A 72,089-nucleotide genomic window follows, 5' to 3' on the forward strand; every position below is an offset into this window, starting at 1 on the left:
CAAGGTCTAGGTGTGATCACATCTTGGAGATGAAGTCACATATTGACAAGCCGGGAGAGTTAGGTGTCAAAGTCTTGAGTAAGTTGGTGGCTCAACTACTTTCTAAGTCACATAGTGAGGTCCTTTGGGACTCCTATGAAACAGACTATGACAAGACCCTTAATGATCTTATCTATTTGCTAAGATCAACTTCCTAAAACTTTATGGACATTGACAATGATGACATTGGAAATCCAGGAAAAGCATTCTCTTCCCAATGGAAAGGGATCGACCATAGTCAACTCGGTTGACCAAATGGTAAAGAGAAAGGCTAAGTCTGTGATAGTCCCATGTACCATTACCAAAGCGTCCATATGTTAAATTGCCAAAGGAAGGGGCATTGGTTGCGAAGCTGCCAAATTTACCAAAGGATGTTAAAGTCAATAAGTTTGACTCTACTTCAGGTAAAGTCCACTATCCAACTCTGCTAAGTTTCTATTCTGAGATTCTTGATGCGTGATGTGACTGGGTCACGTGTTGATGTTTTAAGAATCAAAGAAAAGGTGAAGAAACTTAAAGAAAGAATATGCTGAATCTGATCGCGTAGATGGATTTCTATCGCATAGTTTGAAGATCGGATTCTTGAGATACTTCTTAGGAGTTATGATATATTGCTTAGGAATAGATAACAACAAAGTTTTCATGTGCTTTTGCACTGTAAGGATAGTTTTTCCACAAAGTTTTTAAAATAAAAGGAAAAATTTTGATTTTATTTATTTTAAAATATCCTTACAATGGCATTTGTGAAAATTTTTGTTGCTTATAAGATTCCATTAAGAGCAAGAGTGGAAATATGAATTTGATTCTTTCATTTGTGATAGTGTCTAAATTTACCAAATAAGGAAAGATTCTCATCACCCAAGTTTCAGTTGGATAGAAACTTGGAATCATGCAAGGTGTATAGTATGATGAATGAGAACTTTTAAGCATTGGAAAATTAAGACTAATTACTTGTTCACATGGATGTGTGAGTCAAGTAAAGAACTAAGGGATCGGGTACACATTCTTGTGCACTGGTCAGAGTCCACCACAAAAAGATTGATAAGACTATTCGTCATGATTTACTAAAGTTTAGTAAATATGGTTATACTTACAGGCTTAAGTATAATTCTGAAGCATTGGAAAAATTTCAGTGTATGGCAGAACGAATAAGAAGAATCAACTTAGGCAGAAAGATAAAAGTTTCTTAAATCTGAAAAGATGGGAGAGTACTTTAGTATCATGTTATGTAATCATCTTAATGATTAAGAGACCTTATCACAATTCATCCTCTAAGTGCATTCTGATGGCTAAGAAGAGGAGTTATGAATTGTTGAAGCGGTTAAATCAAGAAGATGATTCATACTTCGTTCCAAAAACAATTCTTAAAGTTATACTCTAAAATTGTAACTTGAGTGACATGTCTTAAAAAGGGTTTAGAACACTTGTCAAATGTAAGAGTAAAAGTTTTCTACTCTTGTACATTTGAAATTGGTAAGTTGTGATGTTTTGGATAAAACAAAGACCAACTAAGGTCAATTGTGTGAAGTGTTTATCTTGATTAGAATCCACACTATCTCTTGAATATTTAACAAGAGAGTCTTATATGTCAAGAAGACAGTGGGAGTCTTAAAGATCTTGAAAGTCTCAAGAACTAATCAAGAATAAAACCTGAAGTTCTTCACTAGCACACGACTTGAGGTTTATAACCTATCATATTGACATACTTAATTTCTGTGCCCATTCCAGTTAAAGTTGGCTTTGCATATGAGTTCTTAGAGTTCTCAATTGGTTGCACAGCAACTTGGAAGCAATGGCAGGCCCTTGGGCTGCCAGGTGGCAAGAATTTAAGATTGAGTTCAGTCCATATGCGTTTGGATTTGTCATTATCTTTGTCTTGTGACTATGGTTTTGACAATACACATGGATAAGAACATATACACCGTAAAATATAAGGGTCATAAGGTTTCTCTCCGATTCATGAAAATGATGGTGAGGAAACACTTCCACCAAGTAGATTTGAAGCAGATAGCAAAGGTCTAAACAATTGAGACTATGATTACGGCATCCCTTTTCATAGTTCTGAAGTTGTTTAGACACATCTGTGAGCTATCTAAGATAAGGTGTATGATATTGATAAAGTTTTATCAAAGCAATTTAGTATCAGAAATCTGAACTTTGGTAAGAAAGTCAATAAAGTATTGTTTTTCTAGAAGTTTAGCTGATTTCTGTGTACATGTCAAAGCTAGTTGGAGCATAAGTGTTATGCTGATAATCATCATGTTAGTGGGAGCATGATAATTATGATAAGTATTGCAAGTTAGCAATGTTAATTATAGAAAACAAAGTTTCAATTGGGAAAAAGTTGTTTTGCTATAATTAAGGGAGAGGAAAATATACTTCACTTCAGTTCTAAAAGCTTAGATTGAGGTTTTAATCATACTTAGTCAAGGATATATATATATATAAATTTCATGTTGGAATGGCTCAACATAAGGAAATTCTATATATGGGTCCATTATTTGCGTTCTAAAAAATTCGATTATGATTATGGCATCCCTTTTCATATTCTGAATTATGAGAACTTGGCAAATTGAAACGGAGATATTATAGCAAAAGACTGGTTTAGTCTTTATGTGAGACATCATGAATCGTGTCCCATATGCTTCGGATATAGGATCGAGTACATGTGATATATTCATCCGTTCTAAAATTTTCAAAATGTCTGGGGCATTAAGAAAGGAAAAGGTCTAGAACTGGATATGACTAAAAGGATTAAGCAATTGTCGAGGACAATCTAAGGTTTACCAAAGATTGGTTGCTCAAGGATAGTTGGAAGTATAGTATTAATTCTGGAAGGACCACATTGACATAATCTGTAAGGAGTCAACTCTTGTTCAGAAGTGATAGTCAAAATGGAATATGGAAATGTTTCAAAGTTAGAAATTGTTCAATAAATCTGTGTAAGATTAGGAAACTTAATGCAAGAAGGATGTTTCCAAGGAGTTGATCTTCTCTGGAATGCTCTGTAATGTTTATTGTCAAGTCTTTGTGACTTTGTGCATGATCATTACAAGAGGATCAATGTGTATAACTTTAGAATCTAACAGATTTCAGTAAATGGCATGAATTTGGTATTCTTGCATTTGCAGTAAAGATTTGGGACTGTGAAATTAGAATTATTGAAGGTTTGGTCAAATGGTTTATTTCACAAAGTAAGGATCATAGAAAAACATAGAGTGCATACTTGGTGTATGGCAACGCTATTGTTTTGAAAAACATAGCGTACATGCTTGGAGCATGGGACAACTAGTGTTTTAATTCAAGTATAAAGTTAATAAAACCGAAACAATGAATAATGAGTAATCAGTATGGTGATAAATAAAAGTGGTATATTTATATTCATAGGGGTTGATACCATATTTGATTCATTTATTCTTGTGTTTCACTTTGCATGTTTTGACTTCCAGAATAACTAGGTCATTGTTCTGAATGACTAAGTTATTCAAACCATCCACAGTCGGTCATATGTTGGAAGTACATATGAATCAAGACTGTCATGGGTTGGGCTTGTAGAGGTCTAAGATGTTGGACAAAGTTGTGCTACAACACTCATGAGTGCTCATAAGTTCTGAGTATTGGATTCAACCCGCGCTCATTGGAATCACTTCATGGATTTTATTACGAGTGATCATGAGACGATAATATCTTATATTCTTCAAACCTAGAGATATGAGTTGTTACTATGAGTTGGTTGTACATTAATTGCGCGAAAACGCATTGGTAACTCGATGTTATAAAACGTGCCTTTGTGTATGATTCAACAAGTAGTAGAACAAGCCATATGAGTCGAAGTTTATCCATTCCTTTTACCTTCGGGATAAAAGCGATATCTGTGGGCCCCTCGATGATTTGGTGATGACAAATGTAAGTGCTCGGCCGGGCCTGGACTGATTTGATTTGTTCAATTAGTCAGTCGTCATAAATCGGAAATCGGGAAACAACAAATGGACAAAGAGAATGATTGATAATCCATGTCTCAGTCCATATGATATCTAGAATGGAGGAATATATGATCCCTTATCTAATGGACAAGTCATTGACAAATGTCAGAGATCATCGGCAAGGTCAGAGTTCGACAGAAGCTTTTGAGAGCTACGATTGCCAGTCGGTTGTTGAAGTCATACTTGCAATAATAGTTTTAGACTTATCCAAGTGGGAGACTGTTGGATTAATGTCTAAGTCCATAACTATAATTGGTAAGACTTGACCCGACCCGACATGGTCTATTTGGGTTGCATGGCATCATGCATTTGGATAGACTATAATGAGAGAAATAACACTTAAGGTTTGCTAATATATTATAAGTTCTAATATATTAATAAGATTATTTAATTAGTATTGATCAAGAATTAATCTAGGATTAATTAAGTGATCAAAAGAAGACTAATTAAATATATGGGTTGATTGTGTAAATCATCCATACTTGTATAGTGGGCTAAGACTCCATGGATTATCAAGTTGGGCTAAAACCCATAGGATGCTCCATGGATACTCCATGGTGTATTTGAACCCATGGATCCAAGGAAATGGAAAGCCATGACAATTAGGGTTTACCCTAATTGTGACACTATATAAAGATCATATTGTTGGGAAAAATCTACACTAAGTTATGAAGTGAAGGCCTAGCCGATTTTAGAAGTGTTCAAGTTTCTCTCAAGTTATTCCAAGTGTATTTGGTGTTGTGTGAACCATTTGAGGTGTCACACTTGGGGCACTAGGCACTCAAGCTTCATGAAGATAATCTACACCAAAAGGTATCTAATTCTAACTTGTTATATTCATATGAATCCATGTTCTTATGCTAGTTAGGATGAATACCTTGGAATATTCATATTTGCATGTATAATATAGAAAACATAGATCCCATAGGTATTTAGGGTTGCATGTACACTTAGGAGTGTTAGAATGCTCATAACCCAACAGAATGTTGAGACCCAAATAAGGGAAAAGGGTCCGGAGAAAGCTAAAGTTGGCGAGAAGAGGAAGCTTGAAGGATCCTCAAGACCTGATAATAAGGGAAAGTTCACAAAGTCTAACCTGGATGACCAAAGGTATGGACCCAAGCGGTGCGAAAAGTGCAGGAAGAAGCACTTTGGAACATGCAACGAAGAAGTAACTTGTTACAAATGTGGAAGGATCGACCACTATTCCACGAATTGTACACAAAATGATAATGTATGCTACAAATGCGGAGGCAAGGGGCATATGTCTAGAGACTGCCCAAAGAAAAATGGAGCAGCAAGGCTAGAGGCACCGACAAAGCCAAGGGCATTCCACATGATCCTCGACGAAGCAGACAATAACGCGAGGAATCAGGAATAACGATTTCATATCCAAAGATCATGTTATGAAGTAGCAATGTGAATAGTAACATGTGGTGTAGCCTATTAGAGGCATAGTATAGGGTGAACTTGAACCTTTGTGTAATCGTTTCAAGAAATAATATAAACCCTGGTTTTGTTATCTGATGTGTTGAATGATTGTGTGATTTTGTATGGTGAGTTGGTTAACTGCAAGACAATACTTGGGACGAGTATGAGTAGGTGTGAATAGTAGTAGAGATCTATACTACTGGAAGCACAGGACTCACGCTTGGATCAGGGAAAGTCACAAGGTTACCAAGAAGCTAGTGATTGGTCTCGTTTTATTCAAGTATGTCGTTACCATCGTTTCGGTAATGACTAATGAGATTATTGTTATTCCGACCCTAGTGGTCATATTAAATTGAGTCCGACTATGATGAGTTTGTTACGTGGTTCAGAGAACCAAGTTCGATGTAACATCTGACTTAAGTCAGAAGATTGAAATCAATGCGATCAATAGTATCGCGCTCGTTGTTAAAGAAGTTAGTAGCTAGAAATGCTACATGCTAAAATGTGATTACATCACATTAGAATATGAAGGAAGGTATATTCCATTCTAGAATATGACTCTCAGAGACTTGAGTCTAGGTGTTGCATCATCCGATGAAAGGTCATTAGAACGTGACCTATCGATCTATTACAATAGATAAAGGAAAGTACTTATCCTAAGAAGAAGAAGGAGTCCTCAATAATGATTTATTTTGTAACTCGAAGGTTACGATTGAAAGTCCAACATAGTACGAAGAGCAGGTGCAAGATTGAGCATCGTCTGCGGTCAAGAAGTCCAAGAGTTAGATACTCATTCGAAGAAACATAGAAGTTACGATAATTACCTAGGATGAAAAGATATAACATATGGAATCATTATACAAGCCCTATTTTCGTTGATGATTCCGGGACGTAATCATCTTAAGGGGAGATAATTGTAACGCTTGTACATCCGGGCTAGTCAATTTAGAGACGATAAGCATCAAAAGTGACTTTTTGATAGAAGATTATTTAGAATGAATAATTTTAACTAAGTTGTAGTGGTCGTGACAAGGGTTCCGGATATATACAAAATGCCGAAATCCGAGTTATAACGAAGAAGTTATGACCTGTCGAAGTTTCGTGATAGAACCGGTACGACACTGCGTGACATAAATAGTGAATTTACGATAGAGCGATGTTTAGCTTTAGTGATCTAAACAAAAGTCATAGAATACGTTAAACCTAGAGCGTGCATAAAAAGAACGTCTAAATCTAACTTCGTATGAGGAAGTTATGATTTTTCAAAGTTTCGACTTAGCGGTATGCAGCCCAAAGTTCGAATATGAGATCGAGTGGTTTCTAGCCGAAACAATCTAAATGAGAATCGAAGATCTCGTCGATAGTAGTCCAACGGTAAAAAGACAGACGAAAACGGACGTCAGATGAAGGAGTTGTGAATTCCTAACGGATTTTCCTGTCCCAACCTACTAAATATAATATAATTAAAGTTAAATTCAAAATTAGCCTACGGAGTCTAAACCAGAGTTGTAGAGCATAATCTCACCTACGCGTGTATATAAAGAACGTCGAAAACGGAGCTCGTATGCGAAAGATATGAATTTTTAAAGTTCGAGGCACAAACCCCAACACTGTGTCAGAGTTTACGACGTGAACTCAGTAATAACTTCTTCTGGAGCCTGACGGACCCAAGTTGCGATGACGCACCTGATGACTACTGAACTCACGACGTGAATATTTGAGATTAACGACGTAAATCCAGAAAAATGGCCCTATAAATAACTGTTGTAAGGTCTATTTTGTCCTGTTTATGCTTTTGGTATGTATCGGAACATGACATCCCGAGATTTTGTTATATAATAAAAATACATTTTTTTAAGAAATGTTTTGATAAATTCTTATCATATTTTGTTTTGAGAACAAATTCCGCAAAAGTTTTCTTTAAATGATTACTCTGATTTTAAAACAAAACATAAACAAATCGGTCTTTTCTGGCCGTAAAAATGGGGATGTCACAATATGAGACTTTGAAATTAAATAGTCTTATTTTACAAGAAATGGTAGCTTACTTTCTACTTATTTTGTGCTAAAGAACCTTAAATACAAGAAACACCAAAATACATTGCTATTTCTTTCCTTTGGGACAAAAACACGATTACAAACACAATTACCAAATCAACATGCATTTATTGATACCAAAGTACATTGCTATTTCTTGCACTTGGGAAAAAAGCCAATTACAAAAGCTTTTAGCAAACAATCTCCAGAAATTTCTAAGCTAGAAAACATAAATACTTATGGAAATTAAAACTAATCTTAGTTCAAAAAGGATAACCCTAATCTAGGAGATAATTCCTAAAGATTATATTCAATCTAGAGATAATAATCAACTAGATCATAATCTGACTATTTTAGAAAAATTAAATGAATTCTTTTTATTAACCATCTATACTAAACTTTTTAACATTTTAATGACATCTTAATTAACTATAAAATTTAATCATGTTATGAACGTTGCAGAATATGAACAACTCAAAATGTATTTGGTAGAAAATAATGTAGTGTTGACTAATAATGTAAAAAGAATGCAATGGTGATTCAACAATGTAACGATAACAAGAGTTTTGAGTATTTGTGGTGGGTGTGGCCCTGAAAGAGGGAGAAGAAACACTCTAGACAGGCTGGGACACTAATACAACTTCTTCTATAACATAAGAAATCATCCTTCTTGATAACCAAATCGATCTTAAAATTGGATCCCGTCTTAAAATCTACTAGAAACATTAAGAAAAGCAGTTAGATTAGATCCATACATTCTCTTATAGCTAACTGAACATATCAATAGACATATATACAAGAGTTATAATATGGAATATATAAAGTAAATCAAACTAAGAGTCTCGCATAGCATCAATAAAACGAATGAACACGGGTTATTCTTCATGAATTTTGGAAAGCGGCCTTTAAATTTACAAAAAATAAGAAACATGTTACGAGATATTGGAGAAGATATGAGCTATGATCAATAGTAAGCTTGAATTGGGGATTTTTTTTAGTGCTGATTTCTCTTTTGCCTGCTACTGCTTCTGTTTCACCTTCATAAGTTCACCCTCACCTGTGCCTCTGTAGCTGAATTTCATCGAACCAAAAAACAATAATACAAAGTGTCCCACAAACAATGTAACTTGTTTTGCTAGGCAAATGCGTCAGGGCCCATTAAATGCAAGCCCCATACTGAATGATTACAACACTACAAGAAAAGTGTTTATTAGTGACCAGTTTTTTAGTGACGACCCAAAATCTGGTCACTAAAAAGATCATTTAGTCACCGCATCTTAAGTCGTCACTGAGTTTTTATAATGTTCTAAATTTAGTGACCAATACTATGATAGTGGTCACTGACTGGTCACCAAAACGTATAATAAAAGTAAAATATTTTTTTTAGTTTCATAACAAGTATTAGTGATTAAAATAGTGGTCACCGGTTATTTTTACAATAGACATGAATTGAATAATTAGTGACCATAAGTAATAGTCACTAAAAGCAGTGGCGGACGCAGACTGTTTTAGTAGGGGTGTCCCTCGTACTTCAAGCGGGTGCACCTAATAGAAAAAACCAAAAAAAAAAAAAAAAAAAAATTTACACTGATTGCAGGAAATTGAGCAGTGGCCCGGACCCCAAATGCCCCACTAAGGTCCGCCACTGACTAAAAGTTAAACAAACAAAGTCATAAGTAATAAAAATCAATTTCACTTGAATAATGTTTTATCACGGAAAGGGTTCATGTGGTATAATATTATAACGAAAATGGTCTTACCTAATTCATTTTATAAGAAATATTATTGAATGCTATTCAAAATCATTGATTTCAAACATAGACAATATATATTAATGTCATTCATGAAACGCCCCTGTACAAATGCTTTTCACATAAATAGTCCCTAATCGATTACTGGTGCATAAAACATAGTTATGGAAATACACATCTATTTTATAAACTTTATTACTTGGTGCATAATTGAAAACATTAAAAGTAAAAGGAACATTTTTGTGTAAAAATCAATTCATAAAAAACATTTTCAACCAGTGAAACAAAAACTTACAAGATTCACTGATATGGATCTTACCCTTCCTTAGGCTAAACGGTATCGAGGCGGGAAAGCTACGCGTGGGGCTGAGGTGGCAAGCTCACCTACGCGTGAACACCGCCCCAGGTGTGCGTATGTGACTTGTGGAGTGATACCCTTCACGGAAGAAGACAGCCAATGAAATGAAAGGAAAAAGGAGCGTTGAACGAATCTTTTGACTTTTGACCGGGTAGGGATTAAACAAAAAAAAAAATACAATTAAATTTAAATAACATCTTTTACCTCTATATATATATATATATATATATATATATATATATATATATATATATATATATATATATATATATATATATATATATATATACACTACACTTTCACCTACACATTCACACTTACACTTCCAATTCAAAAAAAAATTCTCCTACTTTCTTTCAATTTTCTTCAAAAAAATGGATTCCAACCAAAATACTCCATCCACTCCAAACACCCCAAACACTCCTAGTGATTATCAAGCTTATATGCAATTGTTGAATTCTCCAATCCAACAACAACTTTTATTCACTAACCTTCCCTACAACCCACAATTCTTCCAATAACAACGACCACAACAACAACTTACCCAACCTCAATTCATTCCCCAATTCCAAGCTTTTCAACAACAAGCTTCTCCACAATTCCAAACTCAATCATCTCAAGTCCCATTAACTCAATCCCAAACTGTCAACCTCGACAACGACGATGAGATGGTCCAAGAAACACCACAATCATCTCGAAGAAGGCAAGTAAGAGGAAAAGGGAAAAAGAAAGCAACGGCTTGGACTGAAGAAGAAGAAGAAGAAGCTTTAGCAAAAGCTTGGATTTTCATATCCTGTGATTCGAGGAGAGGCAACGTGCAATCTGGAGAAAGTTTTTGGAATCGTGTTGTGGACCACTTTCACGTGCTTCTTGGAAGAAAAATGGATCGGTCCTACTACGCGGTCAACGGAAAATGGCGTGATCTTCGCGCGATTTGCACAAAGTTTAATGACATATTTGAAAATCTAAAAAATATGCATAAAAGTGGTTCCAACGATTTCAACGTTTTATCTACCGCGTGCTACCAATTCAAACTGACCAACAACGGTAAACCATTTGGTCACCAAAAAGCGTGGGAAGTGTGCCGTCAAGGTCCAAAATGGGTCCTTAATCCAGAGACATCGCATTCAGACTCGACCACCGGCTCCAACAAAAGAACAAGAACTTCTGAATCGGACGCGGGTTTTGGGCTAGACCTCAATGATGACGTCGATGGTGCCGAGGAAGAGGGTCCGCCTGAAGTCCAACTCCGTCGACCACCGGGTAGGGACAAAGCAAAACGGGCGGCGTCTTCAAGGGGGAAAGCAACCGCAACTAGCGACGACGGGCTTGTGGAATCCATAGATAAAACTTTAAGTTTTCTAGAAAAAAATACCAATCAGCAGAGGAAGGTCGTCGCCAAAAACTCGCTCTCACCGATCTTCAAATCATAAACACGAAACCTCAACCGGATCTCGACCCTGAAAATCTCGCCACATTTCTGAAAATCCAACAACGTGTCCGTTCTAAATATGACGATTAGGTTCTAATATTTATGTTTTAGTTGTGTGTTTTTTTAAGTAAATTAGGATAAATAAGTAATTTAGGATTTTTTTTTGTCGTTTAAGTATTTTAGGAAAAATAAGTAATTTATGATTTTTTTTATTGTTGTTTTTTAAATATTTTAGGATTTAAGTTTGTGTGTTTAAAAATTAATGCAATGTATTTTAATTTAATGTTTTTAATGTGTGTTTTATTTGAATTATTTTTTAATTTAATTTAATATTGTTTAAAAATATAAAAAAGAAAAAAAAATGATGTGGAGTGGTAACCATTTTTAAGAGTTAGTGGTTTGGTAGTAGGTTAGTAGTGAAGGTGATGTGGGCTGATGTAGGGGTGAGCATAGGCGGGTACCCGCCCTATTTGTCAGGAACCGGAACCGGAACCGGCGGTTCTTGAAATGTTGGAACCGGAACCGAACCGGTGTAACCGGTTCTTTATATATTGGAACCGCTCCCGGAACCGCCGGTTCCGTTTCCGGTACTGGGTACCCCATTTCTAAACATAAATTTGTATTAACAACTAATTTTTTTATTTCTAAACGCAAACATTAATTATAAACAAGGTATATTTATGTTATAATTGTCGGTTTTTAATATAACCTTAATAGAGAGCAATGCACACTGTTTATTCATAGAAATTGTGATTATCAATAATAATAAAAACATCTTGGTGATAGAAGTTTTATAAATATCATACATGACAATAACAATTTCCATTAGTAAGGAGAGGTTTGAAGTAAAAAATAAAAAATAAACTGAGAAATCAAAGCAAATTTGATTACAATTTAATAATTTACATCCAATATCAACGCAAATTTAATTTCTTTGGTCAATGAATGTAGTTCACAAAATTTAGCATGTCCTTTTAAAAATTAGGGAAATACCATAAGGAATACAGTGGCCACTAAATCATGAAGTAGAGTTAAATCAAATTTATTTAAAGATAAAACTTCAAAAATGGTCCCAGTGGTTTCCGAAAATATCAAGTTTAGTCCCTAAGTTCAAAAAACGTCACAGATGGTCCCTGTGGTTTCAAAACTTTTAACAAATGGTCATTTTCGCTAACTCCGTTAGCTTTTGGCCGTTAAGTGAAGGGTATTTCCGTCATTTCACAAAAGAGGGACCATTTATGAAGTTTTTTGTTATTTAAAAAAATATAATTATTTAATAAAGGGTCCCACCCCCTCTCTCTCTCTCTCAAAAGAACCCATTTTAAACTGGATCTTCACTTCGTCGATGAACTCATCTTCCGCCATATCAAACGAAGAAGACTTATCCCCTTTCATCATCAAAACCTTCGCCTCGGGTAACCCCGAAACCCGACTCCACCACCTCCATCATTTCTGCAGATCCAAAGAGGTTGAGATCGAAGAAGTCTGCAAGGTTCATTATCAGGACTTCATAATGGCTTTCGATGACCTGCGTTCTCTTCTTTTAGGCGTCGAATCGCTTAAACATTCCCAACATTTCCAGCTGATGCACCTTGCTCAAAGATTGCATACTCAGTTCCAACATTTCCTGCAACAATTCCAATCATAATGGTTGTTATTAATTAGGTCTCAATTGAAGAAAATCAAGAAATAGCAACAAGAGTACTTACCTCCTGGCATGACACCCGTCCCACCAGCAATTCCAGCTGCAGTGTTTGCAACTAGGTTGCCATAAAGGTTAGGAGTCACCTGAAAGATTCAGTGAGGAAGAATGTGTAAAAAAATGGAAATGATGGTGTATGATAGATTAAGAAGATAAGATTAACATACCATGACATCGAATTGATCAGGCTTTGAAACAAGTTGCATGCAGCAATTATCAACAATGATTTCGTTGTATTTGATGTTGGGATATCTTTTAGAAATCTCCCTACAAGATTCCAAGAAAAGACCATCTGCAAGCTTCATGATGTTTGCTTTATGAACAGCTGTTACAGTCTTTCTGTTGTTGAGATGAGCATATTCAAAAGCATACTGTGCTATGCGTTCAGAGCAGAACTTTGTTATCACCTAAAATGACACCATAATCAGACACAACACAAAGAAACTAATATACTGCAGTTCAAGAGTAGCCAATTTCACATAGGCATTTCATCGAACAACAAGCATGCGATGATAATGAAATTAAGAAACCCAAATGTACCTTAAGACTTTCAACGACACCAGGAACAACCTCATGCTCCAAACCCGAATACTCCCCCTCCGTGTTCTCCCTTATCACCACGATATCGACGTTTTCATGCCTAGAAGGCAACCCAGGCAAATTAAAACAGCTCACAAGCGAGACATACAAATCCAGTTCTTTCCTCAACAGAAGATTCAACGAATTAACCCCTCCGCCCACCGGCGTAATCAATCCGCCCTTCAAACAAACTCTATTCTTCTTAATCGAAGCCATAACATCATCGGGTATCGTGTTCATGTCGCCATGAACTTCAAATTTCTCGAAGGTAACCGGCGCACGCATTGCCTCGAAGACCTGTTCAACGGCGCCGGTCACCAAAGGGCCGATCCCATCGCCAGGGATTAGAGTAACGAGTCTTGGAATACCCTCTCCGGTAATAGGGTTAACTGGTATTATGTTAATTAAGAGAGAGAGAGAGGGGTGGGGCCCTTTAATTAAATAATTATATATTTTTTTCTTTTTTTTTAAATAGAGAAAACCTCATAAATGGTCCCTGTGTATTGAAATGACGAAAATGCCCCTCACTTAACGGTAGAAAGCTGACGGAGTTAGGCGTAAGGACCATTTGTTAAAAGTTTTGAAACCATAGAGACCATCTGTGAGATTTTTTGAACTTAGGAACTAAACTTGATATTTTCGGAAACCACAGGGACCATTTTTGAAGTTTTGTCTTATTTAAATCATAGATACTTCATTCAAGAATTACATAATTAAAATATTAATTACTTATTTACATATAATTATACTATTGTTTTTCTTGTATACTAATTCTTAAATTTAATTAGACATAGCTTACTGATTATATTAAACCCAAAAATATGGTTTTATTGTTTTGTAAGGCAGTCATTGGACCGGGTACCCGGCGGGTAACGGTTCCAGAAAAATGAGAACCGGAACCGGAACCGCTTAAGGCGGTTCCAAAATTTTAATAACCGCAACCGGAACCGTTTTCGGTTTCGGTATCGACGGTTTTGAGGCGGTTTCGGTTCTAAAAGCGGGTACCCTGTTCCACCGTTGATGTGCCTTCACTTTTTTAGTAGCTGGTGGTAACCCTACCCTTAGCCTTATTTCTCTCTTCCCGACTTCTATACGAGAGTTTGCACCTAATTGCATCGTATCGCATCGCCTCGCCGTTTCGACCTAATTGCATCGCATCGCCGTTTTGACCTAATTGCATCGCATCGCCGTATCAACCTGATCGGATACAAAAGAATTCACCCTGATACGTACACCGCAGTCATATCTCCATTCGTCTCTCCTTCTCCATTCATCGCATCTACCATTTCTGGTCATTGCGTTTCTGGTATCCCTCTCTCTCTCTCTCAATTAATTCTGTGTATTTCTATGACTCCGATTTTATTAGGTTTAATTCCGATTTTTTTTTTCTTTCTAAGTGGCTGTGAATTTCTATGATTTGTCTTTTGACAAATCATATTCGTCTCTCCTTCTCCATTCATCGCATCTACCATTTCTGGTCATTGCGTTTCTGGTATCCCTCTCTCTCTCTCTCTCTCTCTCTCTCTCTCAATTCTGTGTATTTCTATGACTCCGATTTTATTAGGTTTAATTCCGATTTTTTTTTTCTTTCTAAGTGGCTGTGAATTTCTATGATTTGTCTTTTGACAGTGAGTTTATTTGTTCTATGCTAGCTCCTCTCGTAGTTTATTCTTCAATCAAATAAGGAAATCGATTGTAAATGCTTCCCAGTTCATTCTCTTAACAATGCCACTAATTTGACTTGACCTACAGTATCCTAGATAAGCAAAGGAATAAAGCTTTACTCATTTTCTTTTGGATTTTGCAAACAAACTTTCTTCCAGACATTTAAGTAACCTTGAACCAACTCAAGTATTATTCCAATTTCTATGTACCTAAATAGTTCCTTAAGCTATCAGACTTGTGATGCATCCAATTAAGAACGTGATCTGTTTAGGTCACATACAAAAGCTCAAACTGTTATGATTTGGGTAACCAAAATTTGCCAGTTTGGGTATATTACCTCTATGTATTTAGTTCTTAACTTTGTAAACTAAACTGTTTTTGGAAATCTGTTTTGGTGGCTGTTGTCCTAACTCTGATTGTTATATTGATTACTAATGCTTTTATAGATTATGCTATTAACATGATGTCATTATTCTAAAAACCATTGTTTCCTCTATGTTTAGACCAACATAAATCTTAAAGAAAGCATACTTACTTTTGGATACAGAAAGAGCTGATGACTCTTTGGGCTGCAATTTTCAAATAACAGGCTAATAAATAACTAGGTGACTTTTGAACCCAAATTGACCTTTTTTCATATAAATAGATTGGAATTTCCACCTCTAATAAAAATGGAATAAAAATCATTCAAACACAATACACAAGAATATGAGCGATTAGCTACTCATCTTAAATGGCTTGGACACGTTTTGTTGAGCATCATTATCCACAAATCTTTTGGTTAACTGTTCATTCCCCACCTCTGAACTTATAACCTCAGGTTCAATATGTGTATGACTTAAAAGGTGAAATAAATCAGCTTTATCTTCCTTTTCACCTTTCTCAGCTATGGTATTGACTGAAGGATATAAGTTGTTACAAAATTTGGTAAAATAAAAAAAGAACTTCTTTGTTTTGTCAATTTGTTTACTTTATGTTGGGCTTTAATTAGGGGCAGTTATGTCATTTTTACTACATTGCTTGCATATTCACTCCTGCAGGGTTGAAAAAATATATGATGCCATTCGAGGAAGTATAGTGAAAAGAGACATCTACCTTGACTTTCAATTGAAAAAAAAAACTCTCACTTGTTATGCAATAAGTTACTGCTCTTACAGGAATTCTGGTATGTATTTGTTCTTTTTAATCAATTTATGTTTTTTCTCTTTCTTTTTCATTTTACTGTAATAATATGGTTTTAAGTTTAATTGTATATTCACAGAAAGAAGTTGGAAGCCCTGAACTGGAGAGTGGTGCTGTTAATGCTGCTCTAGATCTTTATGATGTCATTCCATTCCCTTGTCTATTCCAAATTTCCATTTCATCATTTTCTCATACACCTTTAAACTCTTTGCACGTTGTCCACTGTAAGGCCGGAATGGCCAGAATAGGCTTAGTGATTTCATATATTCTTTTATATCTCGAGGTAACATCAACTGCTCAATTTACTAAACTACCCCTGATACAAACTCTATATTAAGTGTCACTTATTCATGCAGCTTTTCCCTACCGCTGAAGAGTCTATATCATATTATAACCAAAAAAATGTGTTGATGGAAAAGGATTTGTTCTCCCAAGTCAAATAGTAAATCATTTTATTATTTTACGATTTTTTTAATTTCATTTATATAATGATTTTTTTCACAAACAAGACGAACAACTTTTGGTACTTAGGTTTTCTACATGGCAAGAAATAGCAACATGCTTTCATTTATGTTTATTACAACATTGTACCTTTATTTTTGCTCTTATACAAGCATCATATTTTATAAAGACACAATTATAGCATTGTACTTTCAATTTTTATCTTATTAAGACCTTATACATTGAAATTACCACAAAAACTTGCTTTGTATTGGGATAAGATTGCTATAAATTCATTTATTTCAATAAAGTAGGATGCTATAATAAACAAATGAATAAAAGTTCATTGCTATTTCTTGCAATTAACCATTTCTAATATCATATTCTTGCAGACTGTGGGATAGCTGAATATTTTCCCAGTTTAGACGGGATGCTTCAATAAGATCCATATTTACTTTATAGTTAATATATATTTTTTCTCTTCTATTTCAGTTTACGAATTCTATCATAAATATTGTAAATCCAATAAATAGCAACACACTTTTGTTACATGTTTATTATAGCATCCTACTTTCATTCATTTCTATTTACAACATTGCAGGTCTGAACTCAGCAGTGAGCAGCAGGTCCAGCACCACCAACTCCAAAATCGGTAGTGGAATTGTATGTCTAACACAATACTCCATTTGGATCCGAGAGATAGTAAGTATTCACCAAATATAGTGATGGAATATATCATATTTGCTTAAATGATATTATGACAATTATTGTTTTTTAATCTCAAATAGCTTTATGTGTTTGTTACACATGTTGCTGGAAGATTTAACTGTTTAAGTGAAGCTACTAAGCAGGAGACAGCTGCAAAAATCTTGAAATGCTTGAAAAACATCATGTTAGTTGAAATGAGACCTCACATAAACACAAGTTGTTCATCAATTAAATGATTTTGAAATGCAGATGTCTTGAGATCTTTTACTCAATTATCTTCTTTGAGAGTGTCCTCTATCCTTACCTGCTTGATGTTTCTTGAATGCAGGACCATTATTCTTGTGCAGAGCCTACATGTGAGGTATGCCTTTCAACACTGCAACAACTCTTGTTATTCTTTCAATTATTTTTAACTAAATGCAAGAAAAAGCAACATAGATTATCTTGATATGTTGATTATAACACCCTACCTTCATTTATTCCTATTAGAAGCAATGTTACATAAAGCAATGTTACAATTTATTGCAGGAAGGTTAGAAGCAATGTTACTTAAAGCAAAGGGCATAGGCTAAGGCTGAAAAAGCCCCCACTATGGAATGGAATGTGGCCATTACAGAGGAAATGTGATTCCTTCCTTTTTGTTAATTTTCATTCCATCATGGAATGGAATGAAAAATTGCAATATAACCCATTTTTAACTATGTAGTTTTTAGTGATTTAGATCTTTGTAAAAGAAATTTCCTTCTTTTAGCTTCTTTTTTTATAAGTAGAGAACAATTTATATATTGTGGGTTTGTTTAAATTTGAGAACAAATGGGTCAAATACAAGAAATAGCAAGAAAAATCAGTAACCAGTTTTTTTGGTAATAATTGGATAAATCAGTGACGACTTTTTATGGTCATTAACCGGATAAACCAATAACGACTTTCTATGGTCACTAATTATATAAAACAGTGATGACTTTCATGGGCACTAGTTAGATAAAACAGTGACGACCTTTTATGGACACTGATTAGATAAAACAGTGACAACTTTCATTGATTAGTGACAACATTTAGTGACAAAAGAGGTCGTCCTTTTATGGACACTGATTAGATAAAACAGTGACGACTTTCATTGATTAGTGACAACATTTAGTGACAAAAGAGGTCGTCCTTTTATGGACACTGATTAGATAAAACAGTGACGACTTTCATTGATTAGTGACAACATTTAGTGACAAAAGAGGTCGTCATAGATTTAGTGACAAGAATACTTTAGTCACTATTTAGTGACCCGTTTTATAAATTGGTCACTAATCAATTTTTCTGACGGACCTATAGTGACGAAAAGTGACGACCTAAAGTTTGGTCACTAAATCATTTAGAGACGACTCCTTCTATTGTTAGTGACCATTTCGTTTTCGTCACTAATTGGCATTTTTTTTGTAGTGCAATTACGTAACAACAAAAAAATGGGGACATGCAAAGAAAAAACTGTTACCACCTACAAAGAAAAACCCCATTTAAAAACAAAAAGTAAAAAACTCTTTAAAATGATTATGGGCAATGATTTTGTCAAGTAAGTCTACTTCCACTTTCTAAATATATTTTTATCGGTTCAAACCAATTAATTTCTAAGATGACAATTTAGAATTTTTTTTTGTTATTGCTTTAATTTTATCTAAATATTGATGATTGGGTCATGATTGCTTGATTATCTTGGATTTACTGGTTTATATGTATACAACTTTTCTTGAAATAGTATTTTTTTTTTGTATGTGTGTTACTGTTACTCTACGAATCATACCATTGTAGTTTTTTGTTTGCGCGTTTTTCTTCTATGGGTTTAACCACTCCATTTTGATTGATTTTCCTTTTGAGGTAGACAAGTTGTTTTACAATCACAACGCCCAAGACCGAAACAAATATCATATGCACATTAACAGACCAAGACCGGTCTCCAAAAGATTCAGTCTTTTTTTAGACTGGTTTTGGTTTTTTTGGTCCGGTAATACGGTTTTTGTGCACTTCTTTCTTCGTTGAGTCAATGTGGGACACACAACTATCCACCAAAATGAATGTTACACATGCCCTTTGATCTCTCTTAACATGCTTTTTTATAATTATATTAATCACATTATATTATTTAGAAATATGTAAAGAGGACTCTTCTTATAAAACAATATGTGAAGGTTTTTTTGTGAAACTTTCATCCACCGGCTGCAAGGAGGTTATTTTCATATTTTGTACTTTTTTTTATAATTTTATATTTAGTTATAAATAATAATGATGTCATCTGGGTTTTTGGACCGGTCCGACTGTTTGACCATCGAACAACTAAGATGACCGATCCAGTTTTTAAAACATTGACTATGATGGACTAAATTGTAAAATCAACCATTTTAAGATTATTGTTTTTGTGATTATTTTGTAAATTAAAATTTTTTTTAATATAAAATAAAAATGAAAAAAAATAATAGTAATAACATTTTTGGTATAATAACTAGAATGACGGCTTTCTAATAAGACATGTAATTGTTACTTGAAATTTGGATATTTTTTTTAATAAACATTCTTACCTTATAACATAAAGTTTAATTTGAGAAAATACATAGAAAGACATCTTAATCTCATAATCTGTATGAAATATACTCTAATTAGAGGAGTACCGTATTAAACCTAATGTATGCCAATTAAATTCAATCAAAAAGACATAATTATTCTAGTATATAACCAAATCTTGCTTTCATAGAAAGTCTATAGTGATCATGAAAATCCCAAATTTAGAGTTCATGTTATTTGTTTATCGATCTATTAGTCCAGTTTAGCCAATATTTTGTAAGTTAACCACAAGTTAAAGCATGTGAGTAACAAGTGTATATGGATGGACCATATTTTAGTATCACTTCCACAGATAACCTACATTGAGATTTGTCCTATAAAATTGTTCATTAAAAACATACAACATTAATTAAATAGATTTAAAATATAAAGTTTTCAGGTTGCCTTAGTTGACACAAATGGAGAAAGGCCACCCATGGTGTTGGTGGTAATTTTATTGATAATAGGGACTTAAAAGTTAAAATTCTGTCAAATAGAAATGAAGCATGATTTTACAAGACTATCTATGTTCAACCCTTTGCAGATTTGCAAAGAACACCATCACCTTCACATAAACCAAATCTTTGAATCTATCATAAAAATGAAAAAAAGCATGTCTCCCACGACGGTTGAGAAGTAGAGCACCACATGAAATCCAGAATCCAGTAACAAAACCAGTGCCTTCACCAATATAGAACCACCCCCAAAGTTCATCTATGTCTTCCCCACCATCCTCCCTCTCACCAATGACAGGTGGTGCTTCTGATTCTTCATCTCCATCACATTTTTTGGTAAGGGGAGGTCCATATAGTCCTGTGTTTCCATAGTATCTTGAAGCTTCAATAGACTGCAGCTGAGTGCTGGATGGAATTCTCCCTGACAAGCTATTATATGACACGTCTAGATGATTTAAAAAATTCAAACTAGACATGCTTAACGGCATCTCTCCAGACAAGTTGTTTCTAGATAAATCCAAAGTTTCAAGTTGTTCCATTTGACCAATTTTTTCCGGAATCTCTCCAAATAGACCATTCTTTGACAAGTTGAGTACACGCAGTCCATAAAGATTGGTAACTTCATATGGGATTTGTCCTGTTAAGTTGTTGCTTGACAAGTCAATGCTCTTTAACAATCCCAGAGTACTGGTGAGTTCGCGTTCATATCCTTTCCACTCCATCATTGCATGGTCAACATACTCATCATGAAGTACAACATAAACACCATATCTTGAGGACAACAATTTCATTGAATAAGAATGAACATTATGTGTTGGTAATAAACCTGCGTGAACCATGCTTGTAAGATTATCCAAACACGAGGGGATGGTTCCAAGGAGATTGTTCAGTGACAAATCCAGAATTTGAAGATTAGCCAACTGACATAACTGTAAAGGGATGGTTCCAAAGAACGAGTTTGATCTTAGGTTAAGAACATACAACCTTGATAAGTTTTCCCCAATCCAAACAGGCACATTACCAGAAAACTTGTTGGCCTCCAAATTCAAAAAACTTAAACTTGTGCAATTCTTTAAAGACAAAGGCAATTCTCCAGAGAAGTTGTTCTTGTACAAATACAATACCTCCAATTTTATCAAAGATGCAATGGAGGGAGGAAGCCTTCCAGATAGATTGTTGTGTTCTAGATTAAGAATTTTTAGTTCTTTGAAGTGACACAAACAGTCTGGAAGTTGTCCGCTTAGAAAATTATGGGAGAGGTCAAGAACAACTAAAAACCCAGGAACAATTTGGCATAAGAAGGAGATTCCACCATAGAATTTGTTTCTAGAAAGATTTAATGATGTGACAGTGGAAGAGATATTTGTTATTGAACCATAAAATCTGTTGGAACTCAAATCTATCCTAGAATTGTTGTTAAAATTTGATGATAAATCTGGTGCGTTCCCACTGATGTTGTTGGAAGAGAGATTGAGATATGTTAATTGAGAAGGAAACATGTCCCAAAACCCCAGAGGAATCGTGTCTGAAATTCCATTGTTGGCAATATCAATATATGTTAGATTTTTGATTTTTTGAATCCATTTGGGGAAGCGAGGCCCTAGACTGCAAGAGCTCATATCAAGAATGGAAAGATTTTTGAATGTTAGGATCTCATTGGAGAGTGTCCCTATAAATCGGTTATGTCCAGCAAACAACCCTTGTAATGTAAGCGATGTGCATCCAGACGACAAGTTGTTGAGAAAATCAGGAAATTTGACAACAGAGTTCCTATGGAATGACAGATATTCCAAACTACAGAGGCTACCAAGATCTTTGGGTATCCCATCTAACATGTTGCCAGAGAGATCAAGAGCATCAAGCGTATTGCTGGTCAATGGGAACAACCAACGATACATGGATGAGTTGAGATTGTTGTTTCCAAGATAAAGGTATTTAATAGATGAAGAAGAGTTGAGAAATGAAGAAGAATATGGATACATGACCTGTGACAGCTCACATCCATCTAAACTTAACCATGATAGTTTCCGGAGACTCAGAATCACATCTACCCAATAATTTTGTTTGGCTAGAGAAATCCCATCCATTACAAGAGACTCCAAATGAGAGAGATGAGACAACCAGTCGAGGTTCTCAACTCTAGATCCAATTCCAGGCCAAAGATCTACAAGGTTAGTGAGGTTTCCAAACTCTGGAGGAATGGTTCCATAAAGAGAGTTACCAGAAAGGTCAAGGTACCTTAAGTCGGTCAAGGAGCCAATGAACCTGGGAATGGTTCCATTAAAATGATTCCGACCAAGGTCAAGGTACCTTAAACGAGTCATGGAACCAATGAAGGTGGGAATGGTTCCATGAAAAGAGTTTCTGTAAAGACTAAGATGATTCAAACTGCTTAAATTAAGCAAAGAATTGCTAATCTCACCTACAAGACCAAATCCGTCAACATCAAGCTGTGTGACATAATGTGTTTGGTTTTTGCATGTGACTCCTCTCCATTTACAACAATCTTCTTCTTCTTCTTCTTCTTCAGCTCTCCATGTAGAGAGAGTTTCATCGGGGTCTTGGAGGCGAGCTTTGAAATCAAGAAGAGCATGTCTCTCCTTATCAGAACACTTTCTCATAATAACACCATTATCATCTCCACCTCCCAACTGGTTGGAAGTTGTCGTCTCAGCATTTAGCAATAGAAGTGAGAAAATTACAAAAACACACGGATTCATTATGTTAATGCAAATCTTTGTAATTTTTTTTTTTACAAATTTTTTGGTAGTGATGCATATTCAAACTGCCCCTCATGAGGATTTATATAGTCTTAATTGTGAAGACGAAAAATTCAAATGAACAACCTCAAACTGGTGGCCTGTTTGTGTGGGGCCTACAATCCGTAATTTCTATGAAATTTCAATGAAAATGTAAGACAAATTAAAGATGAATTGAAAAACAGATTGCCCCAAAAATGAGCTGATGGAATCAAATATAGTAGATATCAATGAGTACAGTGATATGATATCATTTGGGTCCAAGAATTTAATGACTATGAAATGAACTTATCTCACTTAACTTAATTAAATTGTAAACTAGTTAGAAACAAGCCACGTTGGTCCGTTTCTATTTTGACCCATGGTCTCCTACATTGTTAAAAATAACAATTTATTTTGTAAAAAGTGCTACACTAGTAGTGACTCTAAAAAAGAGGGTAGCACTAACAAACTTGCAATTCATATATTTTGAAAAATAATTGAACAAATTCTTTTAATTAATCAGTCTATACTAAAATGTTTTACATCTACAAATTTAAAGAATGGACAACCACAGTTTCTTGACCTCCCTAGCATTGGTACTATGTTAAACAAATTAATTTTTTATTTTCACACACAAAACAATATAAAATAGCCAACAGCACTAGTACCATTCATTGTCATATATTAATGAATGAATAGTTCAGAAACATCGAACCATAAAAGTTGTTTAGTCATGTCATTGTCCTTGCACAATATAATGTAATGTACTTAGTATAAAAGAATGAAGTGTTTGACTAAATATGTAAAAAGAACAAAATGTTGATTCGACAATGTAATGAGAACAACAAGACTTTTAATGAATTGTGTAGCCGGTTGCCATGTTAGAGTAAGAAGAAATGTTCTAGACAGATTAACCTGATCTGATCTTAAAATCTAAGAGTGGCGTCCAGAAAAAAACAGCTAGATTAGATACATTCTCTTATAGCTAACTGAACATGATCATGAGATCTATAAGCGTTGTAGAGTCGAATATACAACAATAAATGAAACTAAGAGTCTCACATAGCATCAATTAACCAATTAGAATAAGTTATTCTTCATTAATTTCGGAAGACGGTCTCTAATTCTAAGAAAAACATAAAATTTGAGAGAGATAATATCGAATTTTCGACGAGAGACTTGCTATCAATATTATCAACAGTACGCTTAAATTTGGGGCTTTTAGTGTTCTGCTTCTGCTTCAGTTTCACAGTGACCGGCACCTCTGTACTGTAGTCGGAATTCAGCGTTTATTATTATTATTTTTTGTGTAAATTTCGTGGAGAGCTCAGCTAGCCGCCCGGCCCACAAACAGCATAACATAGGCTGCCCATGAAAAGCAAGCCCTACATACTACTATACTGTAATAGTAAAGGCCCATTTAGAAAACACTTATTTGCGGGAAAAAAAAACGTGTATATCTACTTTCATTTTTCATTTTAATTCAAAAATATTTTTATCTATTCAAACGAAGTAATTGCTTAGATGTCAATCGGATTTTTTTCTGGTATTACTTTAGATTTATTTAAATATTGAGAGGTTGTTGCTTGATTATGAGGTTTAGTAGTGTTTATATGTGAACGACATTTCTTGAAGTAATGATTTTTATTGCTTTTGTAATTAAATACCAAACGTTTAAGATTTCTTGTTAAAAAGTTGTTGTACAAATTCATACCTAGGCAGTTTTTTTTGTTAATTTTATTTTATGGATTTAACCATACGGTTTTGATTAATTTTCTTATATGGCAAAGAAGTCATTTTACAACCAGAAAGACCAAAATAGAAACAAATCTCAACTTTAGGTCTTTATCAAAACAAAAACATGGCTAAAACAACATTTTTTTGTTGTCAATTACAATTAGAAGACTCTAATCCAATTTTTTTAGGTACACACAGTCTTCTAAAAAACAAATCTTTTGTGAAGCTAATCTTTGCGTGTGGTCTGTACGGCGCAGACAAAAGATGTTAAGAACATTTGCAGATAAAAAACAAACACCACCTACAACCCATGTTCCGATTGCAACTTAGGGTGGAGGGAGTCCAACCCTCCCAACCCATTCAACCCACTGCCATATCAGCGCCACATCAGCATTTCTCTCTCATCTCTTTTCCATCTTTCTCAACCCACAACACATGGAAATCCTATCTTTCCCAACCCACTCAATCCACTTAATTTTTTATTTTAAAATAAACACAAACTAATAAAAATTATACAAAACTAATTTACATAATATTAAAAATATACAAACTAATTTAGAAAATAATTAAAAAACATATAAAATTGTATTGGTACAAGTTTTGATGCATAATGCACAAAGTGACTATTGCTTGAATTGAAAATGAGGATCGGGTTAGTGAAGCCGTTTATTAAACCCATTCAACCCACAACTATTAAACCTTTGAATAAGAAATGGCTCCTTGGGGGTACCGGCGGTACCTCCCATACATATTTCCAAACCCGTGCATGGTACCCTCCCCCCTTAGAATGATCAAAGCCCTTAAGGTCCAATGTTTAAAATCTTTTTAACAAATTCAGTCTGACCATTACATAAATAGGATAAATCCCGCAAGCAACATAACATGAAACATATAATATTCATGTTCACAGTAGTACATGCTTAACATAAACATTAACGACAAAGTGACATAAACATAATCATAGGAGTTAAATCAAGGTAAAACCAAGAGAAAGGTAATTACATCTCAGCCCTTATTTTCCAAGCAAGACACGAAGAAGATGAAATACATTATCTAAACAAGGATAAAGAAGACCAATAAATAGAAAATGGGTTTATGGTTTATGAAAATTTGAATAAATTTGGTTGGTGTATGTGTCGATTAAAAGAATGAAACATTGCAGGTAATATAACAAAGTGATATATAAAAAAATAATAATAATAAATAAATAAACAAATAAAAGATTGTTTGGTAGAAACTTAATGATTTAGCGTTGAACCATTAGATATCTAAATAATTAAATGGCCCGATCCACTATTGTTAGTAAGGTTGGTAAATGGATATGAGAAAAATTACTATTTACCATTCTAAAAAAAAATTCCAATGCATAGAATACAATATTTTATTAATTATTTATTGAAAATTAAACAATATTTTGACTTCTCGTTTATTTTTAAAATTATGTTGCAACCACTATTTATATCGGTCACATTAAAACACAAAAAATATTAGAACACTACAACTAAAACCAACAACTTTTTTTATTTTTTTTATCATTGATTAACTTTTTTTTGAAAATCCTATATCCATCTTTTAACGTTATGAAAGCTTTCGCAGTTGGTGTTCTTTCCGATCTCTACGCATTTCACCGCTCCACCGGAAATTCCCTCTGCCCCTACCGTACTCCACCAATTTGCAAACTATAGGTGTGAGTGGAATAACTCATCAAAAAGAGTTAATTTTGGGGCCCCAAGCCGTTACAAGGCTCGGGGACGTCGCCCTACATGTACCCCTGTTGGGTCGGTCCCGATGATAGTTAATAGCTTGGTGTTGTTTCTAGTAGAGGTGAAATTGGTGCGGTACCAATTCATTTTTCTTTAAACCGTGTACCGTACCAACTATAATTGGTATAAAAAAATTGCTACCGGTACCGTATAAGTATACTTGGTACCAATTTATTTTGCTACCAACAAGTTTGGTTGATACAAATTGGTAATGGTATATACGAACTTCTTTTAATTTTCTATTGTAAGATTTAAAAATAAGCAAAAACATCCACTACAAGAAAATTTCAATTTAGCTACGGATAAATTCCATAGCAAAAAGTTAAAATTTCGTAGCTAAAGCTGAATAACTACGGAATTTGCTACTAAAATTTTCACGTGATTTCGTTGTTTTTTTCCTCGTAGCAAAATGTTTAGCTACAAAATTATAATTTCGTAGCGGTTTTGCTATGACAATTTCTACAGTATCTATTTCGTTGCAAATTGAGTTTCGTAGCAAATTCCGTAACAATGTTTTTGTAGCAAATTCCGTAACAAATTCTATAGCAATGTTTCTGTAGCAAATTTCATAGCAATTTTTCCGTAACCAATTCCGTAGCAATATTTTTGTAGCTAATTCCATAGCAATTTTTCCGTAACGAATTCCGTAGCAATTTAATCGTTGCCAATTCCGTAGCAATTTTTCCATATCATTATTCAGTAAATTCGGTTATTCAAGTCGACTTTCTATATCAATCTATAAAAATACAAATAATATAATACTGAAAGTAACAAAGTATTTTTATATAAACTAAAAGAAATATCCAATAAATAAAAAAAAAATACATATTTCAAAATCAAAAAAAGTACACATTTCCATTTTGAACATCTTTCTCTTTCTGTGGATGATTTATAATTTCCTTTCTCTTTTTCACTTCTTTTTTTACTTACCACCATCTTCACCTTCACTATGTGTTTGACCTTTCATCAGCTTTCTTCTTTCAACTTCTGAAAGATACGTTTTTTCACTCACCGTTCCTTCTCTTCTTCATTATTATTTTTAGATTTCGTTTCTAAAGCATCAAACCCGTATTTTTTCGCTGATGTTGCACCAAATTTAAGCTCAAGAGCTTTCTCAAGAAGATCTGAAAGTTCAGGAGACACAGTTGGAACAGAAACTTCTTGGAATTGGTATTATTGATGCCAGAGGTGGTAATTTCACAAACCGAATCGACTTCCGAGGTTAAATCCATTATTTTTTGGTTATTTGTTGATAAATTGGAAACATTTACGTGACATTCTAAATCGGGTGATTCGTTCTCAGAACCGGAATCGAATAATTCTTTGAAAGGCTCACTGTCTTCGGAATCATTGATTCTGTCCTCTTCACCCCGTACTCTTCTTTCATTTATATGAGACCCAGTGACGTTTCATCCAACCAAAATAGAATGCCAAATCTCGGAAGATATTTACCAGTAGCAGTTGTATTGCTGACCTGATGATGGTATACCAACTAGTAAAAATCTTTGAGTTCTATGCTTAACTATGGCTAACCTACATCATAATTCCCAAAATACCCTCTTAACAACATGCAAGATTTATTAAACATATTATACTATAACATCGCCGAAGAAATTACATATTATAGCGTTATAACGACAACTTATATATGCAACATTTAACTCTTATTCAGTGTGCATTGAATAAAAAATGATTATCTAACAATTTTAACATGAATCTGATGTATAAACCCAACTCAATTAACTTACTGGACTACAATTGAAGTAATGTGTGTGTGTGTGTGTGTGAGAGAGAGAGAGAGAGAGAGAGAGAGAGAGAGAGAGAGAGAGAAAGAGTACCGTTATAGCTTGAGGTAGGAGAGAATAGAACGATTACTAGACTGGATCTGATGGATCAACTCTGCCCCTGCGCTAATAGGATGATCCTTTTCATCCGAGATCGCCTTGTTTTGCTTCCAAATATATCTGAAAGAGGGAAATATATCTGAAAGAGGGAAAAGGGGGAACAGGGGAAGGGGGTATCTGTATTGACGTAATGAGCGTATGAGGCTATGAGCGATGATTTGGGGAAACTGCATCATGTAAAAAATATAATGAGATGTATTTAATCTTTTCTTAAAATGTATAAATTATAATAAAATATATATAGTTTTCACTTATGTAAAGTAATACTGTATATAGCTAAATCGTCCCATATACTTACTATATTAACTGAAATAACTTATATGTTTAATCAAAATTACTAGTTTGCTATCCGAGATTATTTTGTATCATAACCTTTTTAAATTACCACGATATCTTTTTTTATATATAATATTAGTAGTTTCTCTTTAAAATAATTTTCTATATTTTGCTACGGAGACATACTTCGTAGCTACTTAACTACGGAATACATCGTAGCTAAATAGCTACGGATTTTAATTCCGTAACAATTTTGCAAATTCGAAAACCAACCGTATACACAAATAACTGCCCTCAATAATTTCTTAACAAGTTCTATAGTAAACTAGCTATATAATTTGATTGTGTGGAAAATTTTCGTAACAAAATAACTACGGGTTTCAATTTCATGGCCCCCTAACTATGGATTTGGATATCGTAGCCAATTCTTTAGCCAAATAGCTAAGAATATTAATTTCATAGCAAGTTTTGTAACGAATTAACTACAACCAAAAATTACATATCATACTTTGTAGTAAAATAATTACGGATTTCGAGTCCGTAACAACTATTCAAGGTTTAGCGACACAATGTAATTCCGTAGCCATTTCCATAGCAAATTAAATATGGCCAACCATTGTGTAACATATTCCATAGTAATATAACTACGGATTTTGATTCTGTAACAACTTTATGTAGCTATTTATGATTTAGCTACGAAATACAATTTCGTAACTATTTCCATAGAAAAATAGCTACGACAAGCCATTCCGTAACATGTTCCGTAATAAAATAGCTACGGATTTTGATTCCATAGCAACTTTCCGTAGCAATTCAAGATTTTTCTTATAGTGATCGGGATTTTGATGTGTAGTATAGAAATTAGTTACGTAGTTCTTTTATTTTACAAAAGAATTCTACTGAAGTAACGCTAAACTAACGTTTTAATATTGTGCTTTAACGTGGTAATTCTTTTGTTTTATTTTTCCAAACATATCTTTTTGTTTTATTTTTCCAAACACCAAACTGGTTGTTTTTCTAAACGGTTCAGTTGTTTGATTGTTCTGTTTTTTTATTTTGTCCTGTCATTCGTTTTTTTAATTTACATCCTTTAAACACAATCCCCCCCCCCCCACACACACACACACACACACACACACACACACACACACATATATATATATATATATATATATATATATATATATATATATATATATATATATATAAAGGTTCAAGTTCATTTGAGACCATTCTAATTTTGTGAGACCGTGAAACCAAATCTAAAAATAATTTTAAAATGCAAAATAAATGGAAAAATCCAAAAATTCTTTTTTTTTTAAATATTATTTTCGGAACTTGAATTAACTAAAAAAAATAAAAAAAAATCCCGTTTTTTTGTAAAATACGTGAAATATTCTAATAGAATATTACACTGACATATTCTAAAAAATAATTTTAAAATGCAAAATAACTGGAAAAATCTAAAAATTCTTTTTTTAAATATTATTTTCGGAACTTGAATTAACTAAAAAAAAATAAAAAATAATAAAAAAAAATTCCATTTTTTTTTGTAAATTACGTAAAATATTCTAATAGAATATTACACTGTACATATTCTAAAAAATAATTTTAAAATGCAAAATAAATGAAAAAATCCAAAAATTCTTTTTTTAAATATTATTTTCGGAACTTGAATTAACTAAAAAAAATAAAAAATAAATAAAAAAATGCGTCTTACGGTCTCACAAAATTAGACCGTCTCACATGAACCTAACCCTATATATATAACTCTATATAGGGTTAGGTTATTTTGTTTTCACTATATATTGTGTGCATGTATGATTGATTCTGGACCAATGATTTTAGTTATTTTAAATAAATAATTAATGCATATTACATGTTGAAGATATAATGGATATTAACTACATCTTCAGCATTTAATATGCATTAATTACTTTCTTAAAATAACTAAAATGATTGGTCCAGAATTAATCATACATGCACACAATACATAGTGAAAACATTTGAACTTAACTCTCTCTCTCTCTCTCTCTCTATATATATATATATATATATATATATATATTTGTGAGAAGTTACTATTCATTAGCATAACTTTTTCCAGAGTAAAAAAAATTAAAAGCATGTTATATTACAAGAATCAAAGTATAAAATATAAAATTCAAAAACATAGTATACATAGAAAGTGAGATTTTAATTTTGGACATAATAGAATCTCATATTTACATTTTTTACCCTTAAATATTTTAATCTAACAGTTTTTATCCTCATAATTTTAAAGTTAAATTTTTAGTATTTTATAAATTACGTTTTTAGTCTCTTATTATATTTTAAAATTGTGTTTTTAGTCCCTTATTTATTTTTTTTAGTTTTTTTTATTAATTATCATTTGTGCTGTTGTACCAAACAAAATACATTTTCGGACGTTTTTTTCCCGTTTCCTCCATAAATAATTGTTTGGATTTAAACTTCTTTTTATACAATTGTGTTTGGTTTTTTAAAGGTGTTCACCGCTACGACTAAATACTAGTTAATTTTAATTTTCAATAATGGGTGTGGTGTTTTTAATTTATAATCTAAATACTACTACAAAATGGACTCTATAGCCCGGTTAAATTGAATAGTATAACCGAACAACTATGATGTAGGTTATAATAATAATTCCATATGAAACTCTAACAGGGCCTTGTTTTCTGCATTGCAACTAATAGGCATATAAAGCCCAGTTCTTAATCAAGCAGGTAACATGTTAACTTTTTTATATATAAATGCAAATAAAACAAATTTTAATTAAGGAGAAACCAAGGAACCTGATTTCATTGGTATGTTGAAGTATACATGCCTCACATATGCCTAGCAGAGCACCTGATCAATATTCATCAACTGAGATTAAAAGACAACGGATAACATAATTTTCAATAAAGAAAGGCTTCAACGAAATAATAACATAACTCCATTAGTCTATGAATTGCATAGTATCAAACAATATATTACAGCATGATTTGTCAATCAATCGGTTGTACTCAAAGAAATAAGATTGCATGTACGACATAAATTTATTAACTTTTGAACTGAAAGTTGCAGCCAAGGCTACAACATCAAGAATCACATACAATATCTTTAAAAATCTGCAAAACTAGAAAAAAGAAAATAGGAGTTGATTTTCTGATTTATTCATAATCAGAAAATAGAAGTCACACACAGTATCTATGCTAATGACTATTGCAGTTGATCCAAATCGATAAATAGGTGTAACACCCCGGATTCCCAGGTATTATTTATTCTTGTATTTTTGGTGATTTGTGAGGAGACTCGGCGAGTTGGAGTCCAAACTCGCCGAGTAGGATCGCGGTTTTAGGCGCGGGTTCGCGTCTGGACTCGGCAAGTCCAAAAGTGGACTCGGCGAGTCCACGCTGTTTAATGAAACCCTAATTTCCAGGGTTTGGGACCTATTTAAAGGGGCTTATGGCCGTCATTTGCGGCCACCAACCCCTAGAGAGAAACCCTAAAGAGATTTGAGCGTTTGGGAGAGAGAAGAGGCCATTGTTGACCTTTGAAGCTTTGTTTGGCAAGGCAAATGAGATTCTAGCTAAGAGAAGGCAAGGGAGGTGGACATCCTTCGATTTTGGAGCTCAGAGCATCATCTTGGAGGTATATTTTGGCTCCCTTTTCTGTTGTTATGATGAACATGGGGGTTTAGGGTTTCTTGACCCCTTTGTTGTTTAGATTTGATGTCCATTTCGTCCCTATTTGTGATGAGGCTTGAGATAAGATCCATAGAGGTCCAGAGAAGCTTTATTCCTTAAGCTTTATGAGGGTTCATGAGAGTATTGGCCTAGAGTTATGAGATATGGGGCTAAAACATCATTTATGAGCAAATAGTTGTTGTTTGAGCACCAAGGTTTGGACTTTACGTGATTATCATGCCTGGGGAGGCCAGATCTATGATTGTATGGAACATATCTGACCTCAGAAGTGAGTTTGAGTTTATGCATGGCATGGACTCGCCGAGTATGAAGAACAGACTCGACGAGTAGCATGAAGTTTACCCGGAACCACTCAGCGAGTGGTCTTGCCGAGTTGAGGGGTCGACTCAGTGAGTCAGGGAGAGTCAAGGGGGGCTGAGTCAAGCCGGAACTCGCCGAGTTGTTCTTGAGACTCGGCGAGTTGAGTCGTGGTGGCCCCGCGATTCATGCCAGGTGGAACTCGTCGAGTTAGGGAAGTACTCGACGTGTCAAGAGAGGATCCAAGGGAGTCAGTGGACACGTATAGACTCACTGAGTCGCCCTAGTGCACTCGCCGAGTCCGGTCAAAGTTGACCGATGACCTTGTTGACCTTTAGGGTTGAGTTCAGTTGTATTTATGGGTGTATTACTTTGTGTGATTAGGCGGAGGCTAGATCACATTTATTCCGAGACAGATATTTACCGAGATACCCGAGGTGAGTCTTCTCACTATAATTTACCTAGTGTGGTAATAGAGTTAAGAGACAGAGTATTATAGAGTTATATGCTAGTGTGATTGCATGTTATTATGTATTGTGATTTGTTGTGATATCTGACATGCATGATTCAGAGTTACAGAGTTGGGACTTTTGGGTCCCTAGAGTTAGGGCCAGAGGGCCCACAGAGAGTTGGGGCTGGAGGGCCCCACTGAGACACATTGACCAGAGGGTCAACAGAGTTACAGCCTCGAGTGGCTATTATGTGATTAGTGTGGTATTTTGGGGAAACTCACTAAGCTTATGCTTACAGTGTTCAGTGTTATGTGTTTCAGGTACCAGTGATGACCGCGGGAAGGCGCCGGCTTGATTCGTACACACATATGGGATTGGATGTATTTTGATCTTGGGAGACATTTGTGATTTGAAAACTTGATGTTATGACATTTTGAGAATGAATGGTTTAATTAAAAATGTGTTTTTCAAAAGTGAAAAATTGTTTTAATTTTTACGGTGTTACAATAGGACTAAGACAGCCTACTATAATTGAAAACGTGTTTTTGTAAGATAGTACAAACAGAGGGCATTACGAACACGTTATAACTCAATTTTTGAACTGTGTTTGTATAAATCTAATTTAGAGTCGGGTTATTGTAGATTGAAGTTTGTGCAAAAAGAAATCTCAGTTGAAACCCCCAAATTTAGAGCTCATAGATTGCATCTTATCCTTAATTAGACTACATAATGTGTCAAAGGAACTTCTCCAATTTTGTTGCAAATAACCTATAAAAAGACGCCTGATAGTGACAAGTATATAAGGATTGATCATCTTTCAAGTGCTAATTTTGCAAATAACTTACATTGAGAATTGGTTAAAAGATAAAATAAATTAATAAAATAATAAGTAGATACTGAAATAATGAACTTTTCAAAATGTCTCATTCCACACAACGGGAAATTGCCACCCATGGTGTTGGTGGTAATTTTATTGATAAATTAAATGAGACTTAAAAAACCCTGCCAAATATAAGTGAAACATGGTCTTACATTACTATACCCCTAGTCCCAACTAAGAACACTAATAGGTTTATAAAACATATAAAAGAGGAAAGAAGAAGTAAATATAGACAACTACATATGTGCAATCCTCCGCAATTTTGCAATGAACACCACCACCTTCACATAAACCCAGTCTTTGAAGTTATCATAAAAGCGAAAAAATGCATGCCTCCCACGACGGTTGAGAAGTAGAGCCCCACATGCTATCCAAAATCCAGTAACAAAACCAGTCCCCCCACCAATATAGAACCATCCCCAAACTTCATCACCCTCACTTTTACCAACGACTGATGGTGCTTGTGATTCTTCATCTCCAGGACATTTCTTGCTAAGTGGAGGTCCACATAGTCTTCCGTTTCCTACGTATCTTGAACGTGGAAAGGACTGAAGTTGTGTGCTAGATGGGATTCTCCCTGCCAAGTTATTAAATGACACGTCTAGGTCATTCAAGAAACTCATCTTAGAAATGCTAGATGGTATCCGCCCTGAAAATTTGTTTCTTGATAAATCCAAAGTCAAAAGATTTTTCATCTCACCAACTTGCTGTGGAATCTCTCCAAGTAGAGCGTTCTTTGACAAGTTCAGGGCAAGAAGTTCATGAAGATTGGTGAGTTCATGTGGGATATGTCCTGTTAAATTGTTGCTTGACAGGTCAATGCTCTTCAACAATCCTAGATTACGGGTGAATTCACGCTCATCTCCTTGCCACTCGATCATCGCATGGTCAACATACTCTTCATATGGCTCATCTTTAGCGGGATGTGGATACCATCGACTTGTATAGGGATGCACGTTTGGTGGCAGTAAGAATCCTTCTTGAGCCATTCTTGTAAGATTATTCAAACATGAGGGGATGCTTCCATGAAGATTGTTCCTTGATAAGTCTAAAATTTGAAGATTCGGTAATTGACATACTTGTAAAGGGATGGTTCCAAAGAAGTTGTTTGATGTTAGGATAAGAGCATACAACCCCGATAAGTTTTCCCCAATCCAAGCAGGCACATTACCAAAAAATCTGTTTGCCCCCAAATCCAAGAAGTTTAACTTCGTGCAATTCTTTAGAGACAAAGGCAATTGTCCAGAGAAGTTGTTCTTGTATAAATACAACACCTCAAGTTCTATCAAAGATCCAATAGAGGGAGGAAGCCTTCCAGATAGACTGTTGTGTCCTAGATTAAGAATTTTCAGATGATTGAAATGCCACAAACAATCTGGAAGCTGTCCGCTTAGAAAGTTATGGGAGAGGTCAAGAACTTGTAAAAGCCCATTGACAATTTGGCATAAGAAGGAGATTCCTCCAGAGAATTTGTTTCTGGAAAGATTTATCGCTGCCAAACTGGAAGGAAGATGTGGTATCGGACCATTAAAGCTGTTGGAACTCAAATCTATCATTTCAGTGCCGGAAAAACTTGATGATAAATCTGGTACTTCCCCACTGATGTTGTTGGAAGAGAGATTCAAATAGATTAATTGCATGCTCCAAAATTCTGGAGGAACTGTGTCTGAAATACTAGTGTTGGAAATGTCAAGACGGGTAAGATTTTCCAGTTTTTGAATCCATTTGGGGAAGTGAGGCCCTAGCTTGCAAGAGCTCAGATCAAGCTGCTCTACATAAGAAAGGTTTGACATATGATCTGTTGAAGGAACTCCTTGGAGTGGGTTTTTTGAAAGATTTATAAAAGTAGCCTTGGACTTTCCAATGTTTTTAGAGATGGCACCACTAAGATGATTTTGAGAAAGATCAATCTTTTCAAGGCTGGGTAGTTCCCACAATTTTTCGGTCATGGTTCCATTCATGTGATTATCTGATAGGCACAGTTTTGATAGGGATGAAAAGTTGTGGATGTCATCAGGCAATGACCCTGTAAATTGGCTATGAGAAGCATGCAACCCTACTAATGCAAGCGATGTGCATCCAGACAAGTTGTTTAGAAAGTCTGGGAAATTGACAACTGCAGAGTTGTCATTCAGATTTAAAAATGCCAAACTACAGAGGTTACCAAGATATTTGGGTATCCCATCTAACATGTTTCCAGAGAGATCAAGAACACGAAGCTTATTGCTGGTTAATGGGAACAACCAACCATGCATGGATGAGTTGAGATTGTTGTTTTGGACATCCAGGAAAGAAATAGATGAAGAAGAGTTGAGAAATGAAGAGTTTGGATACATGACCTGTGAAAGCTCACATCCCGCTAAAGTTAACAATGATAGTTTTGGGAGACTCGAAATCTCATTTACCCATTGGTTTGCTTTGGCAAGGGAAATCCCATCCATTTCAAGTTCCTCCAAGTGAGAGAGATGAGACAACCACTCTATGTTTTCCACTCTACATATGCCAACATCTATAAGGTAAAGGTATTGCAAGTTGGTGAGGTTTCCGAACTCTTGAGGAATGGTTCCATAAAAAGAGTTATTTGAAAGGTCAAGGTACGTTAATCGAGTCAAAGAACCAACGAAGGTGGGAATGGTTCCATGAAAAGAGTTATAAGAAAGGTCAAGATGATTCAAGTAGGTTAAGTTAACCAATGAATGGCTAATCTCACCTACAAGACCAGCGGAGGGAATATCAAGCCCTGTGACATGATGACCTGTTTGGCTGTCGCACCAGACTCCTCTCCATTGACAGCAGTCATCTTTATCATCTCTCCACCTAGAGAGACTTCCATAAGGGTCATGAAGGTTTGCTTTGAATTGAAGGAGAGCATGTCTCTCCTTATCCACACACTTGTTTGTGATAACACCATTATCATCTCCTCCTCCTCTTTCTTCCGGTGCTACCAACTGGTTGGCAGTTGTATTCTCAATGTGTAACAAGAGAAGTGAGAAAATTATAAAAACACAAGAATGCATCATGTAAATACAGATTTTTGTTTTTGTTGATGTATGTACGAAGTTGCCCCTATGAAGGTTTATATAGTGATAACTGTGAAAATGGATTATTAAAGTGGATGGTGGCCTATTTGTGTGGGGCATATAACACTTACTTTCCATGAAATTTTAATTTGTCCACAGTAGACGTTCAAAGACTTACAAGTCTTGGCAATATTTATTTAATACAAATATCTTTTCCAATCTTGTGATATTTTTTGGTCATTCAAATTATGTTATATAATTCTAAAAAAACAAAATGATGACAAGGAGTCAAATTGAGTAACAATCCATGAAATAGGGATATGGCAATTTGGGTCTAATTAAGAATATAATGACTATGTAATGGTTCTTTCGAACCGCTTGCGACTTGGCGACTGTCGGTCCAGCCAGTGAGCCAGATGTTTCTGTTTGACCGACAATCCCGTCCGGGCTCAATCTAGATACCCACCTTTAGTTTAATGAGTGAAGTTTCAGTTTTTTTTTTTTTTATTATTTTTACTTTTATATACTTATTAAATATAGCACTTTGCAACCATCATCAATTTTCATCCCTCTTTAAGTCATTTTCATTATACAAAATCAAGCACATCAAAATAACCATATATAGTGAAAAATACAATATGAGAAGAAAATATTTCATTTAAACCTAATAAATTTATTTTTCGAAACCTCTTTTGTATATTTATAGTTTATGTAGATTAATGTTTATGATTATGATTGACAAACACACACACACACATTTAACTGATATGGAAGAAATAAAGAACACAAGATTTACATGTTCATATGATCAGGTTGTCTTACATTCACGGCTCTCCATCTCTCCTACAACCATCTCACATTCATACCAGACTCAAGAGCCAAAAAAAAAACTCTGACAACTCAACCATTACAATAGTCATTTTTTACTTGTTAACAAAAAGTAAAGTAATTTTATTATTAACAATATCTGTAACTGTTTTTTTTTTTTTTAGTTTCACATTCAAATAGTTCATAAAATTAAAACCAAAAGAAAATTTAATTATAATATTATCATTTTAGAATATGGAAATTCCATGGCAAGTGAAGAAGGTATGATGTAGAAATTAAAGAATGCACTGATTGACTCAATAACGTAAAAGGAATGCAATGCTGACTCAATATTGTAAAAGAGGGACAATTCTAATGGACGATGGTGGGCTGGTGGGCCTAAAGGGCGAGTGAGACGTCTTACTTTTTTATAACGTAAGAAATGCTCTAGGAGACTGAGACAGCACAAATAAGAATCATCGTTCTCGATTATTGGTTCTGATCTTCAAATCTAAGAGAAACATCAAGAAAACAAAACTAGTTTGGATTCATTCATTTATAGCTAACTGAATATTATGGGAAACGATGAGAATCTATAAGAATTATACAATTGAAAATAAAATATGAAGAGAAAATCAAAGTAAGTCTCACATAGCGTCAAGTAACCAATGTACACAGGTTAAACTTCATGAAATTCGGAAAACGGAGTAAGTTTACAAGAAAATAATAATGTTTGAGAAAGAGGTTACCGAGATTAATATCGTCAATAGTTGGCTGGAATTGGGGCTTTTTATTGCTGGTTTCTCTTTTACCTGATATCACAAATCACCATCACCGACTGAAGCTCATCATTTTTCTGTGTAGTCAGCGTGTTTGGCATTCCTTTTAAAACAAATTTTGGTTTTTAACTTTTTCAAAAAGTTAAAAAAATGCCAAAGATGTTTAGTTAATGGAAAACATCTTGTAAAAATATTTTTTTTACATACAAGGAAAAGTTGGCTTTTTCCTTTAAAGCTAATAGAAATATATTTAAAAAAAATCTTTTGAAAAAAGTCGGCACTCAAAAAGTCATTTTATAAAAACGACTTTTAACCTTAAAAAGTAATCCCAAACACCCCTGAACCAGCAAAGCTTTAAGTTCCAGGCCCGATGTTTGATCAAGAGAAAATACAAAACCCAATATATCGGGAAACATGTTTTTTTTTCAATGCTTTATTATATTATCTTAAAATCCATAAATATTTTTTTTATATCGAAAAAAGAGAAATAGAATGCAATAATTTAACTAAGTAGAAGTTAACATTTTGGTATAAATTATCAAATAGTATAATATACATTTTATTTTATATAAAAATAGTACAACTATATAACAAGAAGATCTTACATAATATATATTAGAGCAAATTACTGAAGTGTCGTACCCTAAAGTTTGGTAAAATTGTGTGTTTTGTAACATCCTGATTATTAAGGTATGAATATGTAAACCAAATTTGGGGTTTTGAAAGGCTCACTGCGTGAGGGAAGCATCTCCACATTGTGACAAGGCCATGTTCTTCGGGGGGGTCTTTTGAGTGTCACGACGTGGCACTCTATGGGTCACGACGTGACAACTCATTAGATGCAAAACCTTAATTTCGAACTCGGACTTGTGTTTAAAGGATGTGAGGGGCTATGGTTTCCTTCACCCTTAGTCTCCCTCACCTTCAAACGACCCTTGGCCAAACCCTAGCTCCCTTGAAGCTTTTGAGCTCATTCTTGCAAGTCTTGGTGGTTTTGAATGACGGAGAAGAAGTTGTGGCGCCTAATTCCTCCAAATAATCTCTCAGCATCATTGTATGTAGCTTTTGGACTTCTGAAAGTCCTAAATCTCTTATCTTTTGACTTCATGCCACTTAGCTCTAAGCTTTATTCCATTTTTGGCCCCATTTGTGGTGATGGGATGGGCTGAAGAGATAAAGGCTTTTATGATATATTTGTGTCCCAAGAGCATATTGTTTCATAGTTCTAGGATGTGTTTGTGATTTGGGGGCCTTTTATGGATTTTTGGTCATATTTCGTCTTTTGACCGAGGTTTAGGAAAGGACATGCACGGGGCATGCATGTACATAAAGCTTTCACTTTTATAGGCCATTAGGGTCCCTAAAGCCCTCCTAGAAGATTTGGATTCAAGACATTATGAATTAAGTACTTAATAGATGATTACATGCATTAAAGTTGTCATTAAGGACCTTGGACTTGAGATCTTGACTTAGAGTGATGTCTCATTTGATGTGATTTGTAACACCCGTTCCCGGTATTTTTCATTTTCAGCCTAAAAAGTTTATTTCCTTGCAATCAGACCCTTACACGGAGTGTACATAGAGTGTACGTCAGGCGTAAGCCTCTTGATAGATCGCGGATTGTGGCGAGTACGTTGAGCGTACATGGAGGTACGTTGGGCGTACTTGAGCTTGTCCTAAAACCCTAAAATCCGGGGTGTGACCCCTATTTAAGGTTATTAACTCCCCTTGGACTTTCTTATAACCATCCTCCACTCCTCTCAGCCCCTATCTCAAAACCCTATTCTTGTATGTGAATTTTGGAGCTCTTGAGTGATATTTTGGTGATTCTTGGTGGTGAAGGAAGATCTTTGGAGAAGTAGTCTTGTCGTCAAGCTTTTGGATCCATAATCTACACATCTTTTTGCACCTCCAAAAGGTACAAAGCTTTGGACTTGATTCATATTTCTTTAGATCTAGCTGTATAGTAAGAATATTTTTTCATTTTGGTCCTATAGCCTTAGATCTTGGGAGTTTGAGTAACTCTGGACCTAATGAAGAGTGTTTCTTTTCATTCAAGAGTCATGTAATTCATAAAATTTGGGATCTTGATCTTTCCCAATCAAGCTTGATAGATCTATTAAGCTTTTTAGTCATGAATAAGATTTAGGGTTGGATTTCGGACTCATTGTAGCCATGAAAAGGCATAAAGGTTGCAACTTTATGATTTTAGGTGTTTATTAGAGTAAGATCTAAAGTTTGGACGTTAAGTTTTAAAGCATTAAGACCTTAACAGATAATTTAGACGTCTGAAGTGTACGTTGGGCGTAACCTTGAGTACGTCGGATGTACTATGTTGTTGCCCGGTAAACCTTCCAAGTCAAAGTTGTACATTGGCGTAAAAGGTAGTATGCAAGGCATACTCCCAGAAAACCTACTTGGGTCATTTTTAGGCTTTGGGTCGTTAGGGGTTTTGGGCCTTGTATTTTGGGTCATGCATGGGAAGGGCAAAATGGACTTTTCCCCTTGGTAAGATAAATTATGATACGGACCATTGATTATGGATTAAACCCTGGTTATTAATTAGGGTTATCTTTGGGTTTTGATTAGTGTAAGGAGCCGTGATAACAGCAGCTCGAGTGTATGATTCAGTTATCTTCAGTTAGAGGTGAGTGTTCTCACTATGCTTGTGGGTTGAAGGCACTAATGTTGGCCCACCAAATTATTTATGTAGAGTGCTAGTTGTTATGTGACTCGTACATGTTTATATGATTGGGTTGAAATACACCCCAGGGTTGGGCCCATGAGTATATGATGGCTTGAAAGAAACCCCAAGGGTAGGCCCATGATTGTGTATTGGGTTGGAATATACCCCATGGATAGGCCCAATTGTATGTTTGGTATGTGGTACTTTGGGGAGCTCATTAAGCTTTGTGCTTACAGTTTATGTTTATGTTTTCAGGTACTTCTGGTATGATAGAGAAAGGCCCAGCATGATGGCACAACATCCCCCTCTTGATTTCTGCAATATTTGGATATTTGTACTCTGATGTTTTAATAGTATATTTTTTGATTGATTAATTTTATCACTGCTTTCGGGATGTTACAAGTTGGTATCAGATCCAGGTTTAAGGGATTCGGGCACACTCTCGGGTGTGCCTGAACTCAAACTAAGGTAATGATAATATTTTCAAAAGGAGAATTTAATATCTAAAAAGATGTTTTTTACCAAGTAAGAAGGGGTGCGATGCATACAATCATCCGAGCTCAAGTAAGTGATTCCCAAAATACCCATACATATGTGTTATGATTAGTATGTCTGATATGTGAATTGCATGCTAGAATAGGGCTAACGACACCTTCAGGAATCATATGATAAACTTGTCTAACTTGTGTGATGCCTTATAGCCTAGGAGGATTGGTTGTTATGTGTTACTTGGAATTGATATTAACTCAGTTATTTTTTAAGTGTATGCTTTAAAAGTTGTATACGATTAGGTTCATATAGCCGATCGTTTTAGCCGCATTTCTTGTTCCTTGTTTGATTGTGGATTTAGGGTAGAATCATTATTCGACAGTCTATGTGATCCCATTTTGTGTAGTTAACACACTAGTTTTCAGGTAACCTCAAATTCATCTCTTGGTTTAAATTATGTCATTGTAGTCCTTGGATTGTCAGGATGTAGCCCTAAGAAGCTCTAGTGGCAAAATGGTAATTTTGGGAGCAGGAGTTATACGCTTATAAGATCCAAAAATTATGACCTAAAAATTTCGTTTTTCATTTAAGTAAAAATAGTATTCCAAATATTGTTCATACATCCGACACTAATAAATATGTCATAGATCATGAAAATCAAAGTATGTCTCATAAACAGAATCCATATGGTGTGTTCGATGCAGTCAACTCGAGCTCTTCCCCTTGGAACCGGGAGTACTTGAAATATAAACTAAAAACCATAAGCACTAAGCTTAGTGAGTTCCCCAAGATACCGCATACCAAACATATCACATAACGGGCCCCGCCCAAAGAGATATGGGCCCCGCCCACACTGGCATAATGAGCCCCGCCAATGAGATACGGGCCCTGCCTACACTCGTATAACGGGCCCGCCCACACTCCTATAACGGCCCCGTCCACACTCACAATATGGGCCCCTCCCAATAAACATACATATACAAGTACATACAAGTATCACACAGACAACAAGTATATCAATATAGTCAATCAAGGGTCGGCCTTGGCGCCTTCTGTTGGATTAGGTGTCTAAGTTCATAACTATTTATGGGATGTACTTGACCCGGTTGGCATGGTCCATTTGGGTTGAATGACATTGCAACACTTGGATAGACTAAATGAGAGAAAGGATACTTAAGGATTTTTAATATATTATAAGCTCTAATATATTAATAATATTTAATTAGTATTGATCAAAAAATTAATATGGAATTAATTAAGTGATCAAAAGGAGACTAATTAAATATATGGGGTTGATTGTGTAAATAATCTATTCTTATATAGTGGGCTAATGATCCATGGTTTGTATGGATTGGGCTAAAACCCATAAGGTGCTCCATGGATAATCCAAGGAGGTTACAAACCCATGGATCATGGACTATGAAAAGCCATGACAATTAGGGTTTACATGGTGTAACCCTACTAGTGTCAAAACTATATAAAGAACCCCATGCAAGCAAAATCGACACTCTGACTACTACTTGTACAAGTGAGAGGGCTAGCCGGTTTTCAAGGTAAGTGAACTTCTCTCAAGTCTATTCCAAGAGTTGTAGTTTTGTGTGAGACATTTGAGGCATCACACTTGAGGTGCTAGGCTCACAAGGTTCTCAAGGAATCCAAACTACAAAATGTATGTTCTTCTTCTAGCATTTATGTTTTATAGTTCCCCATGCTATGTTAGATAGTTGAAGAACCTTGGAAAATCAAATTTCCATGTATCTTAGTCAAACATAGATCCAATGTTTCTAGGGTTGCATGTACACCTTAGGAGTGTTAGAATGCTCTAAACCAAACAGTGGTATTAGAGGCTAGGCTTATTTGCTTGATATTTGATGCAAAATTGTGAAAAAAGCTTAAAAACTTGTTGTCTGGACAGTGGAATCGTCGAGTCCATGGGGGACTCGACGAGTCTAAGCACAAACTCATCCTTCTCTTCGAGTAGGTTCCTGCACTCGACGAGTAGGAGCCCCAGAATGCAGTTTTTCGACTTTTGCTGCTGGAAATGGACTAGAAACATTACCCTAAACTGTTTTGGTCTTATAAAACGTGTTTTAGATGGTGTAATGGTTATGCTAATCCATTTTCAATAGCTATTATCAAAATTTCAAGTTTTATATAGTTAATTTTATGATTCTTGAAATTATTGATATGCATGTTCATGAACTTATGAGTTTAGAAGATCATAGGAATTATTTGTAACTTACTTGTTAGTTTAATTCTTGATCATTAAGTATTTTAACGAAATCCATAATTTGTCCTCAAGTTATGGATTACCAAAAGTCATTTTTTTAAAGTCCATTAAAGAAACACATAGGTTACATAAAATGAAAAGTCACTCATTTTATTAAAGCATTAACTCATAAGTTATGAAAGATGAAAAGTTTTGAATGTTACAAAACTTTCCCTCAAGTTTTGGAACTTGTAAAGTCACTTTAAAAACTTTAGTTCCAACCCCTAGAATTTTAAAAGTTGAAATTCAATTCTTATACTTTATAATATTATATGTTATATATATATATATATATATATATATATATATATATATATATATATATATATATATATATATATATATATATATATATATATATATATGTATGTATAAGATCAAGTTAGTCTTAACGTTAGTAGGCCTTATTCACGAAGTCGGTCTATAAGGGGGGTATAAGGCTGCTGCCTATAAAATGGTAGCTTAATGGGTGTCTACTCTCACCCACCGCTTCCTTGATCGATGGAGGGTCGTTAGCCGAACGGGTAGGACAAGGACTAGAATTCTCCCTTCATTAAAAGTATTAATGATGAATATAAAGTAACTAAATGTTTTTATAATTCCCAATCTTAGTTACTTTAGGAAAAAGTGAATAAGGTGCTAACCCATGAAAGTACACTTTGCACTTTGCTTAAGTCGGTTAGTGGAGCGCGTGTAGTTAATCGGCACACTAGCTGGACTTAACAAGGTAGGCAAAGGATAACTTAATGTTTATCATAGTATCAATGAAGCGTGTGTGGTTCACCGACACATCGATTGATAGGTAATACATTATGGGTACCAAGTAATTTGCATGGTTACTTCACACCTTGTTTTATGATCCTCGGCATCCCAGTCACAAAACCTGAAGGCCACACTCGAGATTGAAACATGTCATTGAAAGTTCAATGAAGCTTAAAAGATCTAGTAGTTTCAAATCCAATTAAAACCTAATAATTTATTTCGTTTTTCATGGTGGAAATTGGTGAATCGTCATTCACCCACCTTCAAATATTTTATAGCTTGGATTACGACATCCCTCTTCCAAGTTATAAAATATTGTGTTGGGTCCTAGCCTTAATATTTCATATTGGGTGTTATATTAAAGACTTCAAATCAGCTATCTTGAATATCCCCCAAAAGATGTCTGGTTCAGACAATTATGATCTTCCCAAAACTCTTGGGATAGGCTTTCCTAATGAAGATGATGTCCCGTGACTGGATCATGGAAATCATACTTCAATTCCTCCACCTCTTCCAATTATTCTCCCTATCCTACAAGTTCAAGGTCACTCAAGCCCTATTGGCAAGCAAGGTCTATGTGTGATCACATCTTGGAGATGAAGTCACATATTGACAAGACGGGAGAGTTGGGTGTCAAAGTCTTGAGAAAGTTGGTTGTTCAATCACTTTCTAAGTCACATAGTGAGTGTCCTTTGGTACTACTATGTAAAAGACTATGGCATGACCCTTAATGATCTTATCTATTTGCTTGGTACTGCTGAATCATAAATGATTTGGGGCTCTGGTAAAGCAAATTTGATTAGTAGATCAACTTCCCAAACTACCATGGACATTGACAAATTGGTGACATTGGAAATCAAGAAAGCTTTCTGTTCCTAATGGAAAGGGATCGGCCATAGTCAACTCGGTTGACCAGATGGTAAAGAGAAAGGCTAAGTCCGAGATAGTCCTGTGTACCATTCCCATAGGGTCCATATGGTTCTATTGCCAAAAAGGAAGGGGCATAGGTTGCAAAGCTACCCTAACTACCTGAAAGATCTGAGAGAATATCTAGTCAGAAAGTTTGATTCTGCTTTAGGTAAGTCCACTATCTAACTCTGTTAAGTTCCTTATTGATGATTCTTAATACAAAATGTGACTCGGTTACATTTTGGTGTTTGGCAGAATCAAGCAAAGGGAAGGATACTGAATCTGATCGCAAAGATGGATTTCAATCGCATGATTCGAAGATCGGATTCTTGAACTACTACTTAGGAGTTATGATAGATTGCTAGGAAATATGTAATAGCATAGTTTTCATTTAAAGCTGCATTGTAAGGAAAAAGTTTTTCCGCATTTTATAAATAAATAAAATTTTTATTTTATTTTATTTTATATCTCCTTGCAATGGCTTTTATGGAAAACTAATGTTTATATGGTTCTAGCAATAATGGAAATATGAATTTGATTCTTTCATTTGTGGTAGTGTCTAAATTTACCAAATAAGGAAAGATTCTCATCACCCAAGGTTTCAATTGGAACGAAACTTGGAATCATGCATGTTGTATAATATGAAGAATGAGAACTTTCAGCTTTGGAAAATTAAGACTATTTCCTTATTCACATTTATATGTGAGTCAACTGAACGACTAAGGAATCGACTACACATTCTTGTGCACTGGTCAAGTCCACCACAAAAGATCGATAAGATTATTCGTCATGATTTACTAAAGTTTAGTAAATATGGTTATACTTACCGGTTTAAGTATAATTTTGAAACATTGGAAAGATTTCAATGTTTTGCAGGACGAATGAGAAGAATCAAATTAGGCAGAAGGATAAAAGTTTCTCAAATCTGAAAAGATGGGAGAGTACTTTAGTATCATGTTTAGAGATCATCTTAATGATTAAGAAACTATATCACAATTGGTCCTCTAAGGACATCTTAGTGCATTCTTATGTCTAAGAAGAGGAATCATGAATTGTTGAAGTGGTTAAATCAAGAAGATGAGTTATACTTCATTCCAAAACAAGTCTTAGAGTCATACTCCAAGACTATAACTTGAGTGACATATCTTAAAGAAAGGTTTATAACACTTGTCAAATGTAAGAGTAAAATGTGTCCTACTCTTGTACATTTGAAATTGGTACGTTGTGTTGTTTTGGATAAAACAAAGACCAACTAAGGCCAATTATGTGAAGTGTTTGTCTTGATAAAGAATCCGTACTATCTCTTGAATATTTGGCAAGTGAGTCTTGTATGTCAAGAGGACAGTGGGAGTCTTAAAGATCATGAAAAAACTTCTAGATCGAATCCAGAAGAAAAAATCTATAGTTTATCACTAGCACACGACTTGAGGTTTATAACCTATCGTGTTGACATATTCCTATTTCTGTGCCCATTCCAGTTAAAGTTGGCTTTGTATATGAGTTCTGAGAGTTCTCTATTGGTTGCATAACAACTTGGAAGCAATGGCAGGCCCTTGTGCTGCCAGGTGGAAAGAAGCTTAGACTGAAGACTGCACAAGTTCAATCCATAAGAGTTTGGATTTGTCACTAAGCTTGTCTTGTGTTTATGGTTTTGACAAATTCACATGGATAGGAACACATACACCATAAAATCTAAAGTATCATAAGGTTTCTCTCCGATTCATGAAAATGATGGTGAGAAAACGCTTTCACTAAGTAGATTTTAACTAGATAGCAATTGTGATATTTGCATTCTCAAAGTCATTAGTGGAGCATGTGTGGTTAACCGGCACACTAACATGGACTTGTGAGAAATGGAAAAGGTCTAAACAATTGAGACTATGATTACGACATCCCTTTTCATAGTTCTGAAATTGTTTAGACACACATGTGTGCTATCTAACGAAAGGTGTATGATTTTGATAAAGTTTTATCAAAGCAATCTCGTATTAGAAATCTGAACTTTGGTAAGAAGATCAATAAAGTATTGATTTCTAGAAGTCCAGCTGATTCCCGAGTACACGTCAAAGCTAGTGGGAGCATAAGTATTATGCTAATAATCATCATGCAAGTGGGAGCATGATAATTATGCTAAGTTTTGCAAGTTAGCAATGTTAATTATAGAAAACAAAAATGTTTCAATTGGGAAAAAGTTGTTTTGTTATAATTAAGGGAGAGGAAATTATACTTCATTTCAATTCTAAAAGCTTAGATTGAGGTTTTAATCATCTTTAGTCAAGGATATATATATATATATATATATATATATATATATATATATATATATATATATATATATATATATATATATATTGTAACACCGTAAAAACTTAAACAATTTTTCACTTTTTAAAAACCATATAATATCATTCACATTCACTTTTCAAAACATTGTATCAACATTATTTCAATACAAAATCCTAAGATCAAAAACATATAAACTCCGGTGTGCGTGTGTACGAATCATGACGGCGCCTTCCCGCGATCATCGCTGGTACCTGGAACACATAACACATCACACTGTAAGCACGAATGCTTAGTGAGTTCCCCAAAATACCACATACTGCACATATGCCTTTCCAGGCCCTAGGATCTTCCGATCCAAGTGTCTCAGGGGATTTCCATCCCAGAACTCTGTTGACCTTCCGGTCCATATCATCTTCACCTTCCGGTCCACATCATCATACTCATATCACGTAACATATCACATATAGCATACATCACATATACATCATACACATAAGACCTTCCGGTCACACATAATTACCCCATCGGGTAAGGCATAGTGAGAAGACTCACCTCAGATGTCTCGGTAAATCTCTGACTCGGTAGAAATACGATCTAGCCTCCGCCTAATCACATAAAGTAAATACTCTCATAAATCTAACACTCGGGACTAGACTCAACCCTCTCTTGGCACCCTCAGAAGGGTAAAAGACCATTTTATCCCTCTTTTGGCTCAAAGGCCCCATTATTGACCAAACCCTAAAAGTCAACAAAAGTCAACGGTCAAACTTTGACCCGACTCGTCGAGTGCACTTGGGCGACTCGGCGAGTCTACACATGTCCACTATCTCTCTAGTCTCGCTTGGCACGTCGAATCTCTCCCCTTGCTCGACGAGTTACACCTGGCATGAATCGCGGGGCCACCCTGACTCAACTCGCCGAGTCTCAAGATCAACTCGGCGAGTTCTGCCTTGAACTCCAGTCCTCTAATCCCCCTATGACTCGCTGAGTCATTCCCCCAACTCGGCAAGTCTACTCACTAAGTGATTTACGGGAAACCCTAACCCTACTCGCCGAGTCTACCCTTGGACTCGGCGAGTTCATGCCATGCACAAACTCAATTGACCTCCTGAGGTCAGATCTGTTCCTTTGATCCATAGATCTGACCTTCCCAAGCCTGATAAACACGTAAAGCTCGAATCTTGACACTCATGGGACGTCTAGGAGGTTTCACTTGGTGATTTAGCCCCCAAAAATAACATCCTAAGCTCATTACTTCCATAGCTCAACATAAAGCAAGCTGAAATAAGCTCTTTAGACCACTATGGGTCCAGATCTGAAGTCTCAATGTGAATAGGGGCCATATTCTCACAATTCCTTCTAATAAAGGACATAAAAACTTTACATCTATGGATTCCTTCAACAAAACCGATAAAGGGGCGATATAATACCTCAAAGATGAAGTCTTTTGCTCGAAATCCACAGATGTACAACCTCCTTGATATCTTCTAAGCTGGAATCACCTCCTTCTTGCAAGAATCAACCACAAAGATCAAGAAATGGCTCCTTTCCTCTCACAAACGCTCTAGCTCTTTTAGGGTTTCTCTCTGGGGTTTGGTAGCCGCAAATGACGGCCCTAAGGGCCTTTAAATAGGTCCCAAACTCGGGAAATTAGGGTTTCATTAAACAGCGTGGACTCGCCGAGTCCACTCATGAACTCACCGAGTCCAGTCATGAACCCGGATAAGAATCTGCGACCCTACTTGGCGAGTCTAAGCACCAAGTTGCCGAGTTCCTCCAAAAACTCCAAAATAAATGAATAAAATAATATACCTGGGCATCCGGATGTTACAATTCTCCCCCACTAGAATCAGACTTCGTCCTCGAAGTCTCACTCTGCGAACAACTCTGGATGTTGCTCACGCATCTCACGCTCCGGCTCCCAAGTCAGCTCTGACCCTTTCCGATGCTGCCACTGGACCTGCACCAGAGGCACTTCCTTGTTCCTCGTAAACCTTGATCTTTCGATCCCTAATCGCCACCGGTCTTTCAACATAGTTCAGGCTCGCATCCACCTGAATATCCTCTAATGGTACCACTGCCGACTCGTCGGCTATACACTTTCTCAGCTGCGACACGTGGAAGGTGTCATGAATCTGATCCAACTCTGCAGGTAGCTCCAAACGGTAGGCTACCCTGCCTACTCTCGCGATCACCCTGAAAGGACCAATATATCGGGGCCCCAGCTTGCCCCTCTTCCTGAATCGGATCACTCCCTTCCAAGGAGAGACCATCAGGAGCACGAAGTCGCCGACCTAAAATTCGAGCTAGGATCGACGCCTGTCCGCATAACTCTTCTGGCGACTCTGAGCGGTCAACAACCTCTGTCTGACCTGTTGTATCTGCTCTGTCGTCTGAAGCACGATCTCTGTACTACCCATCACACGTTGCCCTACCTCTCCCCATCAAATGGGGGTCCGACACCTCCTCCCATACAACAGCTCAAAGGGTGGCATACCAATGCTCGAATGATGGCTGTTGTTGTAGGAAAACTCTGCCAAGGGCAAATACGTGTCCCAACTCCCGCCGAAATCCAACACACATGCTCGGAGCATCTCCTCGAGCGTCTGAATCGTCCGCTCACTCTGCCCGTCAGTCTGTGGGTGGTATGCGGTACTAAAATGAAGCCTCGTACCCAATTCCTCATGAAATTTCTTCCAGAATCTGGAAGTGAAACGCACATCTCGATCTGAGACAATTGAGATCAGCACTCCATGCCGCGATACCACCTCCCTTACATACATCTCTGCCAACCTCTCAGCGGAAGAGCTCTCACTGATAGCAAGGAAATGAGCGCTCTTCGTCAACCTGTCTACAATAACCCAAATTGCATCGACGCCCCTCGCAGTCCTCGACAATTTGGTGATAAAATCCATTGTAATATGTTCCCACTTCCACTCGGGAACCTCTAACGGCTGCAACTTACCATGCGGTCTCTTGTGCTCGGCCTTAACCCTACGACAGGTTAGGCACCTCTCAACGAACCACGCGGCGTCCCTCTTCATACAGGGCCACCAATACTCCCTCTTCAGGTCCAAATACATCTTAGTGGCCCCGGGATGGATCGAGAACTTCAATCGATGTGCCTCTTCCATCAAAATGGTACGCGTCTCGCCTACAAACGGTACCCAAATCCGACCCTGAAATGTCATAAGCCCCCGGCTATCGGTAACGAACTCCGATACCTGCCCTATAACTCGCTCTCTTTTCTGGTTTTCTGGTCTCACGGCCTCAGCCTGGGCCCCTCAAATGGCGTCCAACACCGGAGTCATCACTGTCAATCTCATGCAAATATCTCGAATCAGGACGCTCTCCGCTCTCCGCCCTACGGCTCAAGGCATCGGCTACCACGTTAGCCTTACCCGGGTGGTATAGGATCTCGCAATCATAATCCTTTACCGCGTCCAACCATCTCCTCTGTCGCATATTCAGGTTGGGCTGATCCATCAAGTACTTCAGGCTCTTGTGATTCGTGTATATGGTACACCGGACCCCATATAGATAGTGACGCCAGAACTTGAGGGCGAATACTACTGCCCCCAACTCTAGATCGTGGGTGGGATACCTCGTCTCATGAGGCTTCAGCTGCCTCGATGCGTATGCTATCACATGCCCCCTCTGCATAAGCATCGCTCCCAACCCTGATATCGACGCGTCACAATACACCACGAAATCCTCCATTCCCGAAAGGCATCACCACGAACTCGTAATGCCCGTAACGAGTCCTGAACGCTGTCTTCTGGATATCCTCATCTCGCACCCTCACCTGATGATATCCAGACCTCAAATCGATCTTGGAGAACTAAGATGCTCCCTGTAACTAATCGAGCAAATCATCGATCCTCGGCAACGGGTAACGGTTCTTGACCGTCAACTTGTTCAACTCCCGGTAATCAATGCACATTCGGTGTGAACCATCCTTTTTCTTGACAAAAAGGATAGGCGCTCCACACGGCGAACTGCTCGGCCGAATAAACCCCTTCCCCAGCAGCTCCTGAAGCTTCGAGGATAACTCCTGCATCTCTGGAGGCGCAAGGCGATAGGATGCCTTGGCGATAGGCACAACCCCTGGAACCAAATCGATACTAAACTCTACCTGCCTCTCGGGAGGCACACCCAACAACTCCTCCGAAAATACATCCGGGAACTCACGCACTATCGGAACCTCATCAACTGACCTCGGTCTCTCTGAATCAATCCTCGTGTCCATCACATACGCTACAAATCCCTTACAGCCTTGCTGCAAAATCTGCCTCGCTCTGGCAGCCGAACAGAATGCTGAATCACTACAAGTCCCCTCACCATAAACTGTCAGCACTCCCCCACTAGGATCTCGAATCGTCACCAGCTGCCGCTCGCAGTCTATCACCGCCCCAAAACGGCTCAACCAATCCATGCCCACGATAACACCAAAGCAGGTATAGAATTCACAAGGAAAGTACCTACGCATATCATGATATCAGCATAATATCTCAACATAAAATAAATACATGAAAGAATACATACCAACCACGACGTCAGGTGCTGCACGGACCTCCTCCGCTGTCAACTGGAATGCCCTCCCTCGCGCCTTCGGCGCCTCGGCCTTCACTAGCCGACCCTCACTAGCTCTCGCGGCAGCAGGGGCAGATCCCTGAGATGCTCCCTGTGTCATCCCTCGCAACTGTAGGCACTTCGCCTTCCGGTGCCCGGTTTGGTTGCAATGAAAGCAGACCATGAATCCCTTGGGGCAATCATTGGCGATATGCCCCTCCTTGCCACACTTATAGCAAGCACCAGCCCTACAAACTCCATCGTGACCCTTGCCGTACTTTTTGTAAGTGTGGCCCTTCTGACCCCCGAACCTCGAATCGGCGGGCTTGGCCCGCTTGGCTGCCGGCTGAGACTGTGCCGACCGCCGATCCATCCTCTGAGACTCGGCCTCCTCCCTGGCCTGCGTCTCCAACTCAATCTCCCTCTTCCGGGCATTTGCCTGAAGCTCAGCAAATGTCCGGTATGATGAGTTTTCCGCAAACTCACGAATGTCTCTCCTCAGAATACTCAGATATCGGCTCATACATGCCTGCTCGATCGACACGTGCTCAGGGCAGAACATCGCCCTCTCGTTTAACATCTGGGTAATCACAGTAACCGACTCAGTACCCTGCTTGAGGGTCAAGAACTCCTGAGCCAAACACTCCCGTTCCACCGGGGGAACGTACTCATCACGAAACATGGCGGTGAACCTCTCCCAGGTCACCGCAGCAAGCTCTGCTGAATAATAGTGCGCTGTCACGAACTTCCACCAGTCCTTCGCCCCTAAGCGAAGCTGGTTCAGCGCGAACCGAACTCTCAGATGCTCCGGACATGAACATGTGTAGAAGCACCCCTCTATGTCAGAGATCCACCTCATCGCGGCTATCGGATCCTGAGTCCTGTCAAACTCTGGTGGCTTCGTGTTGCTGAACTCCCGGTACAACAACGAGTCACCCCCTTGCGGCCTGTCAGCAGCAACGGCCACAGTGGCTGCTGCAACAACAGCATCAGAAAGAGCAGCATACCGTTCGTCAAAAGTCTCAATCAAGGTGGTCTTAATAGACCCGAACATCTCTGGAATCTCAGCCCTGATGGCCGCAGCCACCTCCTCGTGGATGATCCTACGGATCTCCTCATCACTCATCCCACTGATCTCGGGTGTGTGGCGTGTCCCAACCATGATCTACCTCTGAAATACAACATAAAGAAATATCAGGGACTCGCTCGAGCATACATACACTCGATAAACCCACCCTACTTGTTCCTTGGTACCCTAAGGATTCTTACTTGGACTGTGCACTGACCCGGTGTCTTTAGTAGTACGGGCCCAATACTACCGTCCACACCGCATCAGCATCCATCCCAAGTACTCCTCCGAGTATCCCAAATCACAAGTACTCTATCTCTTTTCACACATAAACTACCCTTTGGCAGACTCTCATAGCACCTCACTGCTACCTACTTACTCTAAAGCATCTCATGGCAGCAGAAATCTTCCTAGGCTAAGGCATCACAAATCAGGCCAATCTAGTCCTAATATGAATACCTAGCCTACTTTAGCATGCATAGCATTTCAATATATCTCATAACACAAAATGTAAGAGTATTTTGGGAAATCACCGTTCGGGCGTTGGCTGATCGTACACACTGCTTCTTTGCGTATCTTTTCAATTCTTTTACTTTTTAGAAAAATTGTTTGTCTTATGAAAAATTTCTCAAATCCTCAGTTTGAGTTCAAATACACCCGAAGGTGAATCCGAATCCCTCAAACCAAGACTCTGATACCAACTTGTAACACCGTAAAAATTTAAACAATTTTTCACTTTTTAAAAACCATAAAATATCATTCACATTCACTTTTCAAAACATTGTATCAACATTATTTCAATACAAAATCCCAAGATCAAAAACATATAAACTCCGGTGTGCGTGTGTACGAATCATGCCGGTGCCTTCCCGCGATCATCGCTGGTACCTGGAACACATAACACATAACACTGTAAGCACGAATGCTTAGTGAGTTCCCCAAAATACCACATACTGCACATACGCCTTTCCAGGCCCTAGGATCTTCCGATCCAAGTGTCTCAGGGGATTTCCGTCCCAGAACTCTGTTGACCTTCCGGTCCATATCATCTTCACGTTCCGGTCCACATCATCATACTCATATCACATAACATATCACATATAGCATACATCACATATACATCATACACATAAGACCTTCCGGTCACACATAATTACCCCATCGGGTAAGGCATAGTGAGAAGACTCACCTCAGATGTCTCGGTAAATCTCTGACTCGGTAGAAATACGATCTAGCCTCCGCCTAATCACATAAAGTAAATACTCTCATAAATATAACACTCGGGACTAGACTCAACCCTCTCTTGGAACCCTCAGAAGAGTAAAAGACCATTTTACCCCTCTTTTGGCTCAAAGGCCTATTATTGACCAAACCCTAAAAGTCAACAAAAGTCAACGGTGAAACTTTGACCCGACTCGTCGAGTGCACTTGGGCGACTCGGCGAGTATACATGTGTCCATTATCTCTCTAGTCTCGCTGGGCACGTCGAATCTCTCCCTTTGCTTGACGAGTTACACATGGCATGAATCGCGGGACCACCCCGACTCAACTCACCGAGTCTCAAGATCAACTCGGTGAGTTCCGCCTTGAACTCCAGTCCTCTAATCCCCCTCTGACTCACTGAGTCATTCCCCCAACTCGGCAAGTCTACTCACTGAGTGATTTACGGGAAACCCTAACCCTACTGACCGAGTCTGCCCTTGGACTCGGCGAGTTCATGCCATGCACAAACTCAATTGACCTCCTGAGGTCAGATCTGTTCTTTTGATACATAGATCTGACCTTCCCAAGCCTGATAAACACGTAAAGCTCGAATCTTGACAATCATGGGACGTCTAGGAGGTTTCACTTGGTGATTTAGCCCCTAAAAATAACATCCTAAGCTCATTACTTCCATAGCTCAACATAAAGCAAGCTGAAATAAGCTCTTTAGACCACTATGGGTCCAGATCTGAAGTCTCAGTGTGAATAGGGGCCATATTCTCACAATTCCTTCCAATAAAGGACATAAAAACTCTACATCTATGGATTCCTTCAACAAAACAGATAAATGGGCGATATAATACCTCAAAGATGAAGTCTTTTGCTCGAAATCCACAGATGTACAACCTCCTTGATCTCTTCTAAGCTGGAATCACCTCCTTCTTGCAAGAATCAACCACAAAGATCAAGAAATGGCTCCTTTCCTCTCACAAACGCTCTAGCTCTTTTAGGGTTTCTCTCTGGGGTTTAGTAGCCGCAAATGACAGCCCTAAGGGCCTTTAAATAGGTCCAAAACCTGGGAAATTAGGGTTTCATTAAACAGCGTGGACTCGCCGAGTCCACTCATGAACTCGCCGAGTCCAGTCATGAACCCGGATAAGAATCCGCGGCCCTACTCGGCGAGTCTAAGCACCAACTCGCCAAGTTCCTCCACAAACTCCAAAATAAATGAATAAAATAATACACCTGGGAATCCGGATGTTATATATATATATATATATATATATATATATATATATATATATATATATATATATATATATATATATATATAAATTTTATGTTGGAATGGCTCGACATAAGGAAATTCTATATATGGGTCCATTATTTGCATTCTAAAATTCGATTATGATTACGGCATCCCTTTTTCATAATCTGAATTATGAGAATTTGGCAAGTAGAAATAGAAATATTATAGCAAAAGACTGGTCTAGTATCATGTCTTTATGAATCGTGTCCCATATGCTTCGTATATAGGATCGATTACATGTGCTATAATATTCATCTGTTCTAAATTTTTTCCAAATGCCCTGAGCAATAAGAGGGAAAAGTACTAGAACTAGATATGACTAATTTGATTAAGCAATTGTCGAGGACAATCTAAGGTTTACCAAAGATTGGTTACTCAGGGACAGTTGAGTAGTATAGTGTTAATTTTTGGAAGGACCATATTGACATATTCTGAAGAGAGGCAACTCTTGTTCAAGAGTAATAGTCAAAAGGGGAATATGGAAATATTCCCACAGGTGGAAGTTTTTCATTAAATATGTGTAAGATTAGGATACTTAATGCAAGAAGGATGTTCAAAGCAATATAATTTGAATTTGAGACTTCGTTTCCATGGAGTTGATCTCCATTGGAATACTCTGTAATGTCTGTTGATAAGTCTTTGTGACTTTGTGCATAATCATTACAAGAGGACCAATGCATATAAGTTTATAATCTAACAAATTTAAGTAAATGGCAGGAATCTGGAATTCGTGCATTTTCTTTAAGGATTTGGGATTGTGAAATGAGTATCATTGGAAGTATGTTCAATCGATCTATTTCATAGAGTAAAGATCATAGAAAAACTTAGTGTGCATACTTGGTGTACGGCATAACTAATGTTTAGACAAACATAGTATGCATACTTGGTGTATGGCATGACTAGTGTTTAGAAACATAGTGTACATGCTCGAAGCATGAGACAACTATTGTTTTAATTCAAGTATAAAGTTGATAGTTTGAAACAGTATACAATGAATAATGTTTAATCAGTATGGTGATAAATAAAAGGTGTTTTTATTTATATTCATAAGTTTTGAGACCATAGTTGAATCGATTATTCTTGTGTTTCACTTTGCATGTTTTGACTTCCGGAATAACTAAGTCGCTCTTCCTGAATGACTAAGTTACTCAAACCATCCACAGTCGGTCATATGTTGGAAGTAGATATGAATTAAGACTGTCATGGGTTGTCTTGTAGAGGTCTAAGATGTTGGACAAAGTGGTGCTACAACACTCATGAGTGCTCATAAGTTCCGAGTATTGGATTCAAACCACGCGCACTGGTATCACTTCATGGAATTTATCTCGAGTGATCGTGAGACGATAATATCATATAAGTATTCAAACCTAGAGATATGTCTTGTTTCCTATGAATTGGCTATACATTGATTTTATGTAAACGCATTGGTAACTCGATGTTATAAAACGTGCCTTTGTGTATGATTCAACAATTAGTAGAACAAGCATATGAGTCGAAGTTTATCTGTTCCTTCTTGGATTAGAAGCGATATCTGGGCCCCTCGATGATTTTGTGTTGACCCATGTACCGGGCCTGGTCAGAACTAAGATGATCTGTTCACTTAAGTTCTATGTCAAACAAATCGGAAATCAGGAAACAAACTGTTGGATAATAAGTAAAGACATTGTTCTATGTATTTGTCCGGCTGATATCTAGAACAGAGGATTATATGATCACTTATCTTAAATGGAGTATCATCGTCATCTCAGTTCCGCTAGACCTTGAAAGAGCTACGATTGCTGATCGGTTCCTGAAGTTATTCTTGCAGATATAGTTATTAGACTTATCCAAGTGGGAGACTGTTGGATTAGGTGTCTAAGTTCATAACTATTTCTGGGATGTACTTGACCCGGTTGGCATGGTCCATTTGGGTTGCATGGCATTGCAACACTTGGATAGACTAAATGAGAGAACGGACACTTAAGGATTATTAATATCTTATAAGTTCTAATATATTAAAAATATTTAATTACTATTGATCAAAAAATTAATTTGGAATTAATTAAGTGATCAAAAGGAGACTAATTAAATATATGGGGTTGATTGTGTAAATAATCTATTCTTATATAGTGGGCTAATGATCCATGGTTTGTATGAATTGGGCTAAAACCCATCAGGTGCTCCATGGATAATCCAAGGAGGTTACAAACCCATGGATCATGGAATATGAAAAGCCATGACAATTAGGGTTTACATGGTGTAACCCTACTAGTGTCACAACTATATAAAGAACCCCATGCAAGCATAATCGGCACTATGACTACTACTTGTACAAGTGAGAGGGCTAGCCGATTTTGAGGGTAAGTGAACTTCTATCAAGTCTATCCCAAGAGTTGTAGTGTTGTGTGAGACATTTGAGACATAACACTTGAGGTGCTAGGCTCACAAGGTTCTCAAGGAATCCAAACTACAAAAGGTATGTTCTTCTTCTAGCATTTATGTTTTATAGTTCCCCATGCTATGTTAGATAGTTGAAGAACCTAGGAAAATCAAATTTGCATGTATCTTAGTGAAACATAGATCCAAGGTTTCTAGGGTTGCATGTACACCTTAGGAGTGTTAGAATGCTCAAAACCCAACACCTTCGACCCGCTAAACCTGGTGAGGAAACTCACCTCGAAAAGCTGAACGAAACAAATGATCCCTGGCTATTGGTACTACAGCTCCCCGAGCTATCAATTGCCACATAAAAACTAATTACCATTTGGGATGTACATTATAACCAAAAATCTCAGGGTAAAAAGACCATTTTACCCCTACCCTAGCTTGGTCCAAGAATGGAGCCCATAACCACAATCTAATGGGCTTGAAAAGTAAAAGAATCCATCAAGGCCCAAAATATGGCCCAATTTTTAATTGGTCCCAACTCCTCCACATGGGCCTTAGCCCAAGGTCCAATAACATACTTGGCCCAAAAACTCCCGAAATCAGATGGCCCAACCAACCCTAAGCTTCCAAGCCCAAACCGAAAGTTCATTATCGAAATGCCATCAGACTGAGTATGATGGGCGTACTCAGATGGTACGCTAAGAGTACTGCATCGAGGGCTTGTACGATACGCATACGGGCTTGTACGCCCAACGTACTCAACCAATTCAGCTAACTTCAAGATTAAGCTCCCAATCCTTTAAGACTTTGTTCCAAAATGTAGATATGACCCCTTTAAGCTGAAATACCACGTAAAGTTGCTAACTTTACGTCCATGCATGACCGCAAGAAGCTCTAAAGCTCAAAAAGGAGCTAATGAAGGACTTAATTGATGCATGAAGCGCCTAAACTCCATAAAATTAGCACCTTTATGCCAAAGGAGTCCATGAAGACCTTAGGTTTGAAGAAATAAGCATATGGGACGTCCTAATCCCAACATCCATCCAAATCACGGCAAAAAGCATAACAATCTAACCCAAAAGAGATCTAAGAATCTAGCAAGTAAGATAAGAGCTTGATACCTCAAACTTCTTGCAAAATAGGTAGATATTCTTGATCCAAGACCTCCTCTTCAGGCTAAACAACTTCTAGTTATTCAACTCCTTTAAAATGCACAAAAATGAACACCAAAAGCTCTCCAAAAGCTTACACACTCAATAATGGAAGATAGGACTAGATTTTAGGATTTCTGTACATAAGAGGCTGATAAGGAGGCTAACACTTGGGACTTAATGACATTATATAAGGCTTGCACTGTAACACCCTGTTTCGAATCTTTCCCCATTTTGGGTGGTGATCAGGGATTGGGTATTAGCTGGGCTGGGTACCCTTGAAGAATTGAGATTGGACTCAGTTGGTGTAACATCCATAAAATCCATGAAAATTTTAAACTTTTTCAAGCATCCAAAAACCTTTATTTATAACAAATGTTTTCAAAATAGTTTCATATCATAGTATCCCAGAAATCAAAATTATAATATGTGAGGAGGTGCACAATCAAGCCTTCGCCTTCCCGAGATCATCCGAAGTAGCTGAAACAAAATCCAAAACTGTAAGCCCGAAGCTTAGTGAGTTCCCCCAAAATACCGATACATAACAAATGCACATATAATAACAACAACATGTAATGGGTCCACAACTCTACAGATTGGATTTACCCCCCCCCCCCCCCCCCCCCCCGAGCCCACAATATGAGTCTGGCATGCCTTTCAGGCCTATAGATCACATCTGGCTTGCTCTCGAGCCCACAGCTTATGACTGGCTGGCCCCTTCAGTCCTAAGATTGTAATATAACTGATCAGCCCTCGGTGCGAGTCTAGCATGATCCCCTGGCCCTCAGCTCGCATCTGGAATGCTTAGGAGTCCTCAGTATGAGTCTGGCATGCTCTCCAGGCCCTCAGCTCATATCTGGCATACTCCATGGTTTCTTGGTCACCTCACGGAGCAGTACAACCTCAACCCCACCCACACAACTTGTCGACATGTAACAACTAAATGCACATATAGATAATCAGACAACATCACATGTAGTCCTACAAATCTACCAGACTGGCATAACCATGCATAACTAACTCATACTCAACATATCATCAACTACTAGGATATCAGATCCAATGGGCCGGCCTTGGTGACTTCGACCCCTAAGTATAGTGAGGAAAACTCACCTCACATGTAGTGCATAATCAAGAAGATAAAATTCCAACTCTTAGCTCTAACTCAACTTCCTGTAACCACCATATAACTAATTCCATTAAAATCCCAAATTACCAAAATACCCTCAGATGTCAAACTTGGTTAAATTAGAGGTCAACAGTGCATGTTGGCCCAACTCATCGAGTTCATCTACTGACTTATCGAGTTCCTTCAGAACTCAGAAACCGAAAAATCGAGTCAACTCGCTGAGTTACCTGTGTAACTCATCAAGTTCTTCAGTGTCCAAAAGACCGGGAAAACCCTAATCAACTCGCCGAGTCATCTCACCCATTCACCGAGTTCACTCATAATCCAAAAGGCGGGTAAACCCTACCCAACTCGTCGAGTTCCTTCAACCATTTTCTCATTCAGATGCTTTTAAGCGAAACCAAGGCGAGTAAACCCTAGCCTCCTAGGGTGTAGTTACCATGTAAAGTTGCCAACTTTATATGTATATAAAGGCCTGAAGAGGCTAAAACACCCAAAACTAGTCTTAGTAAGAGGTTTAAGGCATGGAGAAAGCCCAAGACTAGATAAAGCCGATAACTTTATGACTATGGGGATCTAGAGGGGTCCAGATGCATGGAGAGATCTAATAAGAAAATGATCAAGGTAACGAATTTTTACCTTCAAATGGTTGATACAACTGAGTAGATGTCGGATCTATAAGCTCCTTCTCGTTCCAAGCTCCTAAACCTTCAAGTTCCTCCAATAAATGCACCAAACATATCTTTGCCAGGGCTGTGGCCTCTTTCCCAAAAGAAAATGCACCAAACACACACTCTTTAGCCTTGTACACACTCAAAATGCAAGGTTAGCTCGTTTAGGGTTTTCTATGGGTGATAGGGTGGTAAGGGAGGCTGGAGAGAGGACTTAAGGTCCTTTAAATAAGGTGTAAACCCTAAAAATTAGGGTTTCGATGCACAGCCTCAACTCGTCGAGTTGGGTCCTCCAACTCGTAGAGTAGGTTTCATAATCTCCATGGCCGTATCAGTTTCTACATGACGATATGGGGGCAACCAACTCATCGAGTAGGTCTAAAAATATGAATATAAAAGCTTCAAATTAATACATGGGAGTCGGGATGTTACAATTCTCCCCCACTTGAACTAGACTTCGTCCTCAAAGTATATTGCAACAAATAGATCTGGGTAATGCTCCCGTATCTCAGCCTCTGGCTCCCAAGTCCACTCAAATCCCCTCCGGTGTTCCCATTGTACCTTTACCAAAGGTACCTCCTTGTTTCGCAAAACCTTCACTTTCCTATCCAAAATGGCCATTGGCCTCTCCACGTAATTCAAGCGCTCATCGACTTGAATATCATCTAATGACACCACTGCCTCCTCATCTAGTATGCACTTCCGCAATTGGGAGACGTGAAAAGTGTTGTGAATCTGACTGAGCTCCTCCGGAAGATCCAGTCTATATGCCACGTTGCCAACCATGGACATAACCCGAAAGAGTCCAATGTATCGGGGACCCAGCTTCCCCTCTTCCTAAAACGAATCACACCCTTCCTGGGTGAGACCTTTAGTAGTACCATGTCACCAACCTGAAACTCCAAATCAGATCGCCTCTGGTCGGCGTAACTCTTCTACCGACTCTGAGCAGTTTGTAACCGCTGTCTGATCTGCTGAATCTTCTCGGTAGTCTACAGAACTACCTCGGTGCGAACCATCACCCTATGACCATTCTTTCCTCAACTGACTGGGGTGCGACATCTCCATCCATATAAGAACTCGAATGTTGGAGCGCCAATACTAGAATGAAAGTTGTTGTTGTAGGAGAACACTACAAGCAGTAGGTAGGAGTCCCAGCTTCCACCAAAATCAATAACACATGGCCCGCAACATATCCTCGAGAGTCTGTATGCTCTACTCACTCTGACTGTCTGTCTGCGGATGATAAGCTATACTGAAATGCAGTCGCGTGCCCGATTCCTCGTGGAACTTCTGCCAGAAACAGGAGATGAATCAGACATCACGGTCTGAGAGAATAGAGAACGGTACTCCGTGGCGAGCAACGATCTCGCGGATATACATGTCGGCCAACTTCTCGGCCGATGACCTCTTCGAAGGGGCAGAAAATGGGCACTCTTGGTCAATCGATCGACGATGACCCAAATAGCGTCGAAGCCTTTGTCATTCTCTGCAATTTTGTGATGAAGTCCATCGTGATCTGCTCCCATTTCCACATGGGAACCTCTAGAGGCCGCAGCTTGCCATGCGGCCTCTGATGCTCGGCCTTGACCATCCTGCAGGTCAAGCAACTCTCGACGTACCATGCAAACTCGCTTTTCATGCACGACCACCAGTAACTCAGTCTCAAATCTTGGTACATCTTGGTGGCCCCCAGGTGAATAGAGAAACAAGACTTATGAGCCTCCTCCAGTACAATATGTCTGACCCCACCTAACATCGAAACCCAGACCCGACCGCAACGGGTCAACAATTTGCGACTATCATGCACAAATTAGATGATCTCCCCCTGATCCTCTCAAGCTTCCAGTTCTCCTGTCACACACCCTCAGCCTGAGCTTCCTTAATCAATCTCACGAGTGGAGAATCCACAGATATCCTCATATGTAACTGTTGGATTAGTGTCTAAGTGCATAACTATTTTGGTATGTACTTGACCCGATGGTGCATGGTCCTTTTGGGTTGCCTTCACCAAAGCAACTTGATAGGATGAATTATGGTGAGAGAGGATTAATTGATGATTTATTAATATATTATTAGAATAATATATTAAAGGAGAAATCATATTGTTTAATTAATATTAGTCAATAATTAATTAAGAATTAATTTTGTGGCTAAAAGAGATTAATCAAACTTAAGGGACTAGAACTGTCAATTGTGTGATAGTTGAATATTGGGCTAATTGACTCCATATTAGAGGAGTGGACGAATTCTATGGGGAAACCTATTAGAAATCGTCCAGGGCCTCTAAGGAGGGAGTCCATGGGTTGCTTAGCGCCTAAGTAGTCATATTAGGGTTTCCTTGTTAGATAACCCTAATACCCTCACTATTTAAGGACCCTAGGGCACCAAAAACGTGGCTAAGTGTTTACTTAGGGTTTCTAGACATTTTTGGCTTCCTCCTCTCTTCTCCTTCTCCATCCTCTTGCTCTTGGTGTTTGTGAGCCATTACAGGAGTAACACTTGTGACTCTAAGCTTTCTGAAGCCATTACAAGGAGGATTTGAGATTGTTATTACTACATAACAATCAAGGTAAGATCTAAACCCCATTCTTATGTTAATGTTGATTATCACATGCTATATCCAGGGTTTAAAGTCTTGGATGAATGCATGTACAATAGAGAAACCTATATCCAAGAATTAGGGTTTGCATGAGCACATAGGATGTTCTTATGGCCAAAAACCACCAGTGGTATCAGAGCTATGATTGGTTTCTACTGTATTGATGCTTAGTGTTTCATTCTTGATTGCAAAGTCGAGTTTTTGGCCATCTGCCTGACAAACTCGTCTAGTCCCAATGTGGACTCGTCGAGTAGGATGAACTCGACGAGTCTCTATGGGGACTCGGCGAGTCTGGCTGTTAGACAGACGGATTTTCGGATTTTTTTTTGCCTATTTTGACTTAGGATAATTGCCATAATTGCTTCAAATTAATAGAATACAAATTTTATTGATTCCTTATGATTATCTTTATCAAAATAAAAGATTTTTATCATCTAATTTGATAATTGTTACCTTATTTGATAAATGTTAAATTATTTGAATTATTTGGTCAATTATCTTACATGAAATTGGATTAGGTCAAAACTAGATAATGACCAATTAATTGTTTAATTACCTTATTTGTTTTTTGATCTAGATAGTTTTGAAAAGTTTCAAAACTTGCCCTCAAGTTTTGGAATTTAAATTTTTTATTAAAAGGTTTAATTTTGAAATATTTAAATTCTAAACCCTAATGATTTGAAATGTTTCAAAGCTTGCCCTCAAGTTTTGGGATATAAATTTTTTAATTAATAATTTAATTTCAAAATGTTAAATTCTAAAACCCTAATTTTTGAAAAAGTTCAAATTGCACCCTTATGGTTTTATTAAATTAATTAAGTGTATAATTAAAAGAAAGTTAATAAATCCATAGTGATATGGTTTACATTAAATTAAATTAAATGTGTAATTTATTAAATTAGACCACCTAGTATTTTAAAAGTGTAAAATACAACCTTATACTATATATAACCTTAAAAGTCTAATATTATATATGTATAACTTAAACTGCTAGTCTTACCGTTAGTAGGCGTCATTCACGAAGCCGATCTATAAGGGGGGGGGGGGTATAAGGTTATGGCATATAAAATGGCCATTTAATAGGTGTCCACTCTCACCCACCGCTTCCTTGATTGGTGGAGGGTCGTTAGCCGAACGGGTAGGATAGGGCAAACCCTCTCCTCACTAAAAGTATAATGAATGTTAAAGTAACTAAATGGTTTACAAAATTCCCAATCTTAGTTACTTTAGGCAAAAGTGAATTGATGCAATTCCATGAAATTACACTTTGTACCCTTGCGAAGACGTTAGTGGAGCGTGTGTGGTTAACCGACACACTAAATGGTTCAAAGCAAAGGTTACAAAGGGTGACTCAATGTTTGTCATAGTTCGGTGGAGCGTGTGTGGTTAACCGACACATCGAATAGGTAACTGTAACATCAGGGGCACCATGTAAGTTTGCATGGTTATTCACACCCTGTTTTGTGATCCTCGGCATCCCAATCACAAATCGAGGGGCATATCGAGATTTAAACATGCCATTGAAAAGTTCAATGAATCTCAAAGGATCTAGGAGTTTTCAATACATTTAAAACTTAATCTCTTTTTCGTTTTTTATGGTGGAAAATTAGTGAATCTTCATTCACTTACCTTCAAATGTTCTGCAATTTGGATTACGACATCCCTCTTCCAAATTGTAGAATATTGTGTTGGGTTCTAGCCTTAATATCTCATTTGGGTGATTTATTAAGGAACAAGCCTTCCACATGAAGATGATCAATCAACTAACTTGATTTTTCTCCCGTTTTGTAGATGTCAAAGTATGACAACTATGGTCTTCCCAAATCCCATGGAACAAGCCTTCCATATGAAGATGATATTCGACGATTCGATCGAGGAACAAGAGATCATGCTTCACTTCCTCCACCTCCTCCTATTGTTCTCCCTAACCCACAAGTTCAAAGGCTTGAAAAGTTCAAGGTCACTCAAGCCCTTCTGGAAAGTAAACATGAAGAAGGAAAGTCAGTGTGTGCACACGTCTTAGAGATGAAGTCACACATTGATAGGTTAAGAATGTTAGGAGTCGTTGTCTGTGAGGAACTGGCTGTTGACTGGGTTCTTCAGTCGCTTCCTAACTCATATAGTGAGTTCGTAAGAGAGTACTATATGATGGATCACGACGTGACCCTCATCGATCTCACCTATTTGCTTATTGCTGTTGAATCAGCGATGATTTGGCGCACTGGAAAAGCAAAGTTGATTGGTGGATCTGCCTTCCAGACCTCTATTGTCACACCCCCAAACCAAGGATGGCGGAAATGTTCGGGGGTGGAGGACTTCATGTATAGTATCACAACAACGAGTATAATAGTGTTCAAAGTAAATACAACCATCATAAATATAATTGAAAAAGTTACACCAAAGTATATGTTTACATGTTTCAAATCAATTACATTATGATGACAAAATGAACTGTTTGACGATTTAACGTCCCATCGTGAAAAAGCTGTTGGTTTTCCTGTTTCACTGATTTCCTGAGAATACAAGTAGTTTTGAAAAAGTGTCAACAATTAAGTTGGTGAGTTCATAAGAGTTTTGTTTGAGAAAGAAACCGTTTTCTTTGTAAAATCGACAAAGTATGTTTCCAGAAAATCCAATATTTTCTTTATCAAGTGTGAAATGAATGCTTCTATGTTATGCGATAATGAACCCTAGAAAGACCCGTATATTCCTTCTATAATCACTTAGTGTATATAAGTTAAATAAGATTTAAATTAAATAAACCGTCGAATATAATGGGTCTGCCCTAGATCCACAACCAAACAAGGAACAGGAAGAAAGACGGGCCCACCAATTCTAAGTCGATTATGACTAGATTCTTATATAACTCTAACATACACACTTAGCAATTATAGCCGAAACTTAACAATTCTAGATGAATGTAGTTTTAACAGAAATATGTTTCCAAAGAAAATCCAATATTTTCCTTATAAGAGTTAAGTAGTCCTAAATCCCAGGACCGAAAATGAACAAGTATTTTCCATACTTATAGATATAAAAGTGATTTTAAATCGACATAAAACCCTTTTTGATTTGAGAAAAATCCCGTAAACTTTATGTGTTATGAGTTATCTTTAATTCTAAGACCGAAAGTGTACAAGTATTTTACCATACTTAAAGTAATTCATGTAAGTTTAAATCGCCATAAACTCGTTTGATTTAGAGTAAACCCCTTTTCAATGTAAAAGTTTCCATGTAAACTTGAAAGATTGTTAACTACCTATGTGAGTCGCTATAACCATACTATGACTAGAAATAACCTGCACAATGTTTTTCAGACGTTAAGATACTATGACTCTTGTCACCTGTAGACCTGCAGGTCCCACTGTAGCTAGCAGCAAGGTGCGGGGTGTCAAACCCAATATAGATCTATACACAATTATCATGCTCTCCCTACAAGAGACTCTGGTTATAACTTACAGGAATTGGGATCTCGTACTCGAACGTACGGGGAGAGAATTGCCTCACAACCTAAGTTAACTAGTTTACACATAGTTTGATATTAAAAGCTCTTCGGTGGAGGAAGTAAAATCACCTTTTCTGAATAAATTAGTGATATGAAATCCTTAAACTGTTACTATTATAGTTATCACGTAGGATATAAAAGCCCATTTGTTTTGAGAGTAAAACCGTTTTCATGTAGTAAAATCCATAAACTATGCTTACTGAAGTTTATTATATGTGTTCGAAATGAATGAGTAAACCTAATCATGAATGACTAAATTTCAGTTTATGATGATAAACTAACAAGATAACACATTCAATATTTAAAACTTATGGTTATACACTTTGCTCAACATATTACAAAGTGTTATGCAAGTTGTAAGCTGTTAACTAGTTTTTAACCTTTCAGCACTGTTTTAGAAAAATCATATAAAAATCACACGAAGTCGAAAACTGAATCCGTAAATTTTGAGAGTTCACAAAATGTGTTTAGTTTATTCATAATTTTTATTATGATTTTTGGAAGTCTTTAACTTGTGTTAAAATGTTCATATTCACAGACTGGTCCGAATTCGTTTATGAAATGATAGGCTGTTTTGTAAAAATCACCATAAATCATAGAAAAATCGTATGGAGATGTGCAAGTAGTCATTTTAAAGGTATCAAACTGAACTATTGGCACCTAATACAGTTTTGAAAAATAAGATGTTTAAGTTGACCAAAACAGTCCGTGAATGGAGTTAAACTTTTCTGATGAAGGCTGTTAAATGAGTTTAGTTATGTTCTTAGTGTTTTAACTTGTATTCCCCCCCCCCCCCCCATTAAAACTTAAGAAAAACATGAAAAGATAGGGGTATGAACTTACCTTTAGTGATTTCAGAAGATAGATGGTGAAGAAAAGAAGTGTTGAACTCAACAACACTTAGATGATGCTTGAAGATTCGAGGATCTAACAACAAATATGACGATATTTGTGTAAGCAATCCATAATTTGGATGAAGGATAGTAGAATACTTAAGTGTAGGAGGAAGATACTTACCAAATGTGGAGGAAAAACCCAAGATTAGCCCTTGAATCTCGAATTTTAGAGAGAGAAAGTGAGAGAGAAATGGGTCTTGCTTTTTGGTGGAGAATAAGTGAAATGGGAGGAGAGATAAGGATTTCCAGCTTTTGTTCAAGAGTATGGCTGGAAAATGAGTGTAAAAGGACAATGATTGACTGAATAGTGATGAATAGTGGCTGGGTATGGTCATGGAGTGGGTGTGGGAGGTTACTTGTGTCTTTGCCCAAAGGGTAAGTCAACACTCCACCCATAAATCTTACCTACTAGAATTTATTCTTAGTTAAGGATTTTTCCCAAAATATAATTAAAATATGGATATTTAGGGTTTATTATGTTAAAATACGAGTTTGGGTGAAAATCCCGCGTTAAAATCACAAAAAACGGGCTTAAAACGAAGATTGGGTCAAAAACCGGGAAGAAAATGCTAATTTCCGAAGTCTGGCGAAGGTTGGGTCTTGAGAGGGTTAGAACCGAAGGTAGATGGGAAGCGAGAGGAGGGTTCGGTCTTGAGCAGCTTCGCATGCGAGCTTGGGGAGGGAAGCGAAATGGAGCAAAGGTGGCTTCGGACCCGAAGGTAGCATCTCGGACCGAAGGGTGAGTTCGGGTTTCGTCCTATGCGAGGTTCGGTCCTCCTAGTGTTCGGCTTCGGTCCTTCAGCAGTTCGGTCTAGGAGGCTTCTTGGGGTTTCGCTTCTTAGGGTTTCGCCTCTAAGAGGGTTCGGCTCCTTAAGAGGTTTCAGCTCCTTAAGGCTATTTTTCGAGTAGACTTCCGTTTTCGAGCTGTTTTCGTCTAATTCGAGGGTCGGGATGCCCCAAGTGATTATAAAAAGTTGAGAGAGATTTTGAGAGAGATTTGGGAGAGATTTCACATACTTGGAGATATTTCTCATACTTAGAGAGATTTGGGAGAGATTTCACATGCTTGGAGAGATTTCTCATACTTAGAGAGATTTGGGAGAGATTTCACATACTGGGAGAGATTTGGGAGAGATTTCACATTCTTGGAGAGATTTTTCATACTTAGAGAGATTTGGGAGAGATTTCACATACTTGGAGAGATTTCTCATACTTAGAGAGATTTAGGAGAGATTTCACATACTTAGAGAGATTTGGGAGAGATTTCACATACCTAGAGAGATATGGGAGAGATTTCTTTTGTGACCTTTTTGAGTGTTCGGCTTCGCAACGCAAGGTTCGTAAACCCCGTTAAGCCATGTTTAAGGATCTTACATACTCCCGATGAGTATGCAACATTGTTTTATCGGTTTGGTTCATTACTTACCACAGTTTTAGGTTAAGGAAATCTAGATATATGAACTTTTTAATTGATGATTTCTAATTAGAATAACGAGTTGTATAGTACTTACCTAACGTAAGCCCTGGTACACAAGGGTTAATTGAGTTGACCGGTTTGACTTGTTGACTTTAGTTGACTTTGACTTGACTAGAAATTGACGGTTGTCACATCTATGGATATAGGTAATGGCAACAAAAGGCATGCCATGGTCGAAAAGTATGATCATAAGAGATAGACAAAGTCTGAAGTAGTTCCGTGTGCTGTTCCAAAAGAGTCAATTTGCTTTTATTACTAACAGAAGGGGCATTGGAGACGAAGCTACACAGTCTACCTGAGAGATCTAAAAGATGGGAGAGTCAAGACGTTTGACTCTACTTCAGGTAAAATCCACTATCTAACTTCATTAAGTTCATATTCATTGATTCTTAATACATAATGTGATAAGATTACATTTGAATTTTTTTCAGGATCAGAGAAAAGAAAGGAAGCTTGATGTAAGAGCAAGATGAATCTGATCACGAAGAAATGGATCACGATCGCTTGGATTCGAAGATCAGATTTTGAGCTTAGAAAGTTATGATAGAATTGTTAGGAATATTTGATTACATAGTTTTTCAGTTGATTTTGCATTATAAGGACATGTTTTCCGCTGCTTTTATGAATAAAATTTTGATTTGTCTTATTCATATATATATATATATATATATATATATATATATATATATATATATGTATATATATATATATATATATATATATATATATATATATATATATATATATCCTTGCAATGAAATCATTGTGAAAAAATTGATGTTTGTGTATTTCTATAAATGGATGTGATTCTTAGTTATGTTATTTATGGTATTGACTAAATTCTCTAAGTAAGGAAAGATTCCCATCGCCCAAGTTTCAGTTGGACAGAAGCTTGGAATCTTATGATTTGAATCATGTGATGTATGGAAATCTTGGTACTTAGGAAATTAAGACTAATTCCTTGATGACACAAACTGTGAGTCAAGTGAAGGACTAAAGGACTAGAACACAATGTTATGCACTAGTCAAGTCCACCACAAATAACAAAGTGACTATTCGTTATAATTTACCAAAAGTCTGGTAAATATGGTTATACTTACAAGATTAAGTGTAATTCTGAATCATTGAAAAGTTTCAATGAATGGCAGAACGAATAACAAGAATCAATGAAGGCAGAAAGATAACAGTTTCTTCAATCTAAGAAGAAGGGAGAGTACTTTGGTATCGGATTTTATGATCGTCTTAATGATTAAGAACCATATCACAATTGATTCTCTAAGGACATCTTAGTGCACTAGTATGGCTAAGCATAGGAATCGGAAATTGTTGAAATGGTTAAATGAAAACGATGAGTCATACTTCGTTCCAAGATCAAGTCTTAGAATCGTACTCCAAGATTGTGAATTGAGTGTCACACACTCATCAAATGTGAAGTAGAAAATTGTTTTTCTTACTCTTGCACGTTTGAAATTGGTAAGTTGTGATGTCTTGGAAAAGACAAGGACCAACTAAGACCAAATGTGTGTAATGTTTTGTCTTGATATAGGCACACACTAACGCTTGGATATTTATTTATCAAGAAATGTTTTTTGATAAGAGAATCTAATATGTCAAGAGGTTAGTGGGAGTCTGAAGATCTTAAAACGATTCAAGAACAAATCAAGAGTAAACCTATTAAACACTAGCACACGACTTGAGGTTTGTAACCTATCGTGTTGACAAAATTCTATTTCTGTGCCAATCCTGTTAAGTGACTATGCATATGAGTTCTACGAGTTCTCAATAGACCGCATAAGGCAAGCACCTTATTCAATGAAAGTACATTGACTGGCATAGGTGAGATGCTAGATAACTTGGAAGCAATGGTGGGACCCTTGATGGCAAGAAATTAAGAATTAACAAGTTTCGTCCATAAGAGTTTGAATTTGTCACAAACATTATCTTTCAATTATGGTTATGGAAAATTCACATGGATAGGAACACATACACCATAAAATCTAAGTGTCATAAGGTTTCTCTCCTTAA

General features: G+C 36.9%; 3 protein-coding genes and 2 long non-coding RNA genes across 19 annotated transcripts; 1 reads left to right on the forward strand and 4 right to left on the reverse strand.

The window, feature by feature from the left end:
- Positions 1 to 11,932: 11,932 nt before the first annotated feature.
- Positions 11,933 to 13,697, reverse strand: LOC145122652 (isocitrate dehydrogenase [NAD] regulatory subunit 1, mitochondrial-like). The gene is made up of 4 exons (XM_079058213.1): positions 13,274 to 13,697; positions 12,901 to 13,140; positions 12,741 to 12,819; positions 11,933 to 12,658 (listed from the first exon to the last, which is right to left on the reverse strand). Exons 1-4 carry the CDS (start codon positions 13,595 to 13,597, stop codon positions 12,591 to 12,593), a joined length of 711 nt encoding a protein of 236 aa, XP_078914339.1. The 5' UTR covers positions 13,598 to 13,697; the 3' UTR covers positions 11,933 to 12,590.
- A 681-nt stretch (positions 13,698 to 14,378) lies between these two features.
- LOC145120408 (uncharacterized) lies at positions 14,379 to 18,093 on the forward strand. 14 transcript variants are annotated; one of them, XR_013714188.1, is made up of 8 exons: positions 14,379 to 14,618; positions 14,710 to 14,804; positions 16,018 to 16,142; positions 16,239 to 16,601; positions 16,993 to 17,061; positions 17,202 to 17,302; positions 17,389 to 17,669; positions 17,837 to 18,093. It is a non-coding gene; the product is annotated as an uncharacterized LOC145120408 (long non-coding RNA). The 14 variants fall into 14 exon arrangements; XR_013714190.1 differs by having other exon boundaries at positions 16,239 to 17,302; positions 17,389 to 17,492; positions 17,637 to 17,669; XR_013714192.1 differs by having other exon boundaries at positions 16,239 to 17,302; positions 17,421 to 17,492; positions 17,637 to 17,669.
- Positions 18,094 to 20,411: 2,318 nt separating this feature from the next.
- On the reverse strand, positions 20,412 to 23,066 carry LOC145121815 (receptor-like protein EIX2). Its single transcript, XM_079057516.1, has one exon. It carries the CDS (start codon positions 23,064 to 23,066, stop codon positions 20,412 to 20,414), a length of 2,655 nt encoding a protein of 884 aa, XP_078913642.1.
- Positions 23,067 to 27,441: 4,375 nt separating this feature from the next.
- On the reverse strand, positions 27,442 to 38,757 carry LOC145120968 (uncharacterized). Of its 2 annotated transcripts, none has more exons than XR_013714440.1 (4): positions 38,683 to 38,757; positions 31,581 to 31,635; positions 28,426 to 28,658; positions 27,442 to 28,061 (listed from the first exon to the last, which is right to left on the reverse strand). It is a non-coding gene; the product is annotated as an uncharacterized LOC145120968 (long non-coding RNA). The 2 variants fall into 2 exon arrangements; XR_013714441.1 differs by having other exon boundaries at positions 27,442 to 28,120.
- Positions 34,081 to 37,150, reverse strand: LOC145122814 (receptor-like protein EIX2). Its single transcript, XM_079058384.1, has one exon. The coding sequence runs from the start codon at positions 37,124 to 37,126 to the stop codon at positions 34,343 to 34,345; it is 2,784 nt and encodes a 927-aa protein (XP_078914510.1). The 5' UTR covers positions 37,127 to 37,150; the 3' UTR covers positions 34,081 to 34,342.
- Positions 38,758 to 72,089: the final 33,332 nt, after the last annotated feature.

Source organism: Lactuca virosa, chromosome 6 (assembly GCF_052849685.1).
Source record: "Lactuca virosa cultivar CGN04683 chromosome 6, Lactuca_virosa_CGN04683_v6, whole genome shotgun sequence".
Lineage (NCBI taxonomy): Eukaryota > Viridiplantae > Streptophyta > Magnoliopsida > Asterales > Asteraceae > Lactuca > Lactuca virosa.

Excerpts from the sequence above, each read along its gene's own strand:
- LOC145122652 (XM_079058213.1), bottom strand. The coding sequence starts at position 13,597 with ATGCGTGCGCCGGTTACCTTCGAGAAATTTGAAGTTCATGGCGACATG. Across the intron at positions 12,820-12,900 it reads CTGATCAATTCGATGTCATG|GTGACTCCTAACCTTTATGG; the intron begins GTATGTTAATCT and ends TGAATCTTTCAG. Across the intron at positions 12,659-12,740 it reads GACGGGTGTCATGCCAGGAG|GAAATGTTGGAACTGAGTAT; the intron begins GTAAGTACTCTT and ends GAATTGTTGCAG.
- LOC145121815 (XM_079057516.1), bottom strand. The coding sequence starts at position 23,066 with ATGAATCCGTGTGTTTTTGTAATTTTCTCACTTCTATTGCTAAATGCT.
- LOC145122814 (XM_079058384.1), bottom strand. The coding sequence starts at position 37,126 with ATGATGCATTCTTGTGTTTTTATAATTTTCTCACTTCTCTTGTTACAC.